The following is a 54,928-nucleotide window of genomic DNA, read 5'->3' on the forward strand; positions in this document are numbered from 1 at the left end:
GAAGTGCCAATGACAGAATGTCCTGATGAGAGGTAATTTAGTAGTTCAAAATGTACATATCTCCCAAGGTGTGGATTTTAGCTGTGCAGTGGTAAGAAATCAGTTCATATTTTGATCTGTAGGGTAGAGCTGGCCCAGATGAATATGGCAACCATGGTAATACAACCTCATAATTAGTCTCAGAGGCATCATTTTAGCAAATGTGACTCAACTAAAATAACCATCCCCCTGGGTCCCTTGAAAGAAAGACTTAATGGCTGCCAACTTCTTTTCTCTCAGTTAAAGGTGCTATAAGATCTCTCTACATATTGGTAGGCGATTGCAATTCATTTTTACACTTTCCTAGTCTTTGAGTGCATATGCTATGTTTTAAAAAATGAGAAAAAATACACAGACATTATGCAATATAGGCTTGCTCTGAACCTTGGGGAAAATTGTTTGGGACATACCAATTTTAGCAGCAGGTGGGGCTGAAGGAAATAACATAATTTTGTCACTGAAATGTAAGGCAGATTGATTCATACATTATGGTACAGTACTAGTTCCTATACAGAAACATGCACTGGTATAAGCAAGGAATAAAACACATTTCATGGTCAACTCATCCCATTCCCACCCCAGTAGGTAGGACAGGGCATTTGTGTAGTTGTGAAATATGCTAAATACCCTGCATTCATAGTTATGCTCAGCAAATCTGATTTGAATGCTCAGCAAAGATGACTTGACACAATATCTGAACTTGTCTTTCATGTTACAACCCAAGTCAGAGTGCTGACTCCCGCAGATCCCATCCCAACAATATGGATCAAGTGATTTCATAAACACTCTGTTTCACAGAAAGGCAATTTGAACTGGATGTCCGGTCATTCCTTCAACCCATATGGCTTTTCCTGAAAGGATAGCTTGGGATGACACCATACTATACTTTGTTAGAGGTACCACAACTTCTATATACAAGATTCCTGAAATCAATAAATTCTTCACCAACACTGATTTGCACCTTTTGGAGTTAGTCAGGACATAAACTAACTGCACGTATATAGATCCTGTGTGTCTCAGCATTATTCCTTTTTGACTTTTCTAATGTAGGCTGTATATTTTTCTATGGATAATATTGTAGCTGCATTTTGCATATTTGGGTAAGTAATTCTAAAGTGACCTACTTTACCACTGCTGAAAACAGAATTGCACCAGACTCCTGTTTTCCTGGGGGAACCATTAGCCTCATTGCTCCTCAGTGTTCCCTTTTTAAAATACCCCTTTGGACCAGTTTTCTACCTTTGAGAAAGAATTTCTGCTGTTTTCTACACCTGTTTATTTCATCTTTCAAACTTTGGAAATTTCCTTCTAAATGAGAGTTTCCAAATTTAATACAACTTTATCAGCTAATCTTTGCACCTGGTTTTATCTGTAGTAATCTTATCTTTGACTCTGAGCCATAATTTAATTTCCCTAGGAACATGGTAATGAAATTCGTCTAAGCCTAACACTTTCCCCCATGTATCTGTCTTATTGCCCTTAGCTAACTTAACTCCCACTTCCACCTAATTATTCTTCTTATTTGGGATGTAAGGCTACAAGCAGTTTTCTTTAAAATGTCAGGCCTCCGCCTCAACTTTTAATACACATCAATATATTTGCAATATATTACAGCACCCTCTTGTGGGTGTTCAAGCCAAGCTTTCTTTGATCAGATCTGAAATAAATTTGGTATAATCCTCTTCAACAGCAGCAGCACAGGAGTGGGGTCTCTCTCATGCTGAATAACATATTTGTGAGCCATCACCGGGAACAACAGGAGTGCATCTGTACTATTGCACTGGGACTTGGAAAATCTGGATATGCCTCCCAATGAAGCCATGAACCCACTGGGTGTCACTCTTGTTAGTTTGGACTCATTTGTAAATAACAGAAGCAATATAAGATTACATGAAGAGCAATACTGGAGCAGACTAAAGCCCTCTTTAATTCAGTCTTCCATCTGGGCAATGACCAAATAGTTGCCTATGGAAAACTACCAAAAAGGATCTGAGTGCAGGTGACCTTTGGAGTGCTGCAATCAAAAGGTCTAAATCAGGAATGAGAAACATTGCTACGTTGCACCCTAAGAAGACTTTGGAAATCCACACCTGCTGCACATAAATGTTCAATTTTTTTTATCTCCAAATGTCCCCTAGAAGGCATGAGGGTAATTTTACCATGTTTTTGATGCCCAACCCAGCTGTTTTAGGCCTTTTATTATAAAAAGAAATGACTCAGAATAGAAGTCAAACTTTTGCCTGTCTGTGGGTCATTTCTTGTTAGGTTCTCTCCTGAGCTTAAAATGGCTCCTGGGGTGTGTGTGCAAAAATGCAACAAAATTGCCCTCATATCTTCGGAGGGCATTAGGAGGAGAGAAATTTTAAAGTGCCTTGACAGCACTGAGAAGCATGTGTGGGCTGCATATTATCCACTGCCAGCCTAAAGGCTAATAATTTCCAGTTACATGAGATCATCGTTCAAGAACTTTGGTTCAGAAATGCTATGGTAGATCTTTGTACTTGCTGAACAGAATTCCAGTCCAGATCCTGCCTTGGAGAATGAGACAGGGAATGCCAAACTGGAAGAAAGTCATCTAATCATAGAATCGTAGAGTTGGAAGAGACCACAAGGGCCATCCAGTCCAACCCCCTGCCATGCAGGAAATCTCAGTCAAAGCATCCCCGACAGATGGCCATCCAGCCTCTGTTTACAGACCTCCAAAGAAGTAGACTCCACCACACTCCAAGGGAGTTTGTTCCACTGTCAAACAGCCCTTACTGTCAGAAAATTCCTCCTAATGTTCAGGTGGAATCACTTTTCCTGTAGCTTGCATCCATTGTTCCATATTTCCTATTCTCTGGAGCAGCAAACAAGCTTGCTCCCTCCTCAATAGACATCCCTTCAAATATTTAAACACAGCTATCATACCACCTCTTAACCTTCTTTTCTCCAGGCTAAACATCCCCAGCTCTGTAAGTCGTTCCTCATAGGGCATGGTTTCCAGATTCTTCACCATTTTAGTTGCCCTCCTTTGGACACGCTCGTTTCTCAAGGTCCTATTTGAATTGTGGTGCCCAGAACTGGACACAGTATTCCAGGTGGGGCCTCATCAAAGCAGAATATAGGGGCACTATTACTTCTCTTGATCTAGACACTATACTTCTATTGATGCAGTCTAAAATTTCATTTGCCTTTTTAGCTGCCGCATCACACTGTTCTCATGTTCAACTTGTGGTCTACTTGGACTCCTAGATCCCTTTCACACGTAGTTTCATTCAGCCAGGTGTCACCCATCCTATATCTGTGCATTTCATTTTTCCGCACTAAGTGCAGTACCTTACGTTTCTCCGTGTTGAGTTTCATTTTGTTAGCTTTGGCCCAGCTTTCTAGTCTATTTAGGTCATTTTGAATTTTGATCCTGTCTTATGCAGTATTAGCTATTCCCCCTAATTTGGTGTCATCTGCAAATTTGATAAGTATGCTCCCAACTCTGTCATCCAAGTCATTGATAAAGATGTTGAATAACACTGGCCCCAGGACAGAACCCTGTGGGACCCCACTGGTCACTTCTCTCCAGGATGAAAAGGAGCCATTGTTGAGTACCCTTTGGCTTCGGCCAGTCAACCAATTACAAATCCATGTAACAGTTACCTTGTCTAGCCCACATTTTACAAGCCTGTTTGCAAGAATGTGATGAGAAACCTTGTCAAAGGCATTGCTGAAATCAAGATATACTATATCCACTGCATTCCCTTCATCTACCAAGCTGGTAATTTTATCAAAGAAAGAGATCAGATTTGTCTGGCATGACTTGTTTCTCTGAAATCCATGTTGACTTTTTGTATACAGCTATAGAGCTTGTAATAGTCTCAAAAGTATCCCATTACAGGTAATGTCATTATTTATATCATGCTGCATCCAAGCTGTCAAATTGATGTATATACATGCTTACAACAGTTCAGTATTGCAGACATGCCTCCAAACTTGGGCATACTGAGAAAAATTGGTAGTAAGAGCCAAGCCCCCCAAATCTGATTAGCCTCCCCAGAAGCATGGGTGGACAAGCAACAATGCTGTGCCTAGAACATATTATAAAATATGTTGGCACAGGCGAGCCATCCCAAAAGCCAGCTTTCCCTAAATGTGTATACGAACTGGAAAAGGGCAGTAAAGGCAATTTAATAAAATCCATGTACCAGATCAGTAGGCGATCAAAGAATGTGCTAGGACACCAGCAGCAATTTGCAGTGATCTCTTGCCATTCTACTGCCTACTTAAACATTTGAAAAGTCTGTTTTGAAATAAATAATAGACTGCATAGCTCTTCCAGTAGAGGGTAGCCAATGTATTCATTATTCATTAGTGCAATACTAAGAAACTGGTCAGACCTATGATTAAAGTACCATTTAATAAGAATATTCAAGACCATCTAGGCCAACCTTATCTCAGCTCCCTTGATTTCTTCCAACTGCACTCCTAATGAACATAGACAACACAGTGAGAATGCTCCAAGCACACACTAGGGTTTTTGCAAAACCACCTCTGAATATTCCTTGCCTAAGAAAACCCTATGAAATTAATGGAGTTGTCAAACAACTTGAAGGCACATACACCATCTTTACAGGGAAACAGGTAACAGCCCTTGAGAAATAATCAGCTTTATTCTTTTTCCTGTATTCCTAATGCTTTTTCTTATTTCTGTACTTATTGTACATAGGAAGAAAATTTTAAAATTTATTAATTTTTAGATTTCAATCTAAATAGGTAGCTAAAGACATGTTAATAGGCTTTCTGGTGGTGTTTTAGATCTTAAGAGCTATCAGACAAAACCAAAGCTTTTAATTACCAACAACTGCTCTTTTATTACATTATGCACCTTATTGTTGCATAAGGTTCACATCTGCAGATGAAACAGAATACTTGTCCAAAAAAGTAAGAAGAGGACCCAACATACTTTATTGTGGAGTTCACCAATATGTTTTGAAACCAAAGTAACTGATTTGCCTGGTTATGAATTACAATCCTTGTTAAATTCAGCAATTATTCAGATATTAGGGGCAGTGTAATAAAATGGAACTGTTTTGTAAGTATTTAAAAATGAACATTTGAAGTCATTTATTATTCGGTGATTCCATAGAACAAAACTGCAATTTTTCTGTTGTTCTAAAGACCCAGTTCCAAATCTTGAAGCTCCTTCAGGAGGGCAGCCTCCTTCTGAATTTTCTCCAGCTAGAACATATGCAAAAGATACCAGATGATTTTATGTTGTACACACAATGGAAAAGTAATGCAAACATGTGATACAGTAAATCCTAACATTTAACCAGTTTCATCCTAGGTGTTCCCCCTTCCATTTGCTACAACCAGCAATGAAAATATAACTTAAAAATAGTGGTTTATAAATTTATTCATGCTTTAGAGAAAGTAGTCAGAGAACACTCCTCTCCCTCTCCTTTAATACTAGATATTGTGGCCTCCCAGTAAAATGAATGGGTAATAGGTGCAGGGCAGATCAAAGGGATAACTTCTTTTCCCAGTTAATAACTCCCATTTATCAAATTAACTGTTACAAGCTGTGGTGGTGGTAGCCACTAGCCAAGCAGACTTTAAAAGTAGATTACACAAATTCACAGAAAATGGGTCAATCAATTAACTCTCTGTTGTAGCAGCTAAATGGAACCTTCATGTTCAGAGGCTGAACATGGCTTCCAATATCCATTTTGTGGGATACAACATCAGAGGACTGCTAGTTTCAAGCCCAAACCGTAGACTCCCTAGAAGCATCCTGCTAAGCTCTGTGGGAATCCGTGAATGAGGACAACGTTACTAGAACTTGAAAAAGTTACTTTGGGGCTACAGCTCCTAGAATCCTCCAGTCATCATGGTCTGTTGCTATGATGACTAGGGGATTCTGAGAGCTGTAGTCCAAAAGCTTTTCCAAGTTCAGTGCATTTTTCTTTATGTTCCTCTGCCAACATCCATGTTGTCCTTATGCTTTCTCATAATTGTGCCAATTGTTTTTTAAAAATTCAGGGAGTCTCGGTAGGCCACAAAAGTGGAGTTCAGGGATTTCATGCAGTCCACAGCTTGCACTTCCCTCAGCCCTGATCTATATATAACTGTAGGAGGAAAGCTGTGCTTGTCTTGGAACATCGGAGCCCAAGCCCTGCCAGCCACTAGCATACAGCCCTTTTCCAAACTTTGTCTCTAACCAGCCACTCTATTACATACAGATACAGCCCACTGGAGCAAAAGGTTACCAGCTTTTAGACTAGATGGAATTTGGTCTGGTCTAGCAGGCTTTTTCTTGCATTGTTAAGAATGTCATCATTTTAAAAGGTCTACACTGAAATACTTTTAGAGCTTGTATTTTAATTGTACGGAAAAAGGTCTCTATTCTGGCAAATAGTTTCAATAACAAAATAGAGCTCTAATGATAACTGATGTAATTTCCATACTTTACAAATCATACTTAATAAGAACATGTGCAAATAGGATAAGAATACCTGGTTTTTCTCTAGCTGTTTGCCTGTAGCAGCTTGATCTTTCAGCTGTTCAATCGCTTTTAGCTTCTGTAACCAAGAAAGTATAAGACAAATGGAAAAACACCAGACTTTAGAAATAGTCTGTGGAATTGGTGTGTGGGGAGGGAGAAGAACAGCCTAGATTATTTTTACAGTTCCTTAAGTACTCCTCAGATTCAGTGATGCCCCTACATTTGTTGTTATATTTATTCAAGTCAACTCTGATTTATGGAAATCCTATTACAGAGTTTTTGGTGGGCAAGATTTATTCAGAGGAGGTTTGTCTTTGATGTTCACTGTGACTTGCCCAGTGTCACTCAACAGGTTTCCACGGCTGAGCAGTATTTGAACCCTAGTCTCCCAGAGCCCTAGTCCAACACTCAAACCACTACACCACACTGGGCTAGGAGACTGTGTTGCTGGAGCCCTGTGTTAGAATGTTGGCTTCAGTCCTTGAAGACTACCTTCTTTCTTGAAAGAGCGCAAAGTGACAGGGGCACTCCATGATAGAAACAACAATGGATCAGGGCAATTCCAATTTTTATGCCTCACTCCTCTAAGCAACAATTTCCACATGTGCTTCACAAGTTACAAGGACAATATGCTTTCCCAAAATATCAATATCTTCTACAGGATTATCAAGTGTTGCATAGCTCTTGGATCAATATAATTCAGCTTCTTTTCTTTTTTGAGAATAACCAACTGCTTTTACTCTGTGTGCATGCACACAGTCTCCTCTGTTACCCTTTACCAAGGCAAGAGGGCAAAAGAAGCCCAGGTGGATCTCTTTTCCATACTGAGAACAAAAATAGATAAGAACGGCTTCAATTTGAAAAAGCCACTTGTACAAATGAAACCTTTAGGCTGACTCAGAGGACTGAGAAGAGAGGAGGTGCTTGAAGTATTTAATTCTAAGTTTGATTCCTCTACCAAAAATGGCTTCCAGTCGCTTTCACAATCTGTATCTTTTCTTTTATGGGAAGAATCATAGAATTGTAGAGAAGCAACTGGGATCATTCTGACTGGGAAAAGACCAGTGAGCATGAGCTCATGAAGCTTATACATTCCTGGACTGTTCAAAGGTCCTCTGTCATCCTTTTCTGATTTTTAATAAATCAATGAAAAGCTTCACAGTAGTCTTCCAGCCATGGCGGATTCCATAAGTTGTAGCCCAAAGAAACAGTGTTTCCAGACTGTGGCCATGTGAAGCTTTTTCAGTAGACCTAAATGCCAATATCACCCTTGTCAATATCACACTTGAAGGACAAGCAGGAGACTGCCAAAGCTTCTTGAGGCATGGTTCACTCATAGCCACTACAGTCTGTTTTTGTTATAGCAGGGAAGAACCTGGCAGAATTCAAGTGACAAGGAAGATGCTAGTTTTGAACCCACACAGGAAAGGTACTGGACCTTACTCTAAAAGAAAGTAAAATGAACAGAACAAATTTGAAATGGCTCTCTGTTATCTGGTAGCAATGACAGCTGTTTTGTGGTTGGAAAATACTGTATGCAAACCTCTTCAGTAAAATAATTTTCCCCACCTTTTTCAGATTCTTTATTTTCTTATCCACTTCAGGATCTCCGGATGTTACAGAGGGCGTCATATTGTGCAATGCATTCTGTACTGCTGTGGCTGACACACTTTCCTGGTTCCCTTCAGCCCTGGCCTCCTGTAAACAAAAAATATACCATCAGCTAGAACAGCAAGTTTAAGATACAGCCATTGTAGCATTATTGTTAATGATTAAGGTTTTTTTTAAACTTTCCAGATTCTCATTATTCATCACAAGTGATGATGAATAAGTGGACATATTTTGCTCCATGAAGAAAGGTATGGTAAAGGTAAAAGGTAAACAAGTTCACAAAATGTGAACAAAACATCAAACTTAAGAGAATTAGAACCCCAGCAGTACCTGTTTAGCAACTTTCTTTGCCTCATGCTTCCTTTGATTCTTGAGTGCTGTTTTCGATAATGCCTTATCATTATGTGACCTCATGTTCTGTGGTGGCTCATCCTCATGCTAACAGGAAGTTGGGGGGGGGGAGGGAGAACAAGAAAATACCAGATTTTTTTAAACCAACAACCTGAAGAGTATATTAATATTTAAGATGAAGCTGCAGAAGATCTTCTCGAAAGATTCTGCATATTCACTTCTAGCACACAATGTAAGAGGCTGCTGTTTTTCTTGTCTCACCTTAAGGCTATGTAACAAATTAGGTAATTCTCTAAATAGAAGAGAAGTAGAGAACTGGCTTCCATATCAAAAAGTTGTGTGAAACCTATGCAGATTGGCAGTACAATACATGTGTGTATATTTGTCACAATTGATCATTCTAATGTCTTTATTCTCATGGACTGTGATACCCTCCAGAACTCTATCAAGGGACAAGAACTATACTTTGCTATACAAAACAACCTATTGGCAAGTAGTCAGGCTCTGTAAGAAGTTCAGCATCACCTACCAGTAGTAAAAGCTTCTGTTATGGAGCAAATGTCTGGGCATCTCTTATGAAACCCACAAAATATGTAACAGACATGTTTCAGACCTTTATTCCTCTCTCACCTTTGACACCATTTTCTCTCACATCAACACAGATTTTTGATAACTTTTTTTCAGCTTTACATTTTAAGAGTTTTACACTATCTACACTGAAATTAGGTATCTGTTTCCTGATAACTCTAACATTGATTTGGTGGTCTGACCTGGCATATTGTCAAGCTCAACTATGTAGGTTTAACAGAATTTCCTACATAAAAATAACTTCTGTATAAACACAACATAACCATACACACCAGATATAATAAAGACATCCTGAAAAAAATAGGCCCCTCATTTCTCAGGATTTGGCTGTTCCACACTGAGTATTGGTTTCTGTCTCAAATTCAGTAACTCATCTTTGAAATTAATATTCAGTTTTTAGCCCTAAAATATCTGCTCTATGTAAAAAGTGTGTTTTTAAACGTATGTTTCAATTGACATTCTATGTCATTTTTCATCTTGTTGAAGATTTACATAGTGTCCAAGATGATAATTGTTGTGCGCCTTCACGTCATTTCTAACTTATCATGATTCTAATGTGATACTATCATGGCATTTTCCTTGCAAGATTTGTTTAAAGGGGACTTACCATTACCATTACTGTTACCATTACATTTCTCTAAGGCTACAAGGGTGCCAAAGTGGGTTGACGTGGTCAAGTGGTGATTCAAACCCTGGTTTCTCGGAGTTCTAGTCCAACACTCAAAACATTACACTACTCTAGCTCTTGAGGAATGTTTAAAGAAGATGAAAATGAGTTTTCAAGAATATATGTATATTTTAAAAATATACATAAAATAAGCTTCCCTCCCCCACAACACAACGTCTAGATTATTATACAGGAAACATCCTCTAATATTCTACTTGATTCTTAGACACTCAATTTCAGCATGCTATGCAAACATGCAAACAGGTTTTAAATATTTCCTGTCCACAAAACTAACTCTGATACCTAAAACAAATGGGTAAACAGAACTGCATCAGCTCTCTTTCATAATGAATCTCATTAACTGTGTTTATGCAGTTATTAAGATATAAGATGTTAACAAATAACTAATAGTTTGCAGGCATGTTCCAAACAATTTGCTTCTGAAAAGTTTTAAGTCAAGATCTAGTTTTTAAAAAGGTTTCTAAAAGTACAGCTGATTATACTCAATGCCTTGTTAAAATTTTTACACATCCTTTGGCAATTTCACAGTGAACAGCATCGCCCCTGTATAATACTGTTAGTTACTGTGTATAGTAGGTTCAGAGCTGTTCAGAAATGAGCTCCAAGGAATTAACAGTATAATCCTCATGGGAAAGAGAGTTCATTACCAGCATTTGCTTGTGCAAATGGAATCTCTTGCAAGCACTTCTTCTTCAGTCATGGAATAGTTTTCCACCCCAATGAAGAGATATGGAAAACCAAACACAGAGATAAGGGCATAGCAAAGGGAAGTCCAAAAGAAATGCAAAGTAAGGTCTAAGACAAATGCTAAGTATCTAGGGACTAAACTGTGGGATTAAATCCTATTACTACTATTATTATAATTATTATAATTATAATTATAATTATTATTATTTTCACTATCAAAAGAACAAGGAAAGGCTATATAATCCTGGCCAAACAATGGCTTGTCCACTGTTATGTAATATAATCTGCCCCCTGCATCCACAGATTTAACCATCTGTGGACGGCAAGCCCCCATTTTTCTTAATGGTGGTGTGTGGACGCATCCGCACTAGTGGGGGTGCGCACTATGTCACCATTAAGAAAAATGGGATTTGAGCATGCATTCTGGTACACACGGGGCTGGGGTGGGGTTCCGGAAAAGATTACCCACAGATACAGGAGGTCCAACTGTAGTAAGGAACAGAAAAACATGTGTGCTAGCTCTCCTACAGTGTCAACATGTTTCTGTATTGGGATCTCTAGTTTACCTTGCCTGAAAGAACTGATGCAAATTGCTATTGATGCAAGTAAGAGGTGCTATTTCCAATGAATTAAAATAAAGTCAACATGTCAACTTTAAACGTGTTATTGAAATACAGTCCATATCCACGGATTCTGCATCCATGAATTCGACCCACCACATCCTGAAAATATATATATATATTTAATCCAAAAAGGAAACCTTGATTTTGCCATTTTATATAAAGGACACCACATTACTACACCATTGCATATAATGGCACTTGAGCATCTACAGATTTTGGTAGCCATAGGGGATACCAAGGACCCACTGTATAAATTCTATGTTAAAGGTTTATGAATGTATTGTGATAGTTTTTTGTGGGTTTTTCAGGCTATGTGGCCATGTTCTAGAAGAGTTTATTCCTGATGTTTCACCATATCATGATCATTCTGGTAGCTGAATATCTTTGTCCTCTAAATGCAGTAACTTCTCTTCCTCCTTTATTTCTAAGACAGCATGCAACTGACCACCTAAATGAAAAAAATCTAAGGTTGGACCCAGATCAGGATGTAGGGTAGGAGATCAACAGAAATTAAGGGAACTTAAAGTTGATCATGACAAATTAAGTTTCATTAATTTCAGTGGGTCTCCTCCAAATATATGTACATCTGGATACAACCCACAGAAGATATAAAAATAATTTGCCTCTGCTCCCATTCTATCCTGCTTTTCATTTATTTATTTATAAAACGTATAAATAATATTGACCTCAATTCTGTTATTACTCAACATATTAACCTATGTGTTTACATACAGCTGAATAACTGATTCAGTGGGTCTACTCTAATTAGGAATAACCAGCAGGATTCTAGCCATTGTGTGTATATTAATTTACTTTATTTTAATTTATTTTATTTACAAAAACCTATTGATTCTTTATTTGGGGGAGAGGAGAATCCTGTCTAAGACATAGGGCTGCAATCACATATCCCCGGTTAAGTTCCCATCAATAGTGTTTAAGAAAAGAGAGTTGGATTTAGTACTACAGGTTGAGTCTCCCTTATTTGGAATTGCAAAACCTAAAATACTCCCAAGATCCAAAATTGTCCACAAGAATGGCTTGAGATAGTGACACCTTTGCTTTCTGGTGGTTCAATGTATACATACTTTGTCTCATGCACAAAATGATTAAAAATATTGTGTATAAAACTACCTTCATGCTATGTGTTTAGGGAGTATATGAAACATAACTGAATTTCATGTTTAGATATGGATCCCATTTCCAAGATGTTTCATCAAGTACATGCAAATATTCCGAAATCTAAAAAATTCTGAAATCTAAAACATTTCTAGTCCCAAACGTTTTGGATATGGGAGACTTAACCTGTACTACCTTCACCATTTCCCCAAACAGAGAAGATATTTTATAACAACACATTCTACAATGGAAATAACGATTACTTACAAGTTTAGAACTAGTTACGGCTTTGTTTCTCAGAGCAGGGGGCCTATAAGCTTGGGCAGGCTTTGGTTCATCATTTGGCACTTTGCTCGGGACAGCGTGATACCTTACTGGCTTTGCTGGAAATACTCCATCCAAAAAGGGTTGCCAGGCAACTTGCCAAAGTTCTGTGTTTTGCTCGACTTCATATTTGTATAGTACGGAACCAGAGTAATGCCAGATTTTGTACCCATTCCCAACTCGAAGCCTGGGAGAACATGTTGCAGTTACAATGTGTTCCCCATCAGGGCACCATGCAAAATAAGTTGAATCGGGGGCCTGTGGTTTGGCAATCAGTTTGTAGTTTTTAACATCCCACACATCCAGCTGTCCACTAAGATTCCCAAATCCAGCTAATACTAAGATGTGTCCTTGGGGGCTGTAGTAGGCAGCATTGTGTGGACCAGTCCCAAAGTCAAAAACAGGATCACATTTTAGATTGAAGATAGTAGCTTTGGCAGGCATGAAACCATACACAACACAGAACTCTGTGGCATTGGGATTCCAGGCTACATCATAAATAGGACCATTTTTTGCTAGAAGAAAAGAAAATAATCATTTATAAAACCATTATCTACATTTCTCTAAGACAATGAACATGGAATATGATTTTGAAGCACAATCACAAGTGACATTAATTTATAGTAAGAAGTATGACTAAAACTCCTTAATATAAGATTTTACACCACTTTTAGACCAAAATGTCCTCTAGCCAGATACTTGGCAGGGGTTCAATAAGCTCCTGACTTTGCTATTTATTTTTTGCTACCAAGTTCACCTCACTCCAACCAGCAGTATGCATTTTTGGGCTGACTGCTGAACATCTGGAGATCACAATGTATCCATTAGTTTGGATACACTGGTTGCACTAGGTTTGGTTGGGCTGAAGTGGTTCAAGCCTACGTAAAAGTGTAAACATTTCACCATAATAGAAGTTAACCATGCCTCCCTGGTCTATACTCAACAGCAGCCATAGCCACCCAGCCATCCAGCAATTTGGTGAGTAAAGGGAAAACACAGGCCTGTTAAATGGCAGGAAATAACTTTACAAAAGGAGCGGCAACTGTTATTTCATCTACTTAATTCATTACAATGACAAAGTGCAGTTAGCAGATATGTGCAGTCAAAGCTACTGAGGGTACTTTATAACAGAATATCAGGACACCTGAAAAGCCTACAACCTGCCCAGATGTAAAAGTGGCTGTACAGTATTTCTTAATTAGGCTATCACACATGAGTTATTGTATCTTCAAGATGGCTAGTAAATTCAAGTTCTGCAATGTATACAATTCAGTGAAATTTAGTAAAATAGATAGATGAAAAGGGATTAAACAATTTGGGGGCAAGAGAAATCTTTAAAACTGACCAACACCCCTAATTTCAACCAGTTTCTCTTCTCACTTAATGATTTAAGGAAGGGTGCCTCATTTCGATTAGGTACTTCATCTTGTCTGCATCTCTTCTCCATGATGTGCACATTCAGCTCAAGTCTCTCATACTTCATTCCAGTTCAATTAGCAGAATTGTCAGCCAGAACTCCACAGAAATGTAAACTAATTTAGCTACGAAGATTACTTACGTAATTGTACAACAGCAGTTTCCCCATTTGTTCCAATGTAATGCAGAGTTTGTTCTCCGTAATAGGATGCTCCTGTTTTATCCACTTCAGTACTAGCTATTACGAGCACAGCAGTGGCTATTTAGATGTACAAAAGAAAGACACAAACACTTTAAAAAGCAAATTGATCAATATCAGCTCTACTTATGTTTCTACAAAAAGAAACTGCAACACGTTGCTATATGCAAAAACCTGGTTTTAGGCACAGCACATAGCCATAGACGCTAGACTGGGCTGATGGAAACTGAACAACATCTGGTGGGACACTGTTTCTTCATCCCCAGGCTGCTTGCCTTTACATGCTGCTGAGGGGGTTCTCATAGGCACAGAACTAGCCACCATGGGAAGCAAGAAGCTAGACTACATGGACTTGTGGTAGGATTCAGCACTATTTTTCATTATTATTTTTGATTCTATTATTGTTTTATCATTGCTTTTCTTGCCATCAGCTTGGTTTTAAAAGCCAGTGGCATACTGCTTTGTAAGGGTTTCCTTTAAAATGTGACTCATAGAGCTTATACATTAGTACTTTGAAAATTAGTTAGTCACAGAGAATTCATACACTCACAGCTTCAGAAAGAAAGAAAGGGAGAAAAATGTGAAAATTGTTCTACCGTTACTATTCCACAGCATTGTGGCCTTATCAGCTTTGAAGAAACTCTTGTTGGCCAATGCAGATTGTGTGCCTCCAAAGTTAGGGTACTGGTAGAGCCTTACGAATGATGGAGCCCCTTTGCTTCCAGGAACATACACAGCAACCTGTGTTGAGAACATTTTACCCATTTCAGAACACAGTCCTCAAGAGGAGGACTATGTAGACAGAAGTGGACTAGTATCTACTTAAAAAAAACAACAACACCCTACAATATAGAAAGCATGAAGAAAAAAAAATCAAAAAGATGCACCTTGGTTAGTTGATCTCCTGGTGACAACACAAAATCAGTGACTTTCTGTAAATGAAGTTTATTCGCAAATGTACCTGCAAAATCACAATGGTATTCAATTCAATAAAGTTAACAAAACATATTGTACATTGTTGGGCTGCTGACATCATGAAACTGCTGACAAATGTGAAGTATTACCTGAACACTGCCCTTGCCAGAAGTTGTACACCTTTGCCAGGTACTTTTTAATGACTGATTAAAGCATATACAGTGCCAAACCCAGTGGTGGGTGCACAGTCCCTTGAACGAGATTTTCCTGTATGGCCAAGGAAAACACCAGTATCATACAGCTCTTTATGTACACATAAGGGGGAAAGTAAAAGCGCTACTATTTGCCTCTACTGTTTATGATGTTTATGAAATGATTGTTCTAATTTTTTTGGCAGCCTATTCCACAACATTTTCCATATAGCTTTCATTGAGATACTGGAGTAATTTGCTAATCTCACTCTCCACTATTATTGCTTTTCGCAGGAATAATTTTCTAATAACATTTTTTAAACCCATTTTCAATAGATTTTCAAAGTATGAATTAAATGTAAGATAATGGGCTGGAGCTAGATTTTGTAGAGAACACCAGAGGTGAGACTTATGTATACCTTGGACCACACTCCCAGATACCCACTCTCCTATAAAAAATAGTGTTTGCGTATGTGTGTATAAACTGCCAATGTAGAAACCTCCAGGAATGTCAATTTACCTTTTTAACAAGTGGCAGGGTTCATATCATTGTTGTTTTTAACCTTAATAATGTTATTTTTACCCAATTGGAAGTAGACCCACAGCCACGTCTTATGTTGATTTCCACAGGGAGGGTGACTAAGTACAGATTCCAGTGCATCCTAGAGATGGGAAAACTGTTCCCAGAGCTTGCCACCTTAAGCTCCATTTATTTCAATAGATCTACTCTTCACTATGACTACATCTGGAACCAACCTAATACAAGTTTCATATTACTAAATGGAGTTTTATAATTTGTAGCAAAGTGCTGAAGAAATGCTATAATGCCATAGATGTTGGCAACTTAAAACGCACAAATTATGAAAAGGGGCTAGACAGGAATAGATACTGGAATATGATGCCTCAGAGTATGGTGGAGTCTCCTTCTTTGGAGGTTTTTAAACAAAGGCTGGATGGACACCTGCTAGAAGTGCTTTGTTTGTGTATGCCTGCATGGCAAGGGGTTGGACTGGATGGTCCTTGTGGTCTAATCCAACTACATGATTCTAGGAAAACTTATTTGGAAAACAGAAAATAACTTGCATACTGAAGTTGTTGTTTTCAAAGAAGTGCAGTTCATTGTTAACAGCCCTGGCACATATACTTTCATCATCTGACCAGCAAGGACACCTAGTTATTAAAGAAAAGATAATGGGGAGGGGGAAGAAGAATGATAATGTTACAGCTTCAGAAAAGCAACACCAGTTAGCAGTCTTCAGAAAATTATTCAAAAATTTATCATTAAGCGATCAGGTTTGAAAATATTAAGGAATTATTTAAATGATGCAGAAGATTACTTTCTCAAAGGCTTATTAGTAGCATTTTGCATACTAGAGGGTTCCTGTTGTAATTCAGTAACTATATACAATTAGATTTTCAAATTACATTTTAGAAATAATACATTCTTTTAAAAGTTACTTACCAATTCTGCATCTTTTTCTGGATGAAAGACTTCAAGCATTCTCCAGTTTTAACATCAAAAATTTGAAGGTTGGGTGTCCCTGCAGCACCATCTTTTGCAGCTATAACAAACATACATAAATTGCAGCAGTTGCCTACAAATGATGTGCCTGCTTCTCTGACCTATGCTATTATTATTATTATTATTATTATTATTATTATTATTATTAACCTTTATTTATAAAGCGCTGTAAATTTACACAGCGCTGTACATAAATTTTTTAGTCCTTATTATGGTCTCCACTGATATATTTTGTCCAACTCCTCAGTAAATGCTGATGAAATAAATGTGAACAAATAAGAAAAGAAGCTATTTATTACATTAACTTCCATTATTCCATATTTTCAGGCTTTAAAATAATTCTACCTTGAACAGGTTTCTCACCTTAGAGTAAAATGCTAAGCCCTTAGTAGTCTTTTAAGAGCAAAGTACAATTCATTACTCTGACCATATAAAACTGTCCTCTGATGTGATACTGGCTCTCCATTTCAACTGCTTATTTACACCAGAGAGCCAACATGGTTTAAACATTGGACTATGGCTCTGGAAACAAGGGTTCAAATCCCTGCTCGGCCATGGAAATTCACTAGATAACCTTGGGCAAGTCACAGCTTCAGAGGAAAGCAAGAGCAAACCCCCTCTGAACAAATTTTACCAAGAAAACCTCACAATAGTTCACTGGTCACCATAAGTCATAAATGTCTTGAAAGCACACTACAACAACAACAAATTTGTACCATAGGTTCCTCCATTCTTTACTTGACTTTCTTTGCTCTAACAAAACATGACACACTTGCTGTCCACTTCCAGGCCAATTTGGATAAGATTATAGTGGATCCATTATTGGACCTGCAGCACCATTTTCTTTTTCTAAAACATTAATGGGCAACAGATAGACCCCTAGAGTGTTGCTAGACTGCAGTTCCCAATAGCTATAGCCAACACAGCCTATGTGTGTGTGTCGTGTGCCTTCAGGTTGTTTCCAACTTATGGCAACCCTAAGGTGAAACTATAATAGGATTTCTTGGCAAGATTTGTTCAGAGGTTTTCTATTGCTTCCCCCTGAAGCTGAGAGTCGTCTCCAGAGTCGTAGTCCAACACTCAAGCCACTATACCACACACTTCTATTGTCTTGAGAGTTTTACTAGGAAAAAACTGGGAAGGGGGTAAGGGTAGGAATTGCTTTCACTATGGCATTGCATTTGCTCTGTTGGTTTTTTTTTTTTTTTTAGTTCTGAGGGTCTAACTCTATAAACCGCAGGTAAACAAGCCTACTCAAACTAGATCCCAATTTGGTTTCCATCTTATCTGTTCTATTTTAGCGCTGCAGCACTGTTTTCAGTGAAGGTAGCTGGAACAGATGTCTGAAATACTTACTTGTATAGGGCTGCCACGTTACTAGGACACTGCTCTTTGGAGAGAATCCAAGGCAAACTGTCTTTGGCAGATCAAAGGATTGCAGCACATTGTGGCTGGTGACATTCACAATGTTTACTCTGGAACCAAAAGAGGTCACTTTAGTAAACCTTGATTAGAGCAGTTAATTAATAGTGATGTTTAGTTCTGAATCTTCTTTATTTTGAGCCATCAAACTGAAAACATTTTTAAATGTACCATGATATTCAGAAATTCATTTCAAAAACTCAGTAAGAATAGTTCTCAGCAACTAGTCATTGAGCTCTAAACACCCAAATACTAGCGTGAATGTATTTTACTACTAGAGACTGAAGGCATATTAAAATCCCATTTCAACCATATCTATGATGAAATAAATTTCCATTAAAAAGCAGTTTATATGCTGCTTCACCTCCCAAACTTCCCACTCTGCCCTGAATTTCTAAATATGGTGCCAGTGGCCTGTTACAGACTGCCAAAATAAAGCTGCTTCGGGTCTCTTTGGAGGTATACTGTTTAAATGATGCACGCACCCTAAGAATCTGGAAGCTGCACCAAAGTTGCACTCCAGTGCTTAGGACAGGAGTGTGGCTTTGGCGCAACTTCCGGACTCTTAGGACCCATGCATCGTTTAAACAGCATACCTCCAAAGAGACCCGAAGCAGCTTTATTTTGGCAGTCTGTAACAGGCCAGTGAGATTGGGAGCAAGTTTTAAACAATTAATAGTTCCATTTAGTCTGTATAGATTAAATATTAACCAAGATTTAAAAGACTGATTGGATTATCTTACATCAACCCCCCCAAAACAAAACACAACCCAAATAACATCTGGATTAATTGTTAATATCCAACATTGAATCTCTAATACAAATCAGGAATCTCAAAATAAACTTTATTTGCTCATTTGGCTTTCAAAGTTACACTGTTACCCATAGTTATATAGATTTATTTCATTACTTCACTTGGTATGGGATGGAAGATTTTAGAAATGAATACCAACCATCCAATTATATTCTCTGGCAATGAATATGAAGATGGACAGAGATGCACATAAATATTGATACAGCTGTAATCCTACCCACTTTTACCTAGATGTAAGTCCCACTAAAATATTTTATTTACTTTTTGAAAATACGACTGAAATTACTTGACTGAATATGTCTACAAAGTTAGTAATAGAAAATTCTCTGACTCCAACTATGAACACTGACCATGAAGTCAGATGGATTTTATTTCTGACTAAATGAACTGGAAAAGTATTGCTGAGTACTGTGTCATGTTGCTTGGGGTGGGAAGGATCCAAGTGTGAAGCCTAGAAGAATGTGCCTTTCAAAAACAAAGCAACATGGATAAGCCCATTAGAAACCATATGGGCAACATTATATTTCACTGTTTGCAGGTTACATAGTAACTGATTTAATGAAGACAGCATAAAAATACTCTCTTGCTTGGGGCTGAATTACTTACAAAAGCTTACAAAAATATCTAAACTACTTAGTCACCACAGTTTCATAAATACGACACATGATATTATATGTGCCTCCAAATTTATTTCTATTAAAAAATTAAATATATATTTCAAGTTGTACTGACTGCTCTCCATTGCACCAAGCAAAAAGGGAACCATCTCTGCTGAAGGCAAAAGCTTTGCTGTTTTTTCCAGATTCCCTGGGGGAAAAAATGAAGACAATTTTCTATTGCAATTCAAATATATTAAAGAAACAAGAACAAAAACATGAATAAAATCAATTGGTCAGTATCACTGTAACACACTTCTGACAAGTCAAACAAATTATAATACCATTAAAGAACACAGAAATTAAATTTCAAGCAATAAATATTATAGTTGGCCAAACTAAAGCTCAGGCTTTATTTGCACACATTTTCTAAATTCTTAAGGGTACAATCCTAAAACTGACCAAAGGCCAAATGAAGGGCTGTTGAACATGGCACAAGTGCTATTCTGCCAGTGGAAAAGGAGGTTCTCTGGCAGAATGGAACTTCTAATGCTAGAAAGTTCCCAGCATGGAAGACAGAAGGTTCCGTTTACATAGGTGTTTTACCAGAATAGGAAGAAAAACATGGCAATTGAGCATGTGCAAGGTTCCAAAGGATTCTAAACCTCCACATTTCTCTAGCAGAGTCCCCAGAAAGGATCACATCAACCCTAAAAGTTGTCATGCTTAATTCCCTGTCAAGAACCATAATGGGAAAGGAAAGGGCGGGGGCACCAAACATGTTATTTAACAAAATGAACCCCATTCTTCCACAGCTGTAGGATCCATCAAGCCATCACTGCTTTGGGAGTAGAGTCTATTCCAGTACAAAATCTGCTCTCTGAAAATTACTGCTCTAATGCTGCCTCTCATGTACGTGAACACAAATGTAACTTTTTGTTACATATATGCCCACATTATTACCTGTGCAGTCATCAATATCTCTTGGGATTACTGGCAAAATCAAGGATATATCCTTGGTATATGGCCCTCGGTAGCCATGGACTTGCCATCTGCTGATGCAAGCATCTATGGATGGCAAGCCCATGTTTCCCCCAATGACGGGACGTGCACATGGCTGTGCCGGCCTTAGAGACAGCCTGTTGTCTGATGGTGACGCATGCACACAGCTGTGCTGACTTTAAGTTCCATTGACTCCTATGCAGGCGCTACCATGTCCACATGGAACAACAGGGGCTTTCCCTAATTGCAGCGTGGCTGCGTGCACATGCTGCCACTGGAGACAACGGAATGTGAGCATCCACAGAAACTGTGTGTGAATCAAAATTCAGATTTCTTAATGGTTTACAACAGTGGTTCCCAAACTCTGGACCGCCAGGTGTTTTAGACTTACTGTATATACTCCTGTATAGGTCTAGAAATTTTAGTTAAAAATTGACTCCAAAAAAACCTGAGTCGACTTATCCATGGGTCAATGCAAGTAATACTTTAATTCTTATTTAAAAAGTAACTATACCCTGGTGAAAGGCAAGAATGTCATCTGTTCTGGAAGCACTCACATGCTGTTTATATTCTCCCATTCATGAAGCCTTTAAAACAAGCACAAACAGTTATGCCTGCTGGAATTTTGTAAGTTTTCTGGCACTGTTTTCCTTTGCTTCATCCTTTGTTACATACCCTAAATTTTACTCTCGACCTATCCACAAGTCATATCTAAATCCATAATTTTGGTCCCCAAACCCGTTCTTGACATGAGGTCAACTTATAGTCAAGTATATACAGTACCTTCCAGAATTTCTGACTACTGGCCAAGTTTGCTGGGTCTTTTAGAAGTTGAAGGCCAAAACACCTGGAGGACCGAAGTTTGGGAACCACTAGTTTAGAAACACCGTAACCATTTGGAGATATCATTTCAGTCTCTAGGGTACATGAGACTGCAACATACAGATTATTTTAGCATTCAAGATGCCTTGAACCATAGATAGACCAAATTGCTTGGCTCTCAATTGATCATGAATGATCAAACGGTTTATTAATCAGTTCAGATATCTTTGTAAGTTTATTAAGTTAGGCATTTTTAATCACTGCCTTGTTTTCAAAAGGGGGCTTTCCTTGCACTACTCTCTGACAGCCAGTTCTTTTAACCTGTAAGGAGACTGTCCATATCCACATCAAGGCCACTGGAGAGGGGCAGAAATGACTGCCAAAGATCTGAATTTTCTGCATTTTCTGCAACCGCTCCCAATTTATGGAATGGCCTGCCAGACGAGATCCATCAAATTACTAATTTAGACAGCTTCAAGAAAACCATTAAGACGGCTCTCTTCAGGCAGGCCTTCCGTGAATCAAATACTCGGCCACACAAGACTCATGGTTATTGGTTATCGGTTTTTTTTTTTAATTGTTGAATTTTACTCTTATACTGTTTAATCCTTTTAAGGGGGGGCTCCCTTAAGTAATTATGTATATATTGAGGAATTTTAATCTGTGTACACCGCTTTGATTGTCTCAACAAAAAGCGGGATAGAAATAAAAGTTTTATTTATTTATTATGCACGCAGTGTCCAAGTACAGGCAAAACCTCTTCTTTAACTGAACGAACAGGACCCAGGGTCTTTATGTATTGCATGACTGGTAGGTTTGCATCCAAATGCACAACCCATGGCAAAAGGCACAGTATTATTCCAACAGTTTTAGTATGATGTGTACTCAGATAATCTGAAAGCCACATATGAGTACACAGGAAGTCTTTTAGACTTCACACCCACCGACTCCCCCCCCACACAAAAACAGTTTATTCATTTTACTCTAACAAAATTAAGCTTGATTTGGATGTTTATCTTAATTTTTTAAACTTTGTTTTTAACTTTGTATGTTTGTTAACTTTATATAGTCTTAAATAGAAGATTTTTTGTTTTTTATATGTTTTCATCTAAAGAGCCTTGGTTGGCATAGAAATTAAGTAAATAAAAATAAAAAATAAAAATTCAATCTGAGTATAAACAGTTTATATACATATCGCTACTTTCAATGTCATGCACACTTGGATATGGACATTTACATTCTATTGAATACAACATTAAATATGTAAGACTGTATGTGACCGGGACAGTATCCAAACCAGTATAACACAAGATTGATAATTTATGTTCTGCGCAGATACTTTTAAAACTATACTGGAGGTTTGTTCCCTGAATTCTAGACTGATTTATGTATGTGCTAAACATTTCATGCGTTCTCAGTAATTGGAGAAACTTGGACAATTCACATTGTTTTGAAAGTGAAAATGTAATGCACACATAATCCATTATATTCTAATTCCTGGAAAAGTCTGTGCATAACATTTTCACACACATGGCTTGAAGCAAGGGGATTTCAACTACTAACAGCCAGGAAGACACATCCATGTCTATAGATTATGAGCCCTATTAAGCATCTTATAAATTCAGACTCCACTTTTGTTCCTGTTACTAACTGAATTTAAAACTCAATTGGAATGCTGAAGTACCTCTGAAATGATGTATTCTCTGTGAACTGTGGAGGACCATTTACCATATATAGTCCTTCAGATCCTCGCACTGGAAAAAGAATAAAAAATAGCATTTATTCATTTCACTGAATGAACCACTGGATGGCAAATGCAGCTTTTATTCCTCAAGCAATGAAATTAACTGTAGTTTCCAATACATTCAAACTGGCACTTATTTATCATTACAAAATTCATAAGGAGGCACAAAGTTCATGAGTCATGAAGTCATCAAGAGCAGTCACAGGAGATCTGGAACAAAGCATCACTCATATGCTGATGGCAATCAGGTCTGGCTATGCAAGTTCTGGACCAGTATCTGGGTGCAGTGGTGGACTGGAGGAGCACCAATAAACTGAGGCTGAAACCTGGCCAGACAGAATCCATGTGGGTGAGCGGTTCCCATGTCCAATAGGCAGGTATTCTATTCTGGATGAATCTGTGCTCCCTTTGAAGGATCAGCCTGGAGGTACTCATGAATCCATTTTTGACACTGAGGGCCCACATAACTTCATTGACTTGGACTACTTTTTATCAGCTTCAGCTGGTTTAGCTGATGCAGCTGCTCTGTCAGGGATAATGTAGCACTGGTAAGCTTAATGCAATGTGCTGTATATGGTGATGCCTTAAGGTTGGCCTAGCAACTGCAGTTGTGAAGAAGGCTTTAGACTGAAGCCACCTATCAGTAGTGCATTAAACATCTGCTGAAAGAATTGCTCTGGCTGCCTATTTGCTACTAGACTAAATTTAAAGTTTTGTTGTTAGTTTATAAAACTCTAAACAACTTTAGACACAGTTACTGGGGAGACTATCACCTCTTTTACACACAGTCCTTGAGGTCATCTGGAGAGGCCCTTCTTCTAGTGACAAATACTCCTGGGATCCACTCAGCATTCATATGGAGCAGGGCATTTAGAAAGGTGGCACCTCCTACATGGAATATTCTGCCCTTTCAAATTCAATAGGCTTGAACAGGTGCTAAAAACATATTTATTTCTGTAAGCCTTCCCTGGCTAGTTTAACCTAAGATGAGCCTTTCAATTCCTAGTCTTCTTCTTGTCTCTTGGCTGCAGTCTATTCTGATCAGTTTTTGATCCACAGATAATAGCTACAGCAATAGCATGTACATTTATATACCACTTAATAGTGGACTCAGCACTGTATAAGCGGTTTACAATGTGTAAGCCAATTGCCCCAAGGAGTTGGGTACTCATTATACTGACCTATAGAAGGATGGAAGGCCAAGTCCACTTTGGAGCCCTGCCTGGGATCGAACCCACAACCTTGTGGCTACAGTACTGGCATTTAACCACTGTGGCACTAGGGTTCCTTATAGCTCTTGACTGCAGGCGGGTAAGAAACAACAACAACAACAGTTTTTGTGGGTTTTTCAGGTTATGTGGCTGTGTTCTGAAAGAGTCTATTCTTGACATTTCATCAGCGTCTATCAGATGACAAATGCTGGAGAAACATCAAGAATAAACTTTTCCAGAGCATGGCCACATAGCCCAAAAAGTGATGGGTGCTGGCTGTGAAAGCCTTTGGTCTAACATGGCCGAATCTTTTAATTCTACCTTTATTAGCGCATAAGCTTCCATGTGGTCCATGATGCCAAGTCTATGGGGTTTCCCCAAATCCCTTCAGAAGGTCCTGAACTAACACCCCTGAACTTTTAGCACAAGACTCGAACCCACTTCTGGAAGCATAGCAATGAACATGGCCAAGGGGGGAAGGAAGAACTATTTGGAAGACAAGCCTGAGCAACGTTGCTATAAAAAATCCAAATAAACACGCACAAGCACCACAATGAACAGCACCATAAATATATAACACAATATATAACTATATAACCATAAATAACAAAAGCATCTGAGAAAGTAGATTGAGGTCTAGGAAAGCTCATGCTGCCAACTTTTTTCTTTCAGTTAGTATCAAAGGTGCTACAAGATCTTTCTATATATACACCTCCATATTTGTGGCTTTGGTTATGAAAGGGTTTCCTTAATATGTTCTCTCTAGGAATATCTAGGTCCTCCAGCGCAACTCTATGGTCAACTTGAAATAAAAATTGCACCGAAAGACCTAGAGATTCCCAGAGAGAATACTCTGCTAGTATTTTATAGCTCCTCCGGTGCAGTTCCATGGCCAGTGTCTGTCGGACGTTGACCACAGAGTTTCACTAGCTGTTCCTAGAGGTAAAAACATGGTGTTTGTGTTATCTGCGTTTTCCCCATATTCACGGGGGTCTTGTGCCCCTAAACCTAGCGAATATGGAGGGATGCGTGTATATAAATTGTGTATTTTGTATATGTATATATTTTTACATATTTACAGCTACAACTAGTTATAAGCTATACACTAGTTTTATATATATATATATATATATATATATAGCTATATAGCTATAACTATAAAACTATAACTACACAGCTATATAACTGGAAGCAGACTGAAGTCTATGGAAGCTCATGCTGCCAGCTTCTTTCTTTCAGTTAGTCTTAAGGTGCTAGAAGATCTTTCTACATATATGAATATATATGTTTGAATTATCTGTATGTGTATATATATATATATATATGGATACATATATACATAGAGACACGGGGCACGAAACAAGGTCATCCTGCACAAAGTGGGAGGGAAGCAAAAGGAACTCATTTACTATTAGCCCGAACCCACCTGCCAGGAGTGGCGTGGGAGGCGCCATCTTGAGCCGGAACGCCACGATTTCCCTTCCGGGTCACGGAGCTGAACTGTGGACACGTCTCCCGCTCCTCCTCCACCGCCAGCTCAATAGCGGTGACGTGTATCAACTCATGAGGGGGCGTGGCGCTTCCTCTGATCACGTGGCACACGAGGCAGCCTCGCCATAGGCCGCTTGTGCAAGGCGAGCGCTGATTGGACAGCGGTGGAACAGTAAGACGGTGCGGGCGGGCGGAGGAAGCTGAGCCGAGGATCAAGGAAAGAGGAAGGGGCGTGGCGTTTGCCTTGATGACGTGGCAAAGGAGGCGGCCTCGCCATTGGTCGCTTGACCAAGGCGAGTGCTGATTGGACAGCGGTGGAAGAGCTAGGGTTGTTTGCGTGTAAGCTGAGGCAGGGAGGGAGAAATAGGTCACTTCCGGGTCTCCGCGGCGCGCGCTTCCGGAGGGCGTGGCCCGAGGCGGTGAGGGCCGTTGCTGCTGCTGCTGCTGCTGCTGCTGCTTACGCGGCGCCTTGCCCCAGGAGCCGCTGTTTTCCTTCCTCGGAGGAGGAGGAGCTCTCTCTCTCTCTCGCTCGCTCGCTCGCTCCGTCGGTTGGAGGCTGAGGCCGAGGCGGCGAAGATGGTGGCCAAGCAGCGGATCCGGATGGCCAACGAGAAGCACAGCAAGAACATCACGCAGCGCGGGAACGTGGCCAAGACCTCGGTAGGGAAGCCTTGGCTCAAGCGGCGCCCCTTCTTCTTCCTCCTCCTCCTCCAGCGCCTTCCCTCCGTCCCCGTGCCTTCTCCTCCTCCATTTTGAGGAGTGGGCTTTCGTGTCCCTTTGAGGGTTTTCATCATCATCATCATCATCTTTTCGGGAACGTCCTCCTTTCTTTCCTTCCAGGTCCTCCATCCCTCCTTCCTCCTTGTGCCTTGTCTTCCTTTGAGGACGTCTGTCCACGTTGTTGTTGTTGCTGTTGTGTGCCTTACGGGTAGAATCCACTCACAGCCGCGTTAGACCAACATGGTTCTTATGAGGATGATGATGATGATGATGAAGTGGAAGTCTTTCCTCGTCAATTTATGGCAGTCCTCCATGAATTCCGCGGCGCCTTGGCAGCTAAAGTGGGGTCTCTTAGGTCCCAAACACACGGCAGTTTGTAATAATAACCATAATAAACCCAGTTTATGATAATAAAACAATATGATCATACTGGATCATTTCTGCAGCGTGTTTTGGACCTTAGTAGAAAAGGGCTTCCAAGCCTTGCCTGTCAACGTATGGCGACCCAGAAGGGGTTTCCGCAGGGCTTCCTTAGGCAAGGAAGACTCGGAGGTGGTTTTCTCAGTCCCTTCCTCTCCAATCTAGCCTCCACTCGGTCTCCCATCCAAGCCCCAACCAGGGCTGGCCCTGCTTACCTTCCCAAGAGGGCACTGAGGCGACTGGTCTGCTCAGAAGAGAGGCCTAGGCAGGGGAGCGGGCCTCCTCCTTTAGTCTTAATTCGGCCGTGTTCTCCATTATTTCTTGAAGGTCCTGTATTTTACGGCGCCTGGTCTTCTTTTGCAGTTAGGACATCGGATAACCTTGCCTTTCCGCATTCAGCCTTTTCTCTCTCTCCCTCCCTTCTCACAACTGAGGCTCCCCTCGGAGGACTGGCCTTCCCCTCCAGTCCAAGGTGGACCCACAAAGGAGGACAACCTGGCATGTAGGACGTTCAAGAAAAACGGAGGACGTGACCAAAGAAAACACACGCATAGGCATACAAATGAATGCTTCTTAGCTGTGGCCAAAACGGAGGACGTTTGGAGATTCCTCCTGGACAGATTGTTGAAATGTAGGACATGTCCTTGAAGATGAGGAAATCTGGTCACTCTGCCCCTGTGGCCCCTTTCAGGGCAACCTCCTTCTCAGTTGTTGCCCAACAAGTTGCGACATGGCAAGCTGGAAGGTTGCCCCACTCAGGGAGCTTGGACAGCGGCATCTCTAGGTTGGCGCCAAGGTGCCATGCCCCCCTTGACCTCCTTCCATCCCACAGCACATGCAGTCCTTAATCATAAGTTATAGCACTTGCATATCACTGGATGTAAGCCTAAGACCCTCAAGCCGTTTCTGACATATGGTGACCCTAAGGCGAAGCTTTGTTCGGAGGAGGGTTGCCATTGCCTTCCTCTGAGGCTGAGAAAGTGTGACCTTGGGCTAGTCACACACTCTCAGCCTCCAGGGAAGGCAGCAGCAACCCTCCTCTGAACAAATCTTGCCAAGAAACCCCCATGATAGCTTTGCCTTAGGGTCACCATATGTCAGAAACGGCTCGAAGGCACACAGCAGCAGCAACAAATGACAGTAGTTGAGACATAAGCAACTAGCGAGATTAACAGTATACCTTTAAATCACAGTACCATACGCACAGTTTGAATGTATTTACGTGAACATAGTATCATGTGCTTAAAGCGAAAACATGAGGCATTTTAAGAAATTTTTTAAAGAATGAAATTTTTAATTTTTTAAAAAAATTATCAAGTTTATTTTTATTTATTTATTTATTGAAAACCTGGTTCTGTTTCGTCCTCCCATTGAGCCCATTCATGCCGTCTCTTCAGCGTTTTAAAGGGACTTTTCAAAACACAGCCTGTTTCTGCCATAGGACTGCTGTTTGGGGAGCAGTGATGCCAGACCCTCCCTTGGGTGTCATCTGGTGCAGCCCGCTCCCCACTAGTGATGCCCCTGCTCTGGGGGTTGGTCTTGGGAGGGGGTTTTGGAGTGGGGGGTTGGACGATGGCAGTGGCTACAGAGCAGCCACTGGCAAGTGGGATGTTTTCTATTCCTTTCTGTGTGATCCCTTCTGACTCCCGACTCTTCCTACAGAGAAACGCCCCTGAGGAGAAGGCATCAGTGGGGCCCTGGCTGCTGGCCTTGTTCATCTTCGTGGTGTGCGGATCGGGTAAGTGGTGGTGAGGGGGTTGTAACTGGTAAGTTGAGCTCCTTCTCTTTCACAGAATGTGTGTACGGCTTTTTGATATCAGTTTTATAAAGTGTGTGGGGGGGGGTTACATTTAAGGCTACGTTTGTTGTTTTAATTAAAGCTACTAAACATACTTTGACTTTCAAAATTCACAGAGCAGTGACACCTTCATGGGACTAACCAAAATGCACAAAATACATGTCACAAGCTTTTTGAATTTCAAAAGCTTGCAAGTTGCTCCAATAAAAGTATCATTGCTTTGTGGATTTTAGATGTTATTGTACTATATAGCCAATACAACTACCCCTGGATATTTTTACTTTAACCTTGTTTCTCAGGTGTATTAGGTTCACTGCCAGTGGTTTCTTGGCATCCAGAAGTTCTGGTTCTTCTGTTATTGATCTAATTTATTAGCTCAGTCACATGTTTAGTCAGATCGTAGCAACTCTCAGAACAGATAATTGTTTTCAGATATGAAAGAGCACTGAGCTGTAGTTTTCAGGTATCCAGAAAGGAAGAGCTACTCCATTAATTCCAAGAAATAAAACATCAAGTCTAGGTTGAAAGGAACATTGAAAAGAGATTTTAGGAGAAGTCTACAGAGAATTCTCTAGGACACAGTGAGTGCCAGATGGAGGACAGGCAGTTGGAGCTTCTCAATCCTTTTTTGTTTTTTGTTTTATATGCATGTTGAAAGTGAATAAAGGCATGTTAAAGGAAGGAACCTGATATCTTCCAGTAAGCTCGTAGATTATTTTAGGTAATAAATTTAGCAGTTCACATTCTTGATGATAAGCTAAGCAACAGTGATTTTGAAATAATTGATTATAAATGAAATATAAATAGCAGCCCTGGGCATTTTTAACGGTTCCTCTTGGACACAGTGACACTCATATCTAAGTAAATACATGTCAGATAGAGTTGAAAGCAGCATAGCTGATTTCTCAACCGATAGTTATTATGGATTGCTTTCAACCAGAAAGATGGGAATCTTTGCCATATGGTAGAATTCACTACTTCACATGGTCATCCTAATGACACTTTTCCTGATGTGTACATGGAACAAGAAAGAGTAAAATAGTACTGTATATCCTATGCAGTTTGTTATTACTGAGTGGAACTTGTTTTTTGAAATCTCTTGTACTGCCTCTTATTCTATAATTCTCTAACATGGCACCTGTTAGTTGACAAATTCTGTTATGTACCAACTTGCTTACCAATATCTAAATTTGTTTTCTTTTATAGCTATCTTCCAGATTATTCAAAGTATCAGGATGGGAATGTGAAGGAGCTGGTCTTTGTACAAGATGGTTTCATTTCTCCTGTGAACTATAAACTCTCATTCCTGATGTTTGATAACTTGGAATTTAAATTTGCTGTCGTCTCGCTTCTGAAGAACTTTCCATGTTGACCATATGTCATTCCAGGTTCCTTCACAAGTCATTCCAAGTTTTCTAGTCCATGCCACAGTGCCTTGAGAAAGCACCACATGTATAAAGCAATAAAAAAACTATTGTTAACTTACAATCGTGGACCTACTTATTCTGTGAATCAAACTCATGCTTTCTGTTGATATTTTAAGTGTAAGCAGTGTAGATACTTAGTGGTCACATCATATGTAAACACTGATCTTTGTTAATCTTCTGTATAAATGGAAGTGATTTTATTTAAAATTAAGACATTAAGCTTATCAGATAGTGACTGTATGACTAGTTTCAAGCACACTCATGCAGTTCAGTTAACAGATGTGTGCTGTGGCTTTTGTTTATCTAAAAAGAACATCTTATGTATGTGTAGCTTAGTTTTATCGTAGCATGTGGCAACCATTAAATAATTCTGATAGAAGACTTCATTCAATGCTTCTTGGGAGATTGTTTTATAAAACAAAGTAATGTAAAACCAATGGCTTAATAGAGTATATAAGGGAGCAGAATCCTTCAGTCTTAATGTGCCAGAAGATTCACAAAAAGCTTAGTTGTTGTATTGTATTTGAGTGTCAGTGATTCATATGCCATCATTCCTTTGGGCAGGATGGGTAATGGGAGCAACTAAAATTAAAGATATGTTAAAGATGCAAAAAAAATCATCTGGTGATTTGTTCCATTATATTGCAGTGTTCAAGGTAACTCATCCAAGAGCACTAACATGCATGCAGCCTGAATAGCACTCTGCTTTTGCTGAACAAGTTAGTTAAAAATACTGCTGAATCCAAATTTTTATATTGCTGTGACTTGAGCCATTTTTTTTGTTACTCAATAGCATGTTAATTTTAAAGAAGTCTTCAGCAGAATGGTGTAAAAGAAAGTGGATTACATTTTCACAGGGTAGTAGACTCAAAATTGAAATGTCTTTGCCACTTCTAACCTGCTTGTTACATAGCATAGAATGATGTGAAGTTTGGCACTCTTCAGGAAATGCCTTATAAACAGGTAGTTGGACCACAAATAAACTATTTAAAGGGCTGAGTGAAAAACTGACTAGGTAAGTGACTGATTTTGCAGGGCTGTACGATAGATGACTGGAAGGCTATGTTTTTACCATTAGCTGTCAGTACATTCTGTAAATGGGAATTGCTTGTTTGTAATCCAAGAACTATTTCCAATAAATTACTTTAAAATCTGATATGTGTTAAGTTTTGTAAGTCTTTGACACAAAGAGAGACTTAATTTAAGAACTGTTTTCTGTTAGGAATTACAGGGTGATCTTTGTTTATCTAATTGTTCCTTGATGTAGTGCTAAAATTGGGGGTTGCCTGTTTATCTGTAATTCTGGCTGATCAGTGAAAGCTCAGGATCAAAATTGTTGGTATTTGAGGTTGGGGAAGATGCCGTAGTTTGAACTTTGAGCTCCCTCAAAACCCACTTGTGACCCCTCTCTCACTATAAGGTTATACACTGTATTGTATGTCAAGACATCTGTTGAACACCATGGAGAATCAGAACATACTCTTTACCACTCTGCTATGACAATAAAGCATGACATTCAGTATCACTCCCACAAAGCCAAAGCATAGTAGCATTGGTATAGGAACTCCAGATATTTCACCCTTTGTACATGTGATTAGACAACTCTCAGTGGCTTCATGTCATGACCCTCAGAGCCTGTGAGGAAACATAATGAGAATGAAAGGAAATGTCTGGGAATGTGAATTCAGGGAGCAATTTTTTTCAGCGAACATGAATAGTCAAAAATCCCCCCCAAACAGAAGTGGCCTAAAGTCCACTTTAGTCTGTAAGCAAGCATTTCATGATGTTTCTAGGTGAGTGCATGTGTGCATGCACATGTGCTGAGGGCTGTTTAAAATTTGTACCTGTTTAAAAGCTGCATTGCTACTGGGATCTTTCAGTGGAAGTAGTTCACTTTTGAGAAGGTCAAAAATGGAGTTGAGGGCTGCAAAATTACCTTGAGGAGGTTGCACTTGGGGAAAAAATTACTGACTCATATCTCAATGAGACGCAAGTCCTGCAATATTTCGTGGCCAGATGGTGATGTGAAGTGGAGTTTGGCTAACTCTGCTTGGAGTTTCCCTTAAGGGAAATCTCTCTTTCCTGTGGTTGGGCAAGAAGGACATAATCTGTATTCATGGCTCTTATCTGCTTTTACAGTTTTTATTTACGAGGAAGAGTAGTGCTCTACTGATACGCCAGCATCAGGGTACTTCAAAGGGAATAGTTTATCATTTCCTTTTTAACATCTCTCAAGATACCACAATACCAGAAGAACAACAGCCTTAATGTGAAAATACAAGAAGATGACTACCCCAGCTTCCATGGCTAAGTGGCAAAGCACACTGACTGAAAACCAGAGAGATATCAGAATGTTGCAGTTCTGTATTTACAGCAGCATTGTTGCATGGCTCCAACATGCAACATCCTTTTTTGCATGAACAATTGGTTTAGATCAACTCATGCAACATCCTTTTTTTTTAAAAAAAACTATGATGATCCTAAGATGAACATAACAGGGATTTCTTGGTAAGTTTCTTCAGAGGGGGTTTGCCATTGCCATCCTTTGAGACTGGCTTGCCGCAAGTCACCCAGTGGTTTTTCATGGCCAAACAGGGAATTGATTCCTGATCTCCACAGTCAAGAGTCCAACAATCAAACCACTACACCATGTTGGCTCTCAATTATTGCATAGTGAGATAAAATAAATAGGAACCCACTCTAACCACATAATGGAAGACCAAGAAAAGACCAGGGAAGATATTGTGCATTTGTTGTTATCTTGTGCCTTCAAATAGTTTCTGACTTATGATTACTCTAAGGTGGGCCTATAACTGGCTTTTCTTGGCAGGGTTTGTTCAAAAGGGGGTTGCTTTTGCCTTCCTTTAAGGCTGAGAATGTGTAACTTGCACAAGTTACCCAATGGATTTCTATGGCTGAATATGGATTTGAACCCTGGCCTCCAGAGTCATACACCAGGCTAACTCTCTTTTGATTACTAGTCAGTGCCAATTATGTGAAAGCAGGCAGGGACAAGGCAACCTTCACCACCAGAATGTGAAAAGACACACATAAGAACCAGCTTTGCACTGATGATGTGAAAAGAGCGTTGTCCTCTTGCTGTCCTGCGTAGACAAAAAGCACTTTTTGAACAGAACAAAGGCCTGTGTGATAAATACCAATATTTACAGCAGCGCTTGGCAATCTGATAAGCAAACCTGTTAAGCTGGAATAATTATTTTGATTAGACAATGCAGTCCCTAAGAACTATTGGTTTAAATCAACTCATTCTGTAGTGAAATCTTCAAGAACGTCATTCTAACGTAACTACTCTGTGAAGAAACTGTGGTTTCATTTCTGTATCAAGTACAAGGTAAAATGTGTGGCTGACACCAAATGAATGATATGGAAGTAGAAATTAATAATAATTCACTCCTCAGAAGTCTAGAGAAAATATAAAAATATGGTCTGCTGAACAATAAGTATATACTTTTGTGATTTAGTACTGAATTAGTAGGAGCATATTCTGTACAATAAATCACCCTGCCCTTTCACTCCTATTTAAATACAAAAGTATTTCCATGTTAATATAGAAGTATTAATTAGCAATTCCAGTATTTTCTGAAATTAGTTATTTAATTATTACATACACTGTTCTGATATTTTCTTTAAGTGGGTTTCCCAGCAAACCACCTAGTTCTATAAAGATATAGACCATTTTAAAGGCTCCAGTCATAACTCTTTGTATCAGCTTATTTGATCAATTATTTGCAAATTATGGCAAATAAACTGAATTCTATAGTAGCCATGGAGCTAAATCAGACAAGTTTTGCAATTAAATGAATCCATTGTGAGAAAATCTAAACACACAAGACATATTCTTGTTCATGTTTAGAAGCCCAGATAGTTTGATAATATAAGCCTGTCCCATTATGCACAGTGGTTGCCTTAACCAGTAGCAATGCAATGTGGGAGGACAGAACTTTGGATTTCTGTCCCCAGGATTCCCCAGTCATCATGTCCACTGTTCCATTGTCCATTCTTTGCTATCTTGGCTGCTGGGTCTGGGATTTGTAACCCTGAAAGAATAAAGTTTCTAAAATCAGGAAGATGTTCTATCAACACTTACTTTCTTTGGCTTTTGAAAAGGATAATAGAAGACCAGTGATCTAACATTTCTAGAGTACTTGGAATCTGAGAGTTGGAAGAGACCACAAATGTGGAGGACTAACTTCCTTCTGTTCCAAAGATAGAAAAGTCTGAAGCCAGGAGAAAAAACAGTTCTCTGAAAATTTCTTTTCATCAGAAGGAAAAAAAATGAGATATATAAATTTGTATACTTTTATTAACACAAACTGCATCATTCATGTAAAATTATACCAACTGGAAAATTTAAATAATTTTACAGGACACTCCTATACATACTCAGAAGTAAGACTCACTTTTAGTGGTGCTTACTGCAGGGTATCACTCAGAAGACAACAGCCTTAAGAGTCACAAGTGACAGTTTCCTGCAACAAACTTGTAAATATAATTACATGTACACATATGTTGACAGTGTGGTCTTGGACATTACTTCTTTACAGCAGTGTTCTTGCACCAGGTGTCACCAGGTACAGGGGGTTAGGGCTTCCAGAGTGGGGTTTTTGAGATGGCATGCACTCCCTCTCCCTGTGCCACCCCCTGCACCTGACACTCCATCTTCCCAAGCACACATTGGTCTGGAAAAGGAGGGAACAGTGGGGGAGAGATGAGGGGTGGAGTGTGCGTGGAGGCATGGAGTGGTGTGTATGGGGGCGGCGGCACGAGGAGAGGGATAAATAAGAAAGGGATAAGTAGAGGACATCACATTTCTAAAATGACATACAGGCTATTTAAAGCGGGATGGAAATTGCATGCACCTCTACATAACTGAACTCCACTTAGTGGATCTGCAATTTCCAGCAGCCCTGGGCACCATAACCAATGTTTGAAATATTCTGGGGGCTGCAGTGCAGCACCATATGGAAGACCACATGATTCCTACTCCTGGTTTAAAGTGCAGACTTCAAAAGGGAGAGAGTTTGCAAGTTTGCTCAGAAATCCTGGGAGACAGATTAGACTGAGCCATAATGAATAGGCTCAAATCACCAGCAAGCTTTAATCAAGTGTGGATTTGAACCCAGATGAAGTTATCAAGTAAATCGGGGGTAGGCAACCTTTTTGAGCCGGGGGCCGGGTTGCTGTCCCTCAGACAACTGGGGGGCCGAAGCTGGGGGGGTGGAGCTTCCACCCTCCGGGGGCGGAGCCACACATGGGGTGGAGCTTTCACCCTCTGGGGCAGAGCTGCATGCCAAGGCGGAGCTTCCACTATCCGGGAGCGGAGCCACATGTCAGGGGCGGAGTTTCCACCCTCTGGGGGTGGAGCCGCATAATAATAACAATATTTGCAAGAAGCTACTAGGCAATGCCATAACACAGGAAAAATGCATGCACACCGTCTCAACCCAGAAAAGAGCAAGCAAGTCCATGGGGGATTTTGCAAAGAGAATACCAAAGGATAACAACAATAATAATAGCAATATTTGCAAGAATGGAAGCAACTAGGCAAGGCCACAAAACAGCAAAAAATGCATGCCACTGTCTCAAACCACTTTCTTTCTCTCCCTTCTTCCCTCCCTCTCACTCCCACCCTCCCACACTCTCTCTCTCTCTCTCTCTCTCTCTCTCTCTTCTCCCCTCCCTCCCTCTCTCTCCTCTCCCTCCCACCCTTTCTCTCTCTCTCTCCTCCCCTCCCTCTCTCTCCTCTCCCTCCCACCCTTCCACCCTTTCTCTCTCTCTCTCTCCTCCCCTCCCTCCCTCTCTTTCCTCTCCCTCCCACCCTTTCTCTCTCTCTCTCTCCCTCCCTCCCTCCCTCTCTCCCCCTCCCTCGCTCCCTCCCTCTCTCTCTGCCTCCTCCTCCTTCCCCCCCGCCCCTCCATTTATAGGAGGGAGGAGGGAGGGTGGAGCCAGGAGGGAGGTGGGCGGCGCCCATTGGAAGGCCTGCTGTGGCCACCGGAGCCCTGTTTCAGGGCTCCGGAGGCAACAGCGGGCCTCCTAATGGGCGCCGCCATTTTGAAGGACAAAATGGTGGCCGGAGCGGCCGAAATCGGCGGCGATTTTGGCGGCAGGAGGGACCGTGGAAAGGCGCTCGTGGGCCGCATCCGGCCTGTGGGCCGGAGGTTGCCGACCCCTGAAGTAAATCTTACTGATTCCAACCATTGTTTTACTTTCTGTTTTATCTAGTCAAGATTTCTCTTACTTGTTTATGTTTTTTAAACCTCAGCACTACCTCAGCATTAGTAACAGTGTGTCATGTAATTCATCTCTGATTTAGAAAAGTCTCAAGAACCTTGATATTTGGCAGACTTAGTATTCTGAGATGCTCTTCAAAGAAAAGAAACAGCTGTTCATTGCTGGACAGTGTGTTCTAGCAATAAACAGTATAGGATAGGTGTGTAATTTATAACCTTTCAGTATGCTGGTGATTAACCCACATTCTCTTTAGATTGTTTCCTCAGTAGCTGCTGCTAAAACAGCCAGGGGCTTTCCCCCATATTCATGTCTTCCAAGAGCTACCTCTTAGCAAAGCTTCCTTGAATCAGTGCAGTGGTAGAATTCAAAGATATAGCCGTGTTAGTCTGTAGAATCAGTATGCAGAGAGATCTTGTAGCATCTTTGAGACTAACTGAAAGAAAGACGTTGGCAGCATGAGCATGTCAACCTTTTTCTTTCAGTTGGTCTCACAAAGGTGCTACAAGATCTCTCTACTTATTTAATCACTGCAGGTTCACTTCAGCTGTACCTGAGCTGCTGCTTATCTTTGTTTTGTAGTGGAGATATGCTCACAGGTTCTGGGTCTCAATATCAGTGTCAGTAGGAAACAAGAGGTGTTCTTTCCCTTGGTGACCCATGCAGTGGGTAAGGAAATCTTCACAATTTTATTTGTTCGTTTCTTCTCAAAAGCACATCATTTCCAGCCATAACAACAGAGCACTGGTCTTCTTGCATAAGAAATGTTTCCTATCTAAGCTTATCCTCTCGTCCTGACTTATAATCCTGCAGGTTTTGCTGCAGCAACTGCTGCATTCTCTCCAGGAGGGAGAGAAGACAGGTCAACTATTTTAAAGTTAATGGAATGGCATTTATCCTGTACTGTACAGTCATTACAGGTGGTTTAAAAGCCATGGCTTAGCTTTCTTTGTGCTATAATACCCATAGCCTTATTCAGTCCTGTGTGAAAAAGAAAAGGAATGAGTTGCATGATCTATATATATCATGGTTACAACGGAGACAGAAAGGATTCCAGAAGAAAAAGGCACGCATAGGTAGAACATCTACAAATACTGTATTATCTGACTCAAATATAGGCAGACTAGGCTGCCTTATGGTGAAATTGTTTTGGGAAGTTGGGGTTCCAGCTTTGTACAGTTATACAGGTCAAGAGTGCTTTGATTATGTCTTCCTCCATGGCAGGGAATTGGACTGGATGGCCCCTGTGATCTCATATAGCTTTATACAGTGATCTTTATATAGGAAGAAATATTATCTTTTTGTCCCACCTCCCACTTTGGAAAAAATATTTCTTGGGCTAGTACTTTCTAGCAAGACTAGTCACCATATGGCTTGAGGTAGCGGGGGTGAATTCTGGCAACTTAAGTCCATCAAATCATTTTTCAAAGTTCTCTCCCTCTGCTTTACTAGAGCTCGTCCTAAAATAACAACATTTATAGAGGTTACATGAGTGCTTTGAATACTCTGATACTTTACAAAGATTAAGGCCTGCATCTTATTACTTAATCTCAGACAGAGTAGCCTGAATGAGTCAACACTTAGGCAAATTCCAGTGGTTCAGTTGATCTATTCTAATTGCAACTAACCGTAGAATTCAGATGAACATATTTTAATGCAATAGCATTTCTGCATATATTTATCATCTAAAATTGATAGCTCTGTGGGTGTGTATATTGGAACCTATGAGAGTGATGGATATCATGTGGCCCATCAGATGATACTGGACTGCAACTTCCAGTGATACTGATCATTGAGTATCTTGAGGAGGAGAGAGGCAGGCCAGCAACAACAGGCCTTGCCTGCAAAGAAGAAGAGCCCTCCTTCCGACCACCATCTTGAGGGGGAGAGAGGCAGGCCAGCAACAACAGGCCTCACCTGAAAAGACTAAGAGCCCTCCTTCCGACCACCATCTTGAGGAGGAGAGAGGCAGGCCGGTGGCAACAAGCCTCAGTTGATGGCTTTGACTGCTTTGTACATGGTTTTTGAGGATTTTTGTTGAATTGTATGAGATTGCTGATGTCACTGTTGATGTATTGTATTGCTTTGTGCTATAGCATATGACATGTAGCTTGTAAGTTGTGAACTGCTTTGCTCCGGAGGAAAAGCGGTATACAAATAAAAATTATTATTATTACTATTATTATTATTATTATTGGCTATATTGGCTAGGGCTGCTGGGAACTGCAGTTCAGCATCTCAAGGATGGCTTGATTATCACTCCAACTGAAGATATGACATAATTAAAACTCTCCCATCTCAGGACATTTAATAGGCCATTATCTAATTATAGCAATTCAGGGAAAGGAAAACGTAGTAATCTAGTACAGTGTAGTAATTAGAGTGAGGATCTGAGAAACTGATTTTCAGATTCACACTTGGCCATGGAGCTCACTTGATTGCTTTTGGCCAGTCACTCCTTCTCTCAGAGTAACCTACCTCACAAGGTTGTGGTAAGAATAAAAAGTGAGAGAAGGTGGGGGTTGTTGTCTTAAGCTTCTTGGTAGAAGGACAATATAATTGTAGCACATAACAACTTTTTAAAAAATCTTGTTTCCTTACTGGCCACCAGAAATAAAGTGTCTTTTATTAGCAGAGATTCCTACAATCCAGGTTTACAGACAGCATATAACATTTTCATGACAGCCAATGTGGTGTAACGGTTTGAGTGTTGGACTAGGACCCTGAGATATCAGGGTTTGAATTCCTGCTCAGCCATAGAAACCTGCTGGGGGATTTTGGACAAATAACATTCAACTTCAGAGGAAGTCAAAGACAAGCTCCCTCTGAATAAATCTTGCCAAGAAAACCATGTGATAGGATCGACCTAGGATCACCATAAGTCAGAAACAACTTGAAGGTGCACAACAATATGACATTTCCCCAACTTTTCTCATATCTATGTATCTTGCAAGCTGCTTGTTTAGAAAGAACCACTGCTTGTCCTGAGTGAGCCTATCTAGAGTGTTTAATTATAGTCACTGTCATGCAACCTATGACTCCATATCAATGTGTCCAAGCCATCATTTAGGACCACTATTGCATAACACTTCTGAACACAATTTATGCTGACCTACAGTGCCATCTAGTGCCTACATCAACCACAGAAATGTTGTGTCTTTTCTTTTAGAATTTTTTTTAAAGCTAGATTATTTAACAAACTTGCAAAATGTGCAATGCAATACAGGGCAAATGTACAAGATCTGCACAAAAGTACTCCACTTTTCATATGGTGGATACTAATACACTTATCTCTAGAGCTAAGGCATTTGAAAAATTCTAACCTTCTAGATAAATAGGACTATAGTCAACTCTGCTGTTAACAAAGAAGCATTTAAAATATGTAAGATTATCAGAACAAGATAATTTTAGTTTTTGTATTTTACTTTGGGCATACAGCATTATGACAGTATTCCATATGCGCCAAACAACTGTCTAAAAAAAATGTATCCCTTCAGGTGACTGTGCTGGGTGATTAGAGTTTGGATGGTAACATTTTATAAGTAATTACAATTACTCATAACCTTTTATTTTTGAAGGAATAATGAGCAGTGTTGTAGGGGAAATTTTGAAGTGCAGGCCTTTGTCATGGCATCCTATAGCAACACCCACAAAGAGAAACCAAGTATACAGGTAACACATTCAGAGATTGCTGCGCTGGCCATGCAGCAAAATAGAACAAAATACAAAATTCTCAAAGCAGTAATATCTTTATTGGGCCAGCTCCAAAGCACAACATACACCATATAAGCACCTGAACCCCCACCAGCCTCCCCATCAAGCAAAGAGGTAAACAAAACAAAACACTGTCACCTTTCTTCTCCTACATAATTTTCAACATCCTTGTCTGATGAAGAGCCCAGTGAAGCCCAAAAGCCTGCATGATGCATCATGCTTTGGAGCCAGTCCAATAAAGAATGTGCTTCCTGGATTTGAAGATACCCAACTTATTGTGCCAGCTGAGATGCATCTTTGGGGGCTTTACTGGATTCTTCATCAAGAAAGGATTTTGCTGCATATCCAAAATGGCTACCCCTGAATACATTTTCTGGATTTGAAGATGCCCAATTTACACCCAACAGGGGAACCTTAAAACAAGAGGGAGCCAAATGACTGAGACTAAGGGGCCATTCAGACTACACTTTACCCCAGATCAGAAATCAATTCTTTCACGTGAAGTTCATATTGGCCCCGAATCTCCCACAAGCGAATCAGAGGCATGCACAAGTATTTCATGTCAAATGTCCCTTAGCGCAGGTCATTTCCAATTGGGGCAAAAGCGGTTTCTTTTGAAAAAACCCGGGTTCTGCCAAATATGAACTTGCCCCCAATCATGATCGGGTCAAGTTCAGGGGAGGGATTTAGGTCAGAGGGAGGGCAGAGGGTGAGCATTCCCTCTCCTCATTGGGGCGGAGGAGGAGGAGGAGGAGGAGGAAAGAGTTGGGGGAAGGATGGAAAAAAGGGGAATCTGACAGGAGGCAAAAAGGGGGAATTGGGGTGACTGACGGGGGCTGCAAAGGGCAGTCAGAGGGAGGGCAGAGGGGGGAACTGGAGAAAATGACGGAGGAGGATGATGAAGGAGCCGGGGGGAAGAAGGGGGCCATGGAGGGCATTCTATAACGGAGCAGGAGGAGGCGAAGGAAGAGGCAGGAGGAAGGGTCAATTCAGGGCAGGTCAGAGGGACAGAGCAAGCCAAGCCTCTGCTCTCCAGCAGGGACCTTTCAATTTTTATTTCTATTTCTTTAAAATCAGTTTTGGCAAAAAATGTGCATGGTTTTTGCTTCAGGTAGATATATATTAGATAGAACGTGGCTAGCTGCTTGTTCACTTTCCCTTTCATTTCCTCACTTCCAGCAAAGGGGAAATGCTGAAAGGAGCACTTTGCAAGAGGCTTTTTTCCTTTGTGAATGAATGCTACAATGCAAATGTTACAACGTTTCTCTTTCCAATTTTGCAAATTGGCAAATTGATACACAGAATGCTTTTGCTACTATCTCTAAGGAATTCAGGGGTAGCCTAGGAAAAGCAAAGAATGCATGGCATTGCATCTTTTTCTGGCATTCTGAGGTGAGGAATTTATTATTATTATTATTATTATTATTATTACATGTTTATGAGGCATTCTGGGGTGGCAAGAGGGAAAATGTAGGATGCAGAGATGGCATTAGCTTGCATTTTGGGGTTGAAAATGGGGCCAAGGGCAGATCATAACCTGCACTGACCCAATTACCCACAACACACACACAGAGGAGGTTTTTAAAATTGACCAAATCTGTGCATTCTGGCGCCTGGCTCTTAAAAAAAAAAGGAGGGGGGAAGCACACTTCCGATTGCCCAATGAGTGCTGGAAACATCACCTATGACGATCGTGGAACTAAATTTGATTGACAGCCAGGCACCTTCATTTTAAATCCAAATTCTTCAAGAGGGCATTCAGGGTTAAAATACCGCTGATTGGTAGTCAGCACTTGCTTCCGGGGGGATTTGGGGAGGGAGAAACTGAAGCTTCCCAGTTCCTTCCAGCGCAAAAGTGCCAGTGAGAATGGGGCTTTAATTTTTTGAGGTTTTCTACTTTCAACAACGGTAAAACTCTTTATTGGACTACTATTGGCAAGCTTTCCTTATACAGCACCTTAAAGCTTTTTCCAGATGTGACAGTACAGAGACTATTTGAGAAATTCAATGTCTTCTGCTCAAGAAAGAGGCAGATAGCCTCACACAGGACAGAGACAGTTGGACCTCAAGGGAAGTTATCAGTGATGTATTCATTTATTTCAGGTCTAAAGTCAACTCTAAAGTCTCTACCTTTAAGTCAAGTCTCAAGTCCCTGCAAGATTCTTTCAAGTCAAGTCTCTAGTCAAATGTTAATTCTGGGAGCCAGTTTTAACAGGAAAAAAGGAGGTGGGGTGTTCATTCTCTGAAGATGACCGCCACAGATGCTAGTGAAACATCAAGAATAAACTCTTCTAGAACATGGCCACATAGCCTGAAAAACCCACAAAAATCTATGAGGTGGGGTATGTTTCTCAGAAAGGAACAGTAAACACATTAGCCAATAGTGCTGAGGTCTGCTTGGCAGTCTGTCCCTCCTGCACATCAGAGGAGGCTTCTAAAGCTTTCAAAAAGCTTTATAAGGATCAGTCTGCCTGAAGCCTGCTGCCTAACATATGTGCCCCACACTCTGGAGTCGGGTCTTGCTGCTACTTGAAGTGAATGATGCCAGCAAGTTGGTCTCTAAAAATATCAAGTTACGACTCAAGTCAAGTAAGTGTATCATTTATCTCTGAGTTGAGTCCAGGTCGAGTCATTGAACCAACCTGAGTCCAACCTGAATCCAAGTCAAGCAACTCAAGCCTACATCACATTTCTATTGCTAATGAAATTGAAATTTTACTACCTGATTTTTACTGCACTTTGTTCCCAGTCCTAAAAGGGCCATGAAGGAGAGTGGCCTCTGTCTGCATAGAGATCCCTCAATACCATATTAAGTGACAATACCATATTAACTGACAACAGAATTAATATTTTAGATGAAATGTAGGCCTATGACTCTCATTATTACTTTTCTTCTCCTGTATGATTTTAAACATCTTTGCCTGATGAAGAAGCCAGTGAAGCTTTGAGGGCTTGCATGATGTATTTTATGCTTTGAAATTGCCCCAATAAATGTGCTCCAAATATGCAGGTAGCTCTGTTAATCTATATTTAAAAAAAATGATTGGCTTTCATGTTTACCAGGAGCAGGCCTTTGGTAAAGCTAATGGGTATTCATGTCCAAGCCACCTCAAAATACTTTGGGTAATAACACAGATAATACATTGTTTTGGAAATATTCACTTCTGCACCAACTGCTGTGGAAATTGCAGGAAAACGCAGAGGAAACAGGGGAGTCCAAAGGGGGTGGTAGACAATGTTATAGTCCCTGCTAACTAAAAAGCCTGGAAGATTCCAGTTTCCAGTCCCTGGCTCCACTCCACCACATTTAAGGACAGCAAAAAGATATTCCTTTTGCCACTAATAGTAATGTTGCTATGTTTCTTGTGCAATGGATAGCATTTACCCCATAAATTTTGTAGCTTTAGATAGCTACAATGTTTTGGAGAAAGCTTTCAGAGGATTCCCCCCCTCCCCGCCTAGTTTTAAATCATTCTCTTTTCTATAGATGGCTTCTTCCCTAAAAAGGAACAGAAATGAATAGTGTTAACAAGCTACCAAAATAAACAGAACCTGAAACATATGGAATAGTAACAGCAAAGATTAACAACAAATGACTTTACAAAAGTAATCTTCCAGGCTGTTGTCTTGACTCTGAAAACAAGACAAATTACCATTGTAGTCAGTGGCTCCTACAGTGGCCTTAGTATCACCTGTAGTACCGGGATGACTGGAGAAACCAAACATGCCCTTCCTGTAGTGGTGCTGGAACAAGTAAGTACAAGAGCTTCTTTTCTGCTGCGCCAGAGACTAGAACATGGAACAATGGATGCAAGCTACAGAAAAAGACATTCCACCTCAACATTAGGAAGAATGTCCTGACAGTTAGAGCTGTTTGACCATGGAACACACTCTCTTGGAGGGTGGTGGAATCTCCTTTGGAAGTCTTTAAACAGAGGCTGGATGGCCATCTGTCAGGGATGCTTTGATTTTGAGTTCCTGAATGGCAGGGGGTTGGACTGGATGGCCCTTGGGATCTCTTCCAACTCTATGTTTCTATGACCCTCCAGAATGGTGTGAGAAGGTGGAGCAAAAATGTGTCTCTCTCTGTGTGTGGAGGGAGGAATTTAGCAAAGCCCCCTGCTTGTTTCCACTCGCAAGGTATCTCCACTGGATCAAGTCCCCTGAACCCATTGTTTATACTAGTGATCAGAATCATAAGGCCTTCCAAATGTTGTTGGACTGCAATTCCCAGCATTCTTTCCCATTGGCTGAGATGGCTAGGGACATGACAAGTTGCAGTCTGGCAACATTTGAGGATCACATGATTGCCATTACTTGTGAAGATACCAATATAAGGAAGTGTAAAAACTGTATCATTGCCTTTTACCTTCTGTAGAAGTTATCTATTTTGTAGGCAGGAAAGGGCAACCTCTGGCCTATTACATGGTGTCTATCTGTCTAAAATTCTAGGTCATACTTCCTTATGCTTTGCTGTCTGAGAAAAGAGGAAGATTGAGGTTTACCTACTTCTTGGTGTTATCATTACACATGGAAACATACAAAAGACCAAAATTTAAATATAATTGGACTGTTAACAATATTAAAACAATTTAATACAATTCAAAAACAGCAGAGAAAGCAGTACAATTGAAACAATACAGCACCTTCTCAAAAGCCCTTTCTTTTCTTTAAAAATCTGAGTAGAATCATAGAATCATAGGAGCATAGGGTTAGAACAGACCACAAGGGCCATCCAGTCCAACCCCCTGCCATGCAGGAAATCACATTCAAAGCATCACCGACAGATGGCCATCCAGCCTCTGTTTAAAGACCTCTAAGGAAGGAGATTCCACTACACTCCAAGGGAGTGTGTTCCACTGTCGAACAGCCCTGACTGTCAGGAAGTTCCTCCTAATGTTGAGGTGGAATCTCTTTTCCTGGAGCCTGCATCCATTGCTCCAGGTCCTGATCTGTGGAACAGCAGAAAACAAGCTTGCTCTCTCCTCAATGTGATATCCCTTCAAATATTTAAACAAGGTTATCATATCACCTCTTAACCTTCTTTTCTCCAGGCTAAACAACCCCAGCTCCCTAAATTATCCTTCATAGGGCATGGTTTCCAGACCCTTCACCATTTTAGTCGCTCTCCTTTGGACATGCTCCAGTTCCTCAACATCCTTTTTGAATTGTGGTGCCCAGAACTGGACACAATATTCCAGGTGGGGTCTGACCAAAGCAGAATACAGTGGCACTATTACGAATTTGTCTGCTTTTTTGTGGCTCATGTCCCACTTTGAGGCCTCATTCACTTTTCCTTTTTTCTTATTAAACTCATCCTGAAGTGGAATTTTGCCTTTAGGTCAAAAAGTCCCCAATCCTTGTTCCAACAGGTGTGTGTGTGCATCTGTGCCTGTGTGCCTTTAAAACACTTGTCAGCTTATGGAGACCCCATGACTTTTGTAAGGTTTAGTTAGGCAAGGAATATTTAAAGGTGTTTTTGCCCATTTTGTCTTTTGAAATATAGCCTGCATCACCTGGTATTAATTGGTGGTCTCCCATTCACATATTAACTAGGGTTTACCTTGCTTAGGTTCCAAGATCAGACAGGATCTGGTGCCTTTAAGGCATTTAGGGATATAGAATGGTAAATACTGCTAAATCCACTCAAAATGCACACTCAGGCTCCATAAATGGAAGACGAAGAGGAAGAAGTTATATATTGCAGATCTGTATGATCTATAGTGAACAATTTAAAAATGGGGAAAAAAGGAGCATCTTAATGAAGCTGTCCTGGTGACATATCAGTATGACTGAAGAAGGAATCAAATGATAAATGTGTTAACTTTTTCACCCTGGATATAAAATGTAATCCTATCAGTTATATATGGGGTACTTTTCACTGGGTTTCTCACAATTAGCAATGTTGGTAGATCTTTGCACTGAGGATGGATGAGGACTGGTTACGTAAGAGGGGACTTCCAAGAAAAATCTTTAGTCAAAGGAGCCCATGCAAAGTTTCAGCTTATAGCAATCTTGTGGCTAAATTTGTATCAAAAATGTGGGTAAATGCAGAGGAAGTGTAAATATGGTTTCTCAGAAAAGGGATGTAAGAACACGGAAGGGTAAAAGTGCTGAAAGTGCTGTGAAGGCTGCTGCTTTGTTTCCATACCATTCATTTTATGCATTTCTTGCCCCTTTACTCGATTTGAGCAAAGTCAGGAATAAACCCAACTTTCTCTTTTGCTCAGGTTCTGTAAATGTGAGCAGAAGCAGTATGGGATGGAAATGGAACAGACTCACCACTCACCATACTCCCACATGAAACACTGGTGCTCTCTGGATACTTTCTAAACTCTTGTACCTCTGCTCTGTGAAGAACCTCAAGGGAGTGTAGGTGGGCCTATCTCATTTGACCTTCACCATTCCTCAAAGGGGCAGATTAAAATGCGAGAGAGTGGGTTTCCCAAGGCATACAGTAGGACCTATGACATAATGAAGACCCGAATTTACACCTCTTTGTTCCAATGATATAATGTTTCAGACTTCATAACTGGTACAGCAGACCCAATATAACCAGTGGGATATTGGTTAGCCACAAATAACTTAAAGTTCCATTGTTTTCATTCGGTCCGCCCCTCTGGAGGGAAGCCATTCTCTGCAAATGTAAGAAATACCATGTGGAACATTGCCTTCTTAGAATAAAGTATTGTTTCCATAAAACTGCAGTTCTTAATAAATTAATACCATTCATAACACTGACTTGTCAGAACGGCTTGTTTCCCCCTCCCCCTCCCCCATATCTTTATTAAAAACACACCAAAAACAAAACAAAACAAAAAACCAACAACACATAAAAACATTTTTATGATATAAAACTACATATATGGGAGAGAGATAAGTAACATACTTAAATAAACACAAACCCAATCTAACACAATATATATACAAAACTACAACTAACTGAAAAAAAGGGATAACACAATTGCCTTCTCATTTGCCAGTCACTGGTTATATTTCTTTGCTTATTCTACTTCCTCTGTTGTATAATCTTTCCATAATTTCTACCTCTAAATCTTATATTATATCAAAAGAATGTGCATTTATCAAATAACCACCAAATGAACTTCAAAATACACTGTGTAGTTCTAAAAACAATTGTTCTTAAATTCTAATAACAATTTTATATATAATTTCTACGCTGCTAGTCTTCAACTTTACCAAAAGAGAGACCAACAGACATATATCATCATTAGTTATTATAATAAAACACTACATTAAAACAACTTTCTTACCAGCAGGTGGAGGTAAAACACAAGAGACAATGATAGTTTGGGAATTCCTCAGCCAAAAATAATCATCTGGGTATGCAGTAAAACCTTGGAGTACATGTTTGATATATTTACATTTCTAAAGCATTTAGTTAGCAATAACTTGTATGGGACTCAGATTTTAAACACACACTGTAAATCCTTGCTGCAGGTGAACAGGCCTGTTTTTAGCTTAATTAGTATGTGAACTGGTCTATTGCTAGCTATTTTGGGACTGTAATTCTCAGAATACTCCTGTCTGAGGGATTCTGGGAGTCTTAATCCAAAATGCAATTTAGTAGCTTTGGCTACTAACTGGACGATTAAAGGAAAGTTTCAAAGGCTATTGTTTCCAAAGCCCTTCTGTGAGCTTCCAATAGACATCAGGTTAGTCATTTGGGTTAGACTACATAGGCCTTAGCCTGGTTCAGCTAGGCTCTTCTTAATTCTTAATTATCTAATCTAATCTTGCATCAGATCATTTTTATTCTTATTTTGACATTTATTATATCAGTGTTTAATCTGTTATCAGATTTGAAAAAATAGGCTTCATTCGTGCATGTGTTTATCTGCAGTTTCACAGTTCATTCTTAAAAGCTTGATAAATACTTGGTGATTTAGTGAACATTTCCAAAGACATATTGGTGTTATTCTGGTGCACAAAGAACAGAGTACGTGAAATCTGGACTTTATTATACGGATGAGTTTTCATGGGCTATAGTCCATTTCATCAGATACATGATGTGTTATGAATTTCAGATGTGAGAGGAGATGGGATGGTAATCAGTGAAGTCAAATTAAATGCAGAACATAGGTGCCAGTGGTACTTCATGCGTTTGAGGAAATGGGTTGGTTTAAATGAAAACTCATGCTATAGTAAATTTGTAGTTGTTAAAGTTACTTGTTAAAGGGACTCTGGTTTTTTCACTAATTTCAAGGACAGTTTGGATTATAAATATGGATGGAAAATGAGCTGAAGTTCCTGCTAAACCATGAAACTAGGAAATCCAGATTTTTGAGTGATAATCGCCAAAAGCAATTGCTAGTCTCTCACAGAATAAAAAGGGAAAGGGAGGTGATGGGAAGACGGAATCTAGTAGTACCTCTGAGACTTGTTTATTTCAGCATGAGATTTTGTGGTTATTAATCCATTTCTTGAGATTCTGTGGATATCTATGAAAAAACTACTTGTCATAGGGGTTCTGTGAGGTTAAATCAGTACTTTGAGCTGCTCAGCTAAAAGGAGTTATAAGAGTTTTTAAAAAGGGATCCAAGAAATAAGCCTTCCCCTCAATTTATATCTAAGGCCTGTTTGTGACCAAGACAACTCCCCCACGGCTGCCATCAAAGCACAAAGTGATGTTATCCAGTTTTTTCTTCCTTAACAAACTTTCAGTTCTAAGACAAAGATAAAAGCAGAGAGACAGGAAAACATAGAAAAATTACAATTGGGAGCCAAGGTCATTTGAATCACCCATAAAAATTCATGAATGAAGGCAGGATGGTTGCACAATAGAAGTGTCATTTGGAATCACTGAAGTGGACCATACTGAGAAGTGGCTTCAGAGTTTTTGCCTTTTGCCGTTTAACCTCCTCCCCCCCCCCCCCCCCTTTTCACAATTTCTGCATGGAAAATAGGCATGGATTCCAAGCATTTTCAAGAGTGCTGTTAAGTTCTCCTTTGCATTTTTGCTACAACAGTGAATTTTGCAGGAACAATCAAGATTTGTTTTTAAAAATCAGCAACGTTCAGGTTTCCTGATGAAAAGAGGAGGAGGAAAATAAATAACAGAAAAATAAATAAAACCCTTTCACCTTTTCCTCATGCATTTCCCTGGGATGGATTTCTGCCTAATGCTTGTGCACTCTGTCTTTTTGGGTTTGTTTTGGCTCTTTTCTTGTCTGCGCAGGCACCTAGGTAGTATTGCTGAATAGTGCTAAAAAAATAAAAATAAAAATAGACCAACTGGCAGGCAGAGCTGGTAGCAGGGAGCAGCTGGCATAGCTCCTTTCTATGCACTTATAGTGCCAAACACCCTCCCCTCCTCCCCACATTGAAAAGGTTTTGTTTTCTTTGTTAGCTTGCTATCATGTGATGCAAACACTGACTGCAGCAGTTGATTGACTAAGCTGGTGCTGTCACACAGAAAACAAAGAAGGGGCTTTGCAGTGAGAGGGAAATGGCTGATAGAGTGCATAAAGGCTAGCAACAGCACATATAAACAAACAATGACACTTCACACACACACACCACACTCTATAGGCCTATTTTCCCAATTGGCAAAGAAACATTTACAACTATTTCTGGATGGAGAGAAAAATCTTGGGTTAATTGTAATTTGTGCTACTAATCATCCCTGCCAATCCTGCTTTTACTGCTAACACTCTACATAAAAGGTAGTTAAAATCAGATAGATCTAAAATAATAACTTTATGAAAGTCTACTAAAAAGGGCAGTAGTAAAAAGAACAATCTAAACACTAGTTGTTCTTGAAACTTAGTTGTTCCTGAAAGCTAGTAAAATATGTACCGTTTTAACTGGCACCTCAAAGACAAGAGTCTAGTGAATGACTGTATCCCTAATGAAAGTGAGTTTTAGAACAAGGGTACTACTATAGAGAAAGCCCTGCTACATGTGGCAGCATACAAGCTCTACATCATGTGGTAGCATAGAAAGCCCTACAGGCGACACTAATTTGGAGCACCATAAGCAGAACTTCCTTGACAATTATCAGATCCAGGATAGGTTGGTAATGGAATTTTGGATTAGAAAGAGAGCAACTGGAGAAACTTTCAAATACAACTATGAACAGGAGAAGGGTTAAAGAGTCACAGTTTCCAGTTCATATGTGTCCAGAGGAGAGCAACCAAAATGGTCTGGAAACCATGCCCTATGAGGAGCAGCTTAGGGAGCTGGGTATGTTTAGCTTGGAAAAGAGAGGGTTAAGGGGTGACATGATAGCCATGTTCAAATATTTGAAGGGATGTCATATTGAGGATGGAGCAACTTGGGTTCAAACTCATACATGACTAAAGTTTGCTAGTGATTTGAGCCTAGTCATTATGGCTCAGTTTAATCTATCTCACAGGATTTCAGAACAAACTTGCAAACTATCTCCTCTTTCATGTCTGCACTTTAAATCAGGAGTAAGTGGTGGCTTAGTGGTTAAGATGCCAATTCTGATGATCAGAAGGTTGGCAGTTCAAGGCCCAAGTGCTGCATCATGGGTTGAGCTTCTGTCATGAGTCCCAGCTTCAGCCAATCTAGCAGTTCGAAAGCATGTAGTGCAAGTAGATAAATAGGTACCACTTCGCAGTAGGAAGGTAACATTTGGTGCAGTCGTGCTGGCCACATGACCACCGGATTCATCTTCAGACAATGCTGGCTCTTTGGCTTAGTAATGGAGAAGAGAACAGTCTCCTACAGTCAGTTATGACTAGACATCTGTTGGGGTGCTGTGACTGTGTATTCCTGCATGGCAGGGAGTTGGACTGGATGGCCCTTGTGGTCTCTTTCAGTTCTAGCATCTAGGCAATTCAGCCAAACTATTCACTTTTTCATCAACAATTGGGTCACAGAGCATATTCTTGCAACATCTCATGCTAATTTAAACAGTAAATGAAAAAATGTTAAATTGATAAGAAAGTAATGAAAGATCAAGAATCTGCATAATGTTCTTGATCTTGGAGAGTCAATGTGTAACAAGCTTTCTTATCTTGCTTCCTTTCCCTGTCATAAGGGCTAGGGTGAGGTAAAGAACCTGTAGCTGCCCAGTTCTTGGACTACAACTTCCATCACTCTTCACCCTGGGTCATTCTGACTGGGGTTGAAGGGCACTGGAGTCCCACAACATCTTGAAGGCTGCAAATATTTTTCTTCTGGTTTTGTACTTTGGTTTGTATACATGCTAACTGTGGTTACACTTAACCCTGGAGGCCATGAAATCATGGCTTGTAGACCAATTTCGCATTATGGTTTGGGGACAATTCTAGGTGGCCAAAGTAAGCTAAGTAGAGTGGAGGGAGAATTCCAAAAGAAGAGGAGGAAAGGTGGAATATTTGAACGTGTATCACTAAGAACCCATTAGTCCAACATAGTGGAAAATGTTATCATATTAAAAAAAATTCTAGACAGACCAGATCCAAAATATGTTGTCTGAGGCAAAAAACAAAATGGCACCTATCTCATTCTATGTACAAAAGTCAATTGGACTAACACTTAAATCTTTCTTCAGTACTGAGGGTGGGAGAGCATGTTACTTATAGACAACAAGTTATCTTAGAGGACAAAGAGTAGACCACATAGTTCATAGATCTCTATTCCTCCCTCTATTACTTTGTTGTTGTCTTCCAACATCTGCTGCCAGAAACAAGTATTTCACTCTTCCTAATGGTAGGGCCAGTCCTGAGTCTAGAAATATGTCAACTGACATAAGATGTTTCTATGAAAACCCCTTGTGTATTGAAAGAATGTGGGTATGGTTATGCCATAGTACTGTCCCCCACTACTATAGTGGGCATCCACTAGCAGGACCTTTGCCCACATTCAGCTATATATACACACAACTTCTCCATGCAAGAAAGAAAGAGGATTCTGACTGGCTCACGTTTCCTACTCATGCAGAACTCTATCTTGGTGTGTCAGTACACGTGTAAGGCCTGTAAAGCCACTGCACACCTGCCTGGTATCCCGCCCCCCAATTCAGCTTCAACTGAGTCACAAGACTCCCAGGAAAGGAAATGCATTTACAGCTCCCCAAAGAGTTATCCAGGCATAGACCATACAGGCCTCAAGAGCAAGGATGGGAATTGCACATTTTTGTGGCCTTAAAACCTTCCCTAAATTGGAAAAAAGGGTGAATTGCTGATCTAGTGGATAATGATTCTCATCTAAAATGAGGCAAGGATGTATCTTGTACTTATATAGAAATCACCGAGAACTTCTGAGGTTGCTCACTCCTGCTTTGGAAGGAGGGGTATTTAGATAGTGAGAAGCAAGAATGAAAATGCTCTGCTCCTTGGTGTTTTTGTTAACTATCCTCAAGTTGTCCCTGACTCATGGCAACCCTATGAATAAGACATCTCCAAGAGCCTCTGCCCTCCACTGAACTCTTTAGGTCCTGCAGATTCAGGCCTGTGACCTCTTTGATTGAGCCCATCCATCTGATACGCGGTTTGCCTCTCTTTCTTCTACTTTTCCTAGAATTATTGTCTTTTCAAATGAGTCATACCTTCTCATGATGTAGCCAAAGTACAACCGTCTTAGTTTCGTGTTCTTGGCTTCCAGGAAAATTCTGGCTTGCCAGACCCATTTGTTATTCCTTTTGGCCATTCACGGTATCCTCAGCACTCTTCTCCAGCACATTTCAAATAAGTTTATTTTCTTCCTATCCACTTTCTTTATTGTCCAACTCTTACATCCATACATGGTGATGGGGAATGCAATGGCTTGGATGATTCTAACTTGTTGTATATCTTTACTCTGTTCAGTTGTATATGTTTACCTAGGATCTTGTCTAGTTCTTTAATTGCTGCCCTTCCAATTCCTAGTCTTCTGATTTCTTGACTGCAGTTTCCATTCTGGTCAATATTTGGGAAATCTTTTACTATTTCAATTTCCTCATTATCTAGGTTGAATTTATGTAGATCCTCTGTGGTCATTATTTTTATTTTCTTTATGTTCAGCAATAACCCTGTCTTTGCACTTTCTTCTTTATAAGTAATTGTTCCAAGTCTCTGATATTTTCCACTAGTATTATAGTGTCGTCCTTGGTGCTACCAAGAGGAATTTAAGATGGTTATGCCATTTGGAGCAGGACTTCATCAGGTGTGCTAAGAGTAATAGGGCGGGTTTCAAGCTCTCTATAACTCTTAATTGGGAGGTCCCAGTTTCTATACTTAGTAAGACTGACACGCCATATTTTTTAAAAAATGTATCTAATTGTGATGCCTATTTTTATTTGTTTGTGGCTGGCTGAAATGGAAACAGCTGGGCTGTGAACAAGTAGAACTCAAATGACAAAATCTGGTGATGTAAATGGATTTTCCATGTTCTACAATCTGAACTCAGTTTGAACTGCTGGTTTTGGTGGACTGAGACATCTTCTTCAATCATTTGCAACAAGAATTGTTTTAATAGCTACTTAAGAAATGGCACACAATAAAGAAATGCTACACTGAGCTGGAGAATGCTTGGTCCTTCAGATGTTATTGAACTGGAAAAACCAACAGCTCTAGATAGCAGAACCAATGGTAAGAGATGAAGGCATGTATAGTCCAACATTATCTGGAAGGCTTCATCTTTACACTGTATCATTACAACTGCCAGTGTTAACAGTGGAATATTCAAGTCTGATTCATGGAAGATTTTGACAGAGTGAGAAGTGCAACGAATATGTGATGAATGAATTTCTCTCTCTTCTGAGTTGGATCAGCTATATTGTTATGCATATTCACAGTCTCTTTAGGGCTGCAGTCCCATGCACACATGGGAGGGTATTCCATTGAACTCAGTGCGACTTAAAATTCTGTAGAAAATTAGCCAAAATTATTTCATTTTTGGTAGGGCAAAACTAGGGATATAATTCTGTGCTCATATAGTAGCATGGCAATTTACACTACTTGCATTGTTGCCAAAACTGTGTCAAAAGATTCACCCAACTGTGAAAATGAAATTACAAGAGTATTTAAGTGTTATATACCATTTAATGCCATCACATTTGCTCATTTCCAGCATGCTCCTTGGGTGATCTCAGGCATGCCTTTGACCTGCAGAAGCTGTTCTGCTATACTTACTTAATTCATGAATATTCCACACAGCTAACAAATTGAATTTCAGTACTTCTCCCAAAATAGGATATGGCTGTGCACATATGTTACTCCGTTCACTTGTCAAAGTCTGTTACATAAAGTACAAAAGATTTTGACAATTCTTATGTCTGGATAGTTTTCTGTGGAAGATAGGTGTAATTTTAATTCCAAAACTCTTAACAGAGATAACTGTTTATAGAACTGATAAAAAATAATTCACAAATGGTAACTTATAATGAACTAAACAAGGAAAGGTTGCCTTTCCAAAGCTTAGCCAGAAAGAAATACTAATGGAGAATACTAGTTTCTCTAACATTCATTTTATTCTTGCTGTTCAATGAGTTCTTTGCCCTTGCAATTGCAACAGGGAAGGTCTGGATGATGTTAGTAGCTCATATTACTCCACATGAATTCACAAAGCCTTCTCTTGTACTTGTCCTAGTCATTTCCCCTCCCCATTACTCTCATCAAGTGGTCAGTAGCAAGACACACCAATTCTGTATCTATTAATAACAGCTGTCATGTCAAAGGTAGAATTTGCAAGCTTAGAAATGGGGGCGAGAAACGTGTGGCTTCCAGCCTGATTTCATGTGATTCTTAGCATTATGGATCTCTCCCACATTACAGTCCCACTATTGCTTTCTGAACAGA

At 40.0% G+C, this 54,928-nt stretch overlaps 2 protein-coding genes across 3 annotated transcripts; one reads left to right on the forward strand and one right to left on the reverse strand.

Moving 5' to 3' along the window:
• Positions 1–4,954: 4,954 nt before the first annotated feature.
• On the reverse strand, positions 4,955–25,955 carry LOC149318122 (eukaryotic translation initiation factor 2A-like). Of its 2 annotated transcripts, XM_089509053.1 has the most exons (14): positions 25,786–25,955; positions 23,089–23,158; positions 19,717–19,791; positions 18,105–18,223; positions 16,689–16,788; positions 16,314–16,396; positions 15,008–15,081; positions 14,717–14,861; positions 14,064–14,180; positions 12,449–13,020; positions 8,459–8,566; positions 8,087–8,215; positions 6,528–6,593; positions 4,955–5,250 (listed from the first exon to the last, which is right to left on the reverse strand). In XM_089509053.1, the coding sequence occupies exons 1-14, from the start codon at positions 25,811–25,813 to the stop codon at positions 5,185–5,187; spliced, it is 1,752 nt and encodes a 583-aa protein (XP_089365179.1). In that variant the 5' UTR covers positions 25,814–25,955; the 3' UTR covers positions 4,955–5,184. The 2 variants fall into 2 exon arrangements, with proteins under 2 accessions (XP_089365179.1, XP_089365180.1); XM_089509054.1 differs by lacking the exon at positions 19,717–19,791 and having other exon boundaries at positions 25,786–25,954.
• Positions 25,956–26,235: 280 nt separating this feature from the next.
• SERP1 (stress associated endoplasmic reticulum protein 1) lies at positions 26,236–31,371 on the forward strand. The gene is made up of 3 exons (XM_089509055.1): positions 26,236–26,510; positions 28,653–28,728; positions 29,995–31,371. Exons 1-3 carry the CDS (start codon positions 26,427–26,429, stop codon positions 30,033–30,035), a joined length of 201 nt encoding a protein of 66 aa, XP_089365181.1. The 5' UTR covers positions 26,236–26,426; the 3' UTR covers positions 30,036–31,371.
• Positions 31,372–54,928: the final 23,557 nt, after the last annotated feature.

Source organism: Sceloporus occidentalis, unplaced genomic scaffold, assembly GCF_023333645.1.
Source record: "Sceloporus occidentalis isolate IW3139 unplaced genomic scaffold, rSceOcc1.0.p SCAF_2, whole genome shotgun sequence".
Taxonomy (NCBI): Eukaryota; Metazoa; Chordata; class Lepidosauria; order Squamata; family Phrynosomatidae; genus Sceloporus; species Sceloporus occidentalis.

Bases quoted from the DNA above. Each gene is read 5' to 3' on its own strand.
- LOC149318122 (XM_089509053.1), bottom strand. From the start codon at position 25,813: ATGGCGCCTCCCACGCCACTCCTGGCAG. The intron at 16,397-16,688 runs GTAAGTAACTTT...TTTAATAACTAG, and splicing joins CAGAAAAAGATGCAGAATTG to GTGTCCTTGCTGGTCAGATG. The intron at 14,181-14,716 runs GTAGAACAATTT...ACATCTAAATAG, and splicing joins AATGCTGTGGAATAGTAACG to CCACTGCTGTGCTCGTAATA.
- SERP1 (XM_089509055.1), top strand. From the start codon at position 26,427: ATGGTGGCCAAGCAGCGGATCCGGATGGCCAACGAGAAGCACAGCAAG. The intron at 26,511-28,652 runs GTAGGGAAGCCT...CTCTTCCTACAG, and splicing joins GGAACGTGGCCAAGACCTCG to AGAAACGCCCCTGAGGAGAA. The intron at 28,729-29,994 runs GTAAGTGGTGGT...TTTCTTTTATAG, and splicing joins CTTCGTGGTGTGCGGATCGG to CTATCTTCCAGATTATTCAA.